Source organism: Myxocyprinus asiaticus, chromosome 19 (assembly GCF_019703515.2).
Source record: "Myxocyprinus asiaticus isolate MX2 ecotype Aquarium Trade chromosome 19, UBuf_Myxa_2, whole genome shotgun sequence".
NCBI classification, from domain to species: Eukaryota; Metazoa; Chordata; class Actinopteri; order Cypriniformes; family Catostomidae; genus Myxocyprinus; species Myxocyprinus asiaticus.
This window is the reverse complement of record NC_059362.1, coordinates 37,317,974-37,384,681: the sequence shown is the minus strand read 5'-3', so window position 1 is coordinate 37,384,681 and position 66,708 is coordinate 37,317,974. Positions and strand designations below refer to the sequence as shown.

At 37.1% G+C, this 66,708-nt stretch overlaps 2 protein-coding genes across 2 annotated transcripts in view; both read right to left on the bottom strand.

Annotated features, from left to right (window-relative positions):
* Positions 1-329, bottom strand: part of LOC127410328 (C-C motif chemokine 3-like) — a 1,807-nt gene extending 1,478 nt beyond the window's left edge. Inside the window, exon 1 of the mRNA XM_051645530.1 lies at positions 1-329. This exon is cut by the window's left edge and continues 441 nt beyond it. The gene's annotated coding sequence lies outside the window, so the exon portion shown is untranslated.
* A 21,073-nt stretch (positions 330-21,402) lies between these two features.
* On the bottom strand, positions 21,403-62,294 carry LOC127410102 (EH domain-containing protein 3-like). Its single transcript, XM_051645164.1, has 6 exons — positions 61,543-62,294; positions 54,860-55,036; positions 51,566-51,663; positions 37,116-37,528; positions 27,040-27,204; positions 21,403-25,797 (listed from the first exon to the last, which is right to left on the bottom strand). Exons 1-6 carry the CDS (start codon positions 61,767-61,769, stop codon positions 25,270-25,272), a joined length of 1,608 nt encoding a protein of 535 aa, XP_051501124.1. The 5' UTR covers positions 61,770-62,294; the 3' UTR covers positions 21,403-25,269.
* Between the last annotated feature and the right edge of the window lie 4,414 nt (positions 62,295-66,708).

Here is a 66,708-nt window from a genome sequence, read left to right as displayed (position 1 = left end):
CATAAGGACCCCACTGCATTTGTAACATTTTAAGTCACTGTAATGTTGACTTAAAATGTTGTTTATTTGTCTAGTTATGTTAACATTCAGTCAGATTCAGAATAAATTAGCTTATTATTTGAATATATATTAATCATTATCAATGGACAACATTGTGTACGTACGTATTTCAAGTTTTTAAAATAAAAGTTTAAAGCTCAATTAAGACACTGTTAAGTGCAAGCGTTTGAAAAGCAAAGAGCAGTTCACATTTAAGTCACTGTCACCCCAAATTATTAAGAACCGTCGTAAGGACCCCACTGACTCAATGACATTTCAACATGTATAAGCCAGTTTTATGCATATATAAAGCATTTGCATTTTCAGGTTGCATCTTTTTAAAAAGATACCTCATACTCAAGTGCAATGCAATGCAAGAAAAGTCCCTTTCTGTAAATGCATGGTGGAAAATGAGTCTGGGGCTCGATGCAGGAAATTGTCGCTTCATTTTTCGGTGAAGGTGGAAAGGTGGTTAGACTGAAAGTGTTTAGTGTGGTTAACAGATCTGCACACAGTGTGATCCGAACTCATGTATATCAGAAGTTTATACCACACAAACATATCATGCTTCATCATTGTTTGTTATCATGTTTGTAATCAATTTTACCTCAAACATATGAAAGGACAATATGCTTAAAGGGAAAAGTCATCTAAAATTTAAATTGTTTCAGAATTTAGTCACAGTCATGTTGTACCAAACCCCTATGACTTCCTTTCTGCAGTGGAACGCAAAAGGATATTAGACTGAATATTAGCCAGATTTATCGTTCATGTTCATACAGTGGCTTCTCAGGCTCATTATTTCTGGTGGGGCATGAACAATTACTTAACCCAACATATCAGGGGTTGTGTAAACTGAAAATTCTCAGTCATTTACAGGTTTTTGAAACATTGATTGATAATCCCAAATGTTGTCTGTCATTTTGACAGATAAAAAAAGGAAACAAGGAAATCATTTTAACAGAGGTCATCAGTTTTGACTTCGCTCTCTCTCACACACACACATTCCAGCTGTGTCTGTGTGCCCTGTTTATTCCCTGATATTAAGATGCATATTTACAGGCACCATCGGCATTTACACCTGGTAATATGCGTCTCTTTTGGCCAATCAAATTCAAATTTCAAAGAGAGGGTCTCTGATTTCATGACTGCATACATTAATCATTACATCAGTGTGTTGATGCTTGATAATTAAGCACAAAAAAGTATATATATAAAAAACAACAACAGTGCATCGTTTCTGCCAATTATATTTGTATTTAATATATGTGCAAACATTACATTTAGAACAGAATTATGTTATTTTAGTGGAGTAAATTTATTAAAGAACCTCTCCAAACAAATACAACATAATAATTGCACATCAAAACTAATTACTCATGCAAATACAAAAATGACTAAAGGTATGCTCTCTCTCCACAGCATGCTGGCATGATTAAAGCGATCTCATTCATTTCCATTCTGTGTCATTAGAGCCATCATTGAGTCTGTGTCATGTACTTGGCGCCATCTCCTGGTGGCTATATGTAAATAGAGTAACTCTCTGCCCATATTTGGATGACTTACACCTCTAGTTGCAGTAATCTGAATCATAATACAATTGGTTTAGCATTCTATGATGCTGGACAACGTACTTCATCATTTCCGATCAAATCATCTGATCCAGGAAAGCTAATGTATTTTTAGCCAGATAGCACAGTATGCACATTGTACAACCCAATTCCAAAAAAGTTGGGACAGAATGAAAAATGCTAATAAAAACAAAAAATAGTGCTTTGTAATTATATTCACCATTTGCTATATTGAAAACACTACAACTACACATTATATGATGTTTCATCTTGTGATGAATTTTTATTTTATTTTATTTTTTTTATGTACAGCAATTTCAAATCAGATGATTGCAACACGCTCCAAAAAAAGTTGAGACAGGGGCAATTTAAGTCTAATAACAATTTTACGAGTTAAAATAACAAGGCAATGTGAAACAGGAGATGTTAAACAGGTGAGACATTTGTGTCAGTATTTAAGGAGCCTCCAAAACAGCAAGGATCATTCAAGACTTGTCAATTTGCCAACAGATGCTTCAGCAAATAATCCAGCACTTTGAGAACAATGTTTCCCAAAAACAGATTGGAAGGATTTTGGGCATTTCACCCTCTACAGTGCACAATATAGTTAAAAGATTCAAGAAATCTAGACAAATTTCAGTGCATAAAGGGCAAGGCCGAAAACCCCTTCTGAATGAAGATGATCTCCCAATTCCTTTAGACTTCACAGGCTTAAAAACAGTCATTCATCTGTTATAGATATCATGACATGGGCTCTGAAATATGGGCTCAGTAAATCTTTCAGTCAACACCATTCGCTGCTGCATCCACAGATGCAAGTTAAGGCTTTAGTATGTAAAGCAGAAGCCGTACATCAACACTGTCCAGAAGCACTGCCGACTCCTCTGAGCTTGGTCTCATCTGAGATGGAAAGTAGGACAGTGGAACTGTGTTTTTTGGTCAGATGAGTCCACATTTCAAATAGTTTTTTAAAAAACACAGCCATTATGTTCTCTGTTCATCGAAGCTGTTATCAGCGTCAGGTCCAAAAGCCAGTGTCTGTATGGGCCAGGGGTGTGTCAGTGCCCGTGGCATGGGTAACTCGCACATCTGTGAGGGAACCATTAATGCAGACAGATATGTAAAAATTTTGGAGCAGCATATACTGCCATCCAGCACCATCTTTTCCAGGGACGTCCCGGCATTTTCAGTAGGACAACTTCAAATCACATACTGGCTGATTAAGCAGAGAGTGCGGGTGCTAGATTGGCCTGCCTGCAGTCCTGACCGTCTCCAACTGAGAATGTGTGGTGCATTATGAAGCGCACAATACGGCAATGAAGACCCCGTACAATTGTGCAGCTGAAGACCTGCATAATGGATGAATGGGGAAAATTCCACTTTTTAAACTTAACAAAACTTGTGTCTTCAGTGCCCAAATGCTTAATAAGTTTTATTGAAAAAATTGTGATGTTTCACAGTGGTAAACACTCGACTGTCCCAACTTTTTGGAAAGTGTTGCAATCATCTGATTTGAAATTACTGTACATTAAAAACAAAAAACCCCCAATGAAATTCACAAGGTAAAACATCATATAATGTGTAGCTGCAGTGCTTTCAATATAGCAAAGGGTGAATATAATTTACAAATCACTCATTTTTTGTTTTTAGTAGCATTTTTCATACTGTCCCAACTTTTTCGGAATTGGGGTTGTACTTCATGTGGATTATGTAATGATCTATGCATCCAATTACATTGTGTGTGGGCTCGTTTTAACGGGAATCCCCTTCCCCAATGCTATGTGATATTTTATGTTCTGTTTATTTTTTGTGAAGTCATAAGCAAAAATGCAGCTTATAAGAAACACCTGTTTACATGTAAACATGTATGTCAGAGACATGTACTTAGCTATTACTCACTATATTTTTGTCTGTGAGTAAAATAAACAGGCTGGTTGTATTCTACTCTCTGAGAGCTTCCCAGCGACATATGACACAAAGCTATTTGATTAGTTTGATGTTTTTACAGATTACAACAACATGTGCAGTGAAATTATCAAAATGGAACACTTCTGATTTGTCTGCTAATTTCAAAGCACATGTTTAGTTTGGTCATAATGCCTACATGCATTGCAAAGTACAACCTCTAAGCTTTAAAAAAAATACCTATTTTTTGTTGGTCAAGACTGTAGTTATTCATATTTTGAATTAATTTTTTATGGGTCTGCTGGCAATCTGATCTTAAAAGGATATGTGAATGAAGGAAAAACAATGCCAGGGCAAATGGAAAAAAGAATGCAGAAAAACATTTTGTGGCGTTTTGGTCAAAAAATAAATAATAAAAAAAGAATGGATAGACGACAGGAAAATCGTATTACTATGATAACATTAGAACTACTCGGTTTTCTGTTTTGGCTTACATCTCTCTTTGCAAATTTTCACACAATACCCCCGCGTGACTGCTGTGTGCATTTTCCGTTTCCCTTTTTGATTTGTAACTAGTAGCATCTAATAAAAAAGAAAAAAAAAGAAAAAAAAATTCTTGCAAATAGTTTTCCTTAAAATTAATGTCTACATATGTGGACAGTGAGACTATGTTGTGAAATTTTAAATAACACTAAGCTATAGAAAGTCAGATTTTTTCATCAAATTGTTTATTATGTTTCCAGGAGTGTTGGTTATCCATGATTTTGAGACGTTACAGACATTGCAACTTTTTTTCTGTAAAACCGAATAAATAATTCTGATTCAAAGTAATGTCCAGCATCATCCAATCACTGCCAACCATGTTAAAATAAAATGTTGCATTATAAAATTCAGAATCTATATACTGATTACCATTGTCCCATGTCTGCCAAACATGTTGAGTGGTGCAAACATTATCTGCAGCCTGAATCTGAACTTTTGGTCAAATTTTAGGATTGAATGCACTTAGCTGCATAGAAAGCTACAGGATGCTCCCTTGCTCCCTTGCTCCCTACTTAGTGAATGACTTAACTTCCAGTGTGCTGTCTGTCTTTACTGGTCTCAGAACAGTTTGAAATGCACCTTATTTTCATCATAAGTCCATATAGAGCCTCTGAAAGCAAAATCTTTCAGCTTTTGGATGAACCCATTTATTCTCAATGTGAAAATGCATAGTAAATATATAGCAATGCATTAACTAATGTTAATGAATAGAATCATATTGCACAGTGATAACAAAATAAAATATAACAAAATGTATATTAAAGTGAAGTGAAATGATCCACAGATGTGTTAGAGTTGAATGTTATTCAAAATAACTAACATGTTTTTTCTACTTTTGAGGAAATGCAGTACGAGTTTCCACATATGTAGTTTCATGTTTATCAGGGCGCTGACGTGCAATGTTTTTATTTTTTTTTACAGGTTTTTTAATGTGGCATATCAAATGAAACTAGAGACTCTCCTCTTTACAACCAAATAGGTTTCAATTAAAAGACTTAAAGAGATTTATTACCAGAGGCACTTCTGTTGGCGCTGTGTCCGTAGGAGAACTTCACGGAAATCGACAGCAGGTTTTTGTGTCACGTGACTAGGTGCGGCAGAAGTTAACCATTTAAATGACAGTCTAGAGTCTTGTGAACAGTATTCAGTCAGTTTTTATTCATTTAAATTATGTGTTGCATATAGTGAAGTCAAAATACAACATCCACACATGTGGACGCGGTGTCTCACAAGGATATACACACATTTTATTTGAAACATTTCAATAAAAACGGGATACACTGTTTGTCTCGTGTATCCAAGAGTCTCTGACTAACTTGTGGCGAGTTTCTAAAAACTTTAATCTGTTTAGATGCTGCTGACCGCAGGCCTAACACTTCTCTGCTGTTCACGTTTCGTGGCGTTGTAGCACTTGTGGGTGATACTTTAATTGTTGAGCTTCGATGATTATTAAATTCCACCATACATTCGTCCCGTGTGCACACACACACACATGAGTGAGTGAGCAAGCAAGAGAGAGAGGCCGAGAGGGAAAGAGCCGCCTTGCTGCTCTGATCTGATCAGCTCTGATTCCGAAGAAAATTCTACCGAACAGAATGAAACATTTTGATGTCAAATTAAATATAGCTTATGCATTTCTACAGTGTAAAAAAATTACTGAGTTAAATGTCGTAATTAATTAATCACATGATTTCAAATGAGACCCCCCCCCAATGTGCAAATTACCTTTTCAGGGGGTCTCATGTTGCATTCAGAGGGTCTGACACCCCATAATTCGCACTGTGGATGTTATGTCCTTGAATGTTGCCCTAGTACTTATAAAATGAAAACAAGTATGATGGGTAAAAATAGAAATAGATTTTACGTCTCAGATAAAGATTGTTTCTAGCGCAACCTCTGAACATGATGCCATGCACAAACATCCCTAATAATTTAATCTCAGCACAAAACACCACTACGTGCACATCCACATCAAAAAGCTCAAGTGACCATGAATGCAAACCAGAAATAGGCAAATCGTTAAAGGCTGTGCATATTATCTCACTAACTCGCATGAACAGCATGGCAAAACTAATAAAAACTAAAGACTCAATATTTGCATTTATTGTAATCTAATCAACAACACCTCAAAGAAATGGCATACAGTTCATTGAAATGATGAGCGGTGCGATGTAACTAATCCAACCAGCAACATATTAGAATAAAATTAGCTTTTACAATTTACCAGTGAAGTTCACAAGGCAGGTCTGCACCAAATGCCACTAAATTCCTCTCCTCTTTATGTACACTTTGGACACTTACCAAGACACTGATGACTGGGAAGAGAAATCAGCCCAGGATTTTACATAGAAACTGGCCCAGAAGTTGTTGAGCGGGATCGCTGTCCTTTTCTGCATATCGCTGCCCCCTTCGGCACCATTTTGTGGCCCGTTCTGCATAACGCAGCGGCCCATTTTAGCCCGTTTTGCAGCTGGCCCAGCGGGAAAAGTCCCGGTTTTCCTGATGTCCAGTCCGCCCCTGGTCTGCACTCAAGAGTTTAGAATAGTAAAACAATGACAAGATTCTCATTTTTGGATGACAATTCTTTTAACAGAGTGTATTGCAGAGAGCATTCTAGTAACATATTAGATTTTTCATTGCTGAGGTTCTTTATTTCTTATTGTTTTTTTATTTTTATTTTTTCCATTCCATATCTTTTTCACATGTTTGAGCTATTCTGAGCTTCACGTTTCTCAAATACCATCATACTTACTCTCTGGGGAGTTTTGTAGACCTTTGTAAACCACAAATGACCACAAAGTGACATATCGCATCAAAGAGTAACATACATTAATATTTCCATTCTTAAAAGTGAAAGTGAGGGTGAGTGTCAGAATATTTACACTTTTCAGGGGAATCAACCAATGAATGGTAACTTATAGTTTATTAGGCTTCTCATTCTGAACCACCATTTGAGTGTGTTTGAACCACAGCACCACCACAACAAAATAAACTACATATGGTCAGTTTTGCAGTATACTGTATATAGTGACTCATATTTATTAATACGGCTTGTACCTAACAATTTAATAGTGTCAGCGCTTCATTCAGAATCACAAAATCACTTTTTCTTCTTCCATATTCCTTCCAACCTGTTCTTGTAAAGTCTTACTCAAATATGAATGCATCTTGTAAGTCACTTTGGAAAGAAAGCATGCACCAAGAACATGACTTTAAACACACACACACACACACACACACACACGCTTTTGCAAAAGCGAGATATGAAACCGCAGAGCTCTAAATAGAACCACACAGGGAGGGCAAGATGATGAGAACTGACACTGTATTTTCCCCTTTAACCCCACACAAGTTAACTGGTACTCAAATGCCAATAAATGCCTCTCCTCTTTATGTACACTTTGGACACTTACCAAGACACTGATGAAATGCCATAAATGCCACACCAAGTGACATTTATTTTAAAGAAATATAGCACAAACACAAAGTTTGTTAGGTTTCAAGTAAAATAAATAAATAAAAAGAATCATAAAAGATAGGTGAAATATTGTTCAAAAATAAGACAAAGTATTTTCTGGTTGACAAAAATAAGTAGAATATGTCCACAGTTATTAAAAATTACACCTGTGGTTACCCTGCCAAAACATCTGAATGAATGAGAGGATCTGATCCACTAAAATCACTTTGACACCGCTTGGTTAAAAGTAGGCTAATATCAAAAATAGCCCATAAAAGTGAGTTCTGAGACAAGCATGTTTGCAGATCCCGCTTTTGGTTTGATATTTTGTATCTAATCCAATGACGTTCACACGTTTTAAGTGTGAATTGAGTGTCCAAAAGCATCCAAATTGCATTTGAGGGCTCATTATGCATATACTGAATGAATTTGTAACATTCTTAGTGCAAACACATGTCTAATATGTTCCTGAGTAAATAATGAAACAGAGGGGAATCATTTAAACTGATACAAGTTAAGCCCACATGTTACAGATGCCTTTGGATACACCATTCACTTTGATCTTACGAGAGCTGGTATGCTGTTTGCCACCAGAAATGGATTTGACATTTTGTCAAAATCTCTCCAATACTACTTGTAAAAATGAGAGCCATGAACCTTTTGATCCTACACACAAATGAGTAGCCTGAAACATCAAAACCAGATGTCAGGATAACTATAAATTTTAAGTGTAACAGGCTTGGACCAACAAAAGAAGCAGCCATTAGGCAGCGCTATTGCATGTGAAATAATTTAGTGTCCTCAAACCTTTTCTTATGAGAGCGGTTATGTTTCTACACAGACAGCAGAAAAGGGTGTGATTTACTATTATAGATACAGATAATTATAGGTACAATATAGGTAGGGGTAAATTTGCTTATTATTTAGAATTATAGACAAATTATAGGTATAACTAGGAGTAAATACCCTTACAGGTAGATAGATATGGGTAAATTCCCTTAAGGGTGTGATTTACCCATGTTTGTCAAGCATAGCACTCACAATGCCAAAGTCATGGGTTCGATTCCCAGGAAACCCACCAAACTGATAAATACAAAACTGTACCTAGAATTTACGCTTTGAATTAAAGCATCTGCCAAATGCAGAAATGTAATGTAAATGACTAAAGTATCTTCCAGCACGGCATAAGCTTTCTACCACAATACTCCAATTATACTTTCCAATACTATGTCGCATGGTGTATTGGTTTATCAGACAATACAGAAAATATTTTTACTGGCAACTGAATTCTGCCACAGAATATGTATGAAATATTGATTGATTGTTATTTTTGTGACAAAGCAATCTAGCAGTAGAATCTAATTGGAATCCTTAGTCTCAAACATAAACATATGCATCATTTCTTTAAATGAAACACCTCTAAAAACAAAAAACTGTCATATCCTGTCATGCACATGAGCAATTTGTCTCTTCACACAGGATACAAGAAACTGATAAAAAAGGACTGGGTAAACAGAAATATGTCCCTTTCTAAAGAAAGCTGTCTATATTTTTGACATTCCTCAACCCCTTCCTGATCTTTTTACGTAATATCTGCTGTCAGATAGACTGGGGTGTCATAGGAATGTAATTTTTACATTAGTTAGACATTGTTCAACATTGTTATCAACTGAACATGAACTTACCTCTCAATTACGGCTATGAGAAACAGACCTTTAAGTCTTACCTTTATCGAGCCCTTGTGAACCTAAATTTATCATCCATTGTAAAAAAAAAAAAAAAAAAAGACAATTATATCTTAGACTATTAAACAAACCATGTACATTATTGTATAAGAGTATGTGATATTATATTGGTAAACATGTAAGAGGATGTGATCACAAAGAACAATAGATAAAGATATTCAACAGCATTGTCAGAATCTCTAAATATCTACAGTACATACAGGATAAAGGAAAATTAAACCCTACAGTTACTCATAATATATTACAGTATGTCATATTATGGCACGTTTGCTGATTAATTGAATCAAATGATTGATGTGGTTGAGGTTTGATTATCTGTTTAAAACATCTTCATTTTCAAACACAAATGAACCTTTTTAAAGGTTACGCCGCAAAAAAAAGTAACCACAACAAAAAAAAATCCTGTCTGCCCTCACATTGCTTCATGAGGGCATGGAAAATTTCTAAACAAAGTGAACTGTTCTAGTCACAAGTTATGCGTTGGAATTGATTCAAAAGGACAGGAGACTGGTAAACAACTCAATTAGAGGTATGTTGTCGACAAATACCAGCTTTAGCTGAGCCAGTTTAGCCAACTGTGCTCTCAATTTAGGCATGTTTTAATGCATTGGCTGGATTTTAGGATAGGTTGCACTTTATGTATTATTCCTACACTATGTATTTAATCTGTTAAGCAGTTGCATTGCCTTGTTTGCTAATTCTAAATATATAATAACACATAGTAATTTTACATAGCTACATAGCCAATTCATCTGCAAATATTAAAGAGAAAGACACTATAAACATGTCATAGCTCATGTGATATGTCACATATCAACCGTTCATGTGCTTATTTGTGCTGGCTGAGGACCTGATGTCAAAGGGAGTTTAATGACTGCGGATCCCTTAATGCACAACTTTAGATCCTCTTTTGGCCTGAGATGCCCTCTACAGTCACAAGCAAAGCACGACTAAACATGGGATTGATTTAACTATAGTAACTACATTATCAAAAGGTCAAAAAAAAAAAAAAACATTCTGGAGATTCATTCTATCAAAACTGAGCATTACAATGTAACTCAAGGACAAGAACATTTTATTACAGAAAAAAAATAAAAAAACTGTTAAAGAAACTCAGAAAGGAAAATTCTGTCATTATATTTACTCACCCTCATGCTGTTATTTTATATGTGGAACACAAATGATAATTTTCAAAGACTCTTCATTCAGTTATTTTTCATACAGAAATTTAAGTAAAATTAAATTTTTACCTCCACTGCATCTCTCAAATCTCATTCTCCATCATTTTCAAATTGGCATATCACATTTGGTTACGACACATGAGAGGACCAATGCCGATTGGCATCAATAAATAATAACATTAATTTCGTCCTGTTCCGCAAACAAAGCTATTTCAGAAGACTTCAGAAGACTTGAAATATAGCTTATGAGTCATATGGAGACAACTGTGCACGAGTCAGACTTTTGTAGTGTTATGTTGTCTTTTCTTGCAACCCAGTCTCATAGAATGAACGTTACTATAGTATAACAACATTTTTACAAACTGACTTTTACGTGCCGAATTCTATGTTTCTCTGCAGTTTCCCAGTGAAATTAACACTAGAGGCACTACAACAACTGTGCGTTTTATTTACTTTCACACAAATCATGAGTACAATGGCTGATTATGACTTTATAAACACTTATGTTTTGCTCTATTACTCACACACTGCTGTTATGATGTCGAAACACCTCTACTATAACACATCATTTGTAAAACTATACATTTGAACGCTTGTATGACAGATCCACCTACATTTACAAACATATTCCAATGTGATTAGCTTCCGCAATAGCTCACCTGACAAAATGTGTTGGACATTGGACTCGTAGGACTGAGACTCGAACTCAGCCAAGCACGTTTGAAATGAAAGTGAAGCGAAAGTGTCATAGAAGCGACGCAATTTGATGTGTTTGCTTAAAAAAATTTGCTTTTCATGTTGTATTTCATTTTACAACACTACCAGTTAGGTTTCAGTGTTGGTAAAGGTTAAGGATGTCTGTTTTGTTCATCTCTCATCTTCTTTTTTTAAGCACTACTAGTTAGGGTTAGGTTAAATTTTTAAGTTAGTAAGGTACATTTTACTCAATAAAACCCTGACTAATATTCACCTAAAAAAAAACCTTGTCTGATTACGACTCCATTTCACTCGCTTTTGACGCCCCCTGCTGGATATTTCATTAGGGAACTGCAGCTAAACGTAATGAAGCATGTAATTTTGTTTTGCAAAAATTTTGTCACAGTCACGTAATATTCATGAGACCAGGCTGCTTTTTTGGAGTTGGACAGCTGTTGTCTCTATGAACTGTCAATGTTTGTAAAAAAGCTGCATGAAGATTCTTCAAAAATTCTCCTTTTGTCTTCCATGAAAATAATAACAGAAGGCGGTTTTGTAAATATAAGCATAATACAATTTTTGGATTAGCTATTCATTTAAAGTTCCATTTTAATTTCAAATATTTACAAAAGGACAAACGAGTTAGGTTAACAATCTTTCAAAACATGTCCAAACATACAAATCTGCCTCTCTTACAGACCCTTGAAAGAGGAGCAAGGGCTCTGACCCTGGAGAGCACAGCTGGGAGTTCTTTCAGCAGAGGAGAAATGAGTTTGGGAAAATTCCTCTGCGATGAGACCCTCAAAAACATTTAAACAAGACCTTGTCAAAACCCTGACAAGACCAAAAGAAGAGTGACACCAATACTAGATGGATTCAGCTGTATTTTAGGACAGAATTTTCAGTAATGCTAAGCTGATTACATTCTTCTCTTTAGATCTAGTATGGTAGATGTAGAAAGACCAAGCCCAAAGGAGTTTTAATCAAATTTTTCAATTGCGTATTAAAGTTTGCTTTTCTCGCTACACAACACTACAAGTCACACGAGTTAATCAGCTTTTGGAGGCTACATATTTTTACAATGACCCTGGAGATTTACCCAGAGATTTACAAAGTACCCAGAGCACAGCAGTAATGGTTGATAAATCTTTCCATTCAAGCTTCATCTCTCTCAGATAGCTCAGATTACTCCCTCTTCTCCAAAAGCATATTTTTGATATTTTTCTTAATTTATCCCTTATGCGTTTATCTCCTCATCGGTTTTCTCAAACAAGTATAGCAGTAAAACTGCCAAAGGAAAAAATTACGTGTTGAACTTTGCCCACACTCACAAGATTTTGCGAGCATCTCTGTTCCATCTTCCACACATGCCTTAACCTCAAAAGTCAAAGGTCAATCTTTCGGTGCATCTACATCTCTGTGCCAGCGCACCTATAAAATTGTATATCCAATGGAAATTCCATCAAGACATTTCTTGGAAAAAAACCTTTGAACACAGTGCGTGTTTTAGTTGGTGTAGATAGTAATGTAATGATCATATAGAAAGAAGTTGTCTCTGCTAAAACAGATACTCAGTCAAACTGTCATGCACAGTAGTGATAGGTAAGACAGTGCCAGGCACAACTTCATAGCTTTAAACAGATCAAATATGAGAAGTTAATGAAAAAAGAAAAAAATAACAGATGAATGTGATACAGTGATACCGATACTGAGATACAGTATTAGATTTGAGCCCATGAAAGTCTCAGGAATTTGAGTAGCATGGCTGTCATTTGCAATCGACTGGTCGTCCGTCTGTTTGTCCATCCGTCTGTCCATCTGTCTGTCATACTATCATACTTTCACAGTAGCTTTAACAAAATAATGCATACAAAACACAGGGGTATTTGCAGGTTATAAGACATAATGTAAAACAAAAACAAAGCAGAGCAATTTTCTCAGGATAAAACCTATCATCTGTGATATTCACCACAACAACAGGAAGTGGGAAGAAATGCATAACAACAAACTATAGCTCAGCGATGTGAAGATGGTGATAAGTATGAATAGACTATTATTTTGGCTATCTAGGCATGAGTGGGTTAGGTTGTAAGTTTGGGCAGGGGAAACAAGACATTGCCTTTGTGCATCCTTCACCCATGCTGTGGACAGAAGTTCAGTAGCCGGCCACGGCCAAATGAGGATCAGTCACACTGCTCACAGGGATATTGCTACCAGCCCACTCACAAAGATAGATTTCCACTGCATCCTGTTTTTTTTCCCATCTAAACACTTGGATAAGAGAACAAATATGTAACCATGCAGATATCACAATGTCAAGCTGCAAGTACATATGTAACAGTATATGGAGAGGAGCTATTTTGGGTTGCTTAAAACTGTGTGCTTTGGAAATGATAACTTCTAAAAAGCTGATATGATATCCAGCTATGCTCTCTGAATATGTTGGAAGTATTTCTCAGACTCCTGATTACAAAAAAATCCTTTACCTCAGATCTCGGGGTGTTTAAAAAGACAGTTTATCCAAAATGAAAATTATGTCATCATTTACTCACTCTCATGTTGCTCCAAACATGTATGACTTCCTTTCTTACATGGAACACAAAAGGATATGTTAGGCAGAATCTTAGCTTCAGTCTCCATTCACTATCATTGTATGGAAAAAAATACAAAGAAAGTAAATGAAGACTACATGCAAATATAGACATGTCAAAACTGGTGCAATGTATCTTAAGGTGCCACATTTACATTTCTACAGAAGACATGGAATTTAGCGCACAAGTCATATTTATTATTTTTATTATAGTTTTAAGGTGCCATTTCAGTCATTGCTGGGAAAAGAGACCTTGGACATTATGCAAAATTTCTAATTTTATAATCTACAGAAAAGAGAAATCATACGGATTTGGAACAAGATTAAGGAGAGTAAATGATGACAGAATTTTTTGATTAACTAACCCTTTAAATCTAAAACGATTTCTTGTCATTGAAATTTCACATGTGTTACTTGTCGCCATACATTAGGGGGAGACAAATACAAAAAAAAAAAAAAAAAAAAAAAAAAAAATCCCAGTAATGAGACAGTTCACACCATACAGTAGGTGTTTGGGTGATAACATCCTGATTGGAAGATATTATAAAGAGCTCTTCAAAGTCAAACCCAAATGTAAGTAAGTAGACGATATATATACACTTTACTCATCTATGGAAATATCAGTACCTTCAGTGGCATGTAGGTCATTGGAGAAACATCCCCATGTTTCCTATCTATCCATGACCAACACAGACCAGTACTGTTGGTAAATTTCCTGGAGATGTTCACCAGTTTTTTTGCATATTAAGAGACATTCTTCTCACATACTTGAGAATAATCACATTTCTAGAGTATCTTCGGGTCGGAATAACACATTCAGGTGCTGAGTAACACACTCGCGAGGCCTCTTGAACTGGTTTCCACATTTCTGTCGGCCAGCTCATCATCAGCTCTATCCAGCGAGGGATCTCCGTGTCTGAGATAATTAGAAACCTGGTGTGAGCTTTCATAAGTACAACAGCCTAGCCTTGACACTCATGACACATTCTTCCAGTTTGTTAGTCAAAGGAAAATGTGAACATACAAGATTCTGAGTCCTTTAGTCCTAGGGCTGTCAGTCTATTAAAAATGGGCATTTAATCACACAATTTGGCTATATAAGTATTTTTAACAATAGATGGACATACAACTGTGTACAAAGGACAAAGGACCTTTTTTTTAGCATCCACAGGCAGTTGACCATTACAGATCCAAATGATGTGCATGCACAGGGATTAGATTTCTCTAACCAAAGGTGTGTCCCAAAACGCACACTTCTGCACTTTTTCATGTCATATTAATGTGTAGTGCGAGTAGTATGTTAACACTAAAAATGCAACAAAATCAAGTGTACTTTGAGTACCAGGATGTACTTTTCAACTATTAAAACGGAGTGTGAAATGTTGGACACTATATGCATTCAGCGCTCGCAGCTTGCCCTACGTAATGGAAGGGGTGGAGTTAGCTGGCTGCATTGCTGGTCTGACAAAACAAATAATAGAGAATGTAACAACTTGCAAATCTTCAGTTAAGATAGCACCTTACAAATGTAAGTTGAATGCTTTACCATCACCCCATGCTGTGTGAATATGTACAAGTGTTGAACTGAGTTTGGTTTAAACGTTAAAGCTATCGGCAAAAACATTACACGTGTTTGAAACGTCACTTGACTTCCATCAGCTGTTAAACGTGTAGTAAAAAACGTTACATGTTCCATTTGTGACAGTACTACATACATACATATTCACACTACATGGCTGAGTACATAGTGTATATTGTATGTGCATAGTGTAGTGTAACGTCATTTCAACCTTAAACAAAAGTTAAGATTTCGACCAAAATCACTGGCAATAATTCAGCCTAATTTCAACAGTAATTTGATGTTTTATTTTCCACCTAATAATAACAACGTTCTGTACTGACCAAATAATGAATGTTGATTCAACATTCTTTCAAAATTGATGACTGATACTGGCAGAAACTGGCTAATTGATGACAGAAACTTACATGACATTATTGTGGCAAGTAAAAAGCCAAAAGCTCCAGCAGAAAAGCTGAAGTGCATGAATGGAAGAGAGCGCAGGGGTCTCGAGATGCGTTCTACAAGTAGAAATACTTGAAAAAATAGAAAAATAATAATAATAAAAAATTAAAAAAACAAGCTCAATCAACAGCATTTGAGGTTGATTACCACAAAAACATAACTGACTCATCCCTCTTTTTCTTAAAAAAAAAAAGGAAAGAAGCAAAAATCATGGTAACAGTAAAACACTTACAATGGAAGCCGATTTTTGTAGAGTTAAATAGCAGAAATGTGTTAAAAGTTAAAAGTTTATAATTTTATAAAAGCACTTACATTTAAATTGTTCTGTGAAAACCTGTGTATTATTTGAGCTGTAAAGGGTTACAGGGTTAATGGTGTTTAGTCGTCATGGCAACGAAGTTGTAAAATTAGATATAACTTTACACAGATAAGGTCTGTAAGCTGTTTATCACACTAAAAGCATGTTAACATGCATATTGTTTACGTCTTGTGGCTATACTTACAAGTATTTTAAAGTTTACAGATTGGCCCTATTCACTTTCATTGCAAGTGCCACACTATAACCCAGATTGTTTTTTTTTTTAAGAAAAAGAGGGACAAGCCGAAATTAATGCTAATCAACATTATGCCACAAATGCTGTCGATTGAGCTAAACTTGTACTGAACCTGGAATATTGCTTTAATTGACTTGACAGATCAAAATATGTTCGGGTGCCAACGAGAGTACATGGAATCAGTTGCATAATAGAGAATTATAGAGAAAAGAACTGAGAGTTTTTCATCTTTGTTACGTCTTATCTCACCATCAGCTATCTGTTTTCAGATTCTTTTTTACTGGCACATTCCTTTTAACCCATGGAAGATCTTATCAGGATTATTAATGAGGTTTTTGACATTTAGCATTGACATTTCTGTTATATCATCCTCACTTATCTTGAAAACCATATAATATTGTGTCACAATTGAAAATCATGATTGAGTTTCTTCATTAGAAATAAGAAAATCCAGATATTTTCCTTTCATTGTCCTGTGCCTACATAGAAACATTTCATTTGGAAAATGTCATAAAATGTCTCCCCTTTAAATCTGGAGATTTCACTCTGAATTACCAAATGCTACTGAATTACCAAATGCTACTGCTACACAATTCAACCTCACACATTCCACTCACTCATTCACATGCACATTTAGACAGACACGTATGTGGTTTCCATAACCAAATGTGATGGAGAGCTCGTCTTCCTGAGGGATTCAACGGATGCAGTGGATGTTTGGGAACTTTCACATTGTGAACATATTCCTCTTGTGGTTCAACAAGAGAAGGATTCAAAGCCAGGGGACCTGGTTATGCACAACCCTGATTCTTTAGACTATGACTGGAGTCATGATGACAAGAAATTTACTGTAAGACTTAAGTTATTTGGCAAAAGGAAAATAGTTTTACAAAAATATTTTGTTTTTGCCCAAGCTGATTCATGTTCTGTGTTAACCTCTTCAACTCTGGGGCATTTATGGGCTGCCGCCTGCAATTTTTTACGCTAAAATTTAAAAACTCACAATTTACACATACTGTGGACAAACTGCCAAAAATGTGTCACATTTTTTCAGAAACCGGCCCAAAAAAAAAAAAAAAAAAGACTCAAATTATTCATAAATAAAACTGTTTATGTTTATAATGTTATGATGAATAGACTAATATATATATATATATATATATATATATATATATATATATATATGTTGTTGTTGTTGTCCTAACTTTGTAAGCATGGTATTCTGGTTCTGTACACTCTAGCTCCCTCCAAAAGTCTTATTTTATTCCACTAGATGGCAGGAAGTACTAGAAAAAATTATTTTTCCTCTTTGGCCTTCAGTCACAAAATGAAATGTAGGTGACACTCTAATGCATTTTAGCCCTCACAGATGCGCTCATCCTTAGACATTCAGTATAATTTTCAGTTCATGCACCACCTCCATTGTTTCATCTCATTTCTCTGCCTCTGAGTGGACTAGAAGCACAGTCAAAGTGTCATTAGAAAGCTGACATCCTCCCCTTTGCGATGATTTACAACATTTTATCATCAATAGTCGATAACATATATTTACGATGATTTGTTTGGCATGCTTTTCCTGCTGGACTTCATATTTTGTTATGGATATATAAGATATAACATTGGATTATTCATACAAGCAAGCTCACAGACAAGTAAAAAATGGCACATTTTTTAGAAAACTACTGAAGGTAAAAGCAGATATAAAGCTTTTAGCTATTTGGGGTTTACAGCAGCAGTGATTGGCACATAAATAGACGTTTGTATTTGATGTCTTACAGACATCATATTTCACTTTGTGATTCTTTTAAAAATCTGTCAAACTGTGGTATTAGGGCAACAAAATACTGTAGAGTCATGTTCCTGAGAATGAGAGCTTTCATTTGATATATGGTTTGTCTATTTAAGTGCTATTTGAAAGTCCTTTATATTCATATAAATTGAATTCGTAGACTTGCACATTTTAAGTGTCAACTTTTTTCACGAAATGGCACCCCCTTTTGGACCCGCCGGTGGGTCTGCAGAGTTGAAAAGGTTTTAACGCAGGATTCAAGCAGATTCTGGAGAGAGATAAAAGATCATGTAAGACACTGAGCTGCCTTAAATAATAAATAGCATAAAGGGCAAGTCAAGTTACTCAAAATATATATTGCTGTGGAACAAATATGCTGGAATGTATAAATCTTAATTTCAACAATATTGATTATGATGAGCTTTTTGACAAATTTACAAGATAAAACCAATAATCATTCTTTGTAAATATTTATTCCATGAAAATTAACAGTAAATGTTAGAATTTCTGCTGAGCATTCTGAGTCTTTAAGGTCACTGTCTTGTTATTTCAAGGCCCATTGTGGTTCTGCTTCAGCCTTTTGGCAGATAGTCTCACAGTCTACTCAAGGATACTCTGGTTCAACGTGGAATTTATGGTTGACTTTGTGGTGGCAAGCCGTCCAAAAACCTGAGGCAAAACAGGAGCCCAAAACCATAATGCTTCCACCACCAAGCATTACATTTGGTCAGCATTAATTGCGTCTCATCTGTCCACAACACTGTTCCAACACTCCTGATTCTCTAAATGTTGCCTGGCGACCTTTACTCATGGGTCTACAGTATATTTGTTTTGCTCTGGTCTGAACTTGGCGGGACGTACTGGCCTGGATAGATAACCACTGGTTTGAATTTTTCTGTGTTTCCTTGTTTGAAATGATCTTTCAATCAATGGAGTGTTTGACAACAAAATGCTTGGAAACGGCTTTCAAATTCTTCCCAGACACATGTGCGTTGATCAATCTTTCTGAGGGCTTCTGAGAGTTGAATTCACCAAGATATAGACACCTCAAATGGTAAAAGAGAGCTAAAAGAGAGCTCAGGTTTCTGATGTTTATGTAAGGCCCTGCTAAATACTCTTTAATGAAGTTGCATTTTTACCTGTTATGGTGCATTTGGTAAAGGTAGTGGTGTACTAGCGTATTCTGCCTGAGGAAATTAATTTCTGTTGATTCTAATAGTACAAATGAGGGCCAAATTCATCATTTTCAATATTATGTTTTAAAATTAGATCACACTTATTTTTATGAATTGTAATTTAAATTAATGAAATGTTTTTTTATTTAAAAATGTAAAAGGAAAATTACAACATTTTACTGAGTGTACATACTTTTTCCACACCTATGTAGCTTGTCCATAACTGTACATGTTCCATTAGTTGGAGAGAATATTCCATGACTGGTAGTGATGAAGGGTCAGCTGTTCCCTGCTTATCACATCCTGCTGTCAAAAAACTGACCAGATGAAAACCCACCCTGTTCTCGCATGTTTCCTATAGGACATACAGTACATGATACAACAAACAGGAACTCATCACTCATGCAGAGGGCCCTGTCAACGTAAGACAAGGATCTGCCAAAACCGCGTGTGAAATAATCGCGTTGGCATGTTCACGCGAGAACAGACGCACGTGCGACACACCCGGAAGAGCAGCACTGTTTACAACTGAGTAGCAAGAATGCTGTACAGAAGCTTATTTGTATTTGGTTTAGATCTGTATTTGTATCTGTTTGTTCACTCACAATGGTGCATTTGTGTGCTCATCCTGGATGTCTCAACCGAGAGAAAAACATGAGATTATGTCCATAACATGGCGACGCGAGTACGTCACATAAGAGACTGCGTGAACTCCGCCCTCTAATGAATGCGCATATTGCTGCTGACCGGAAGCGATGATTTATAGATTAAAAAGCACTTAAATATTGATATTTTTTGCACCAAAAGCGATCATTTCGCTTTAGAAGACATTAATTTAACCACTGGAGTCATATGGATGAGGTTTATGCTGACTGTCTGTGATTTTTGGAGCTTCAAAGGTTGGATCACCATCCATTTGCAATTTAAGGACCTACAGAGCTAAGATATTTTTCTATTTTTCTTCAAATATGTTCTGCTGAAGAAAGAAAGTCATACTCATCTGGGATGGCATGAGGGTGAGTAAATGATGAGAGAATTTTCATTTTTGGGTGAACTATCCCTTTGGTGACCATATTGTCAATTTAGAATATGTTAAGTATTTAGTTAAAAAATAACGTGGAGTATTAATTTTTTTAAACTTAAGTAAACAGAATTCTTAAGTTTAAAACAATACAGTTTAGTCAATGGAAACACATCTACATTTGCTTTGGCATTAAAGGGATATTTCACCCAAAAATGAAAATCCTCTCATCATTTACTCACCCTCATGCCATCCCAGATGTGTGTGACTTTCTTTCTTCTGCTGAACACAAAGATTTTTTGAAGAATATTTCAGTTCTGTAGGTCCATACAATGCAATTGAATGGTGACCAGACCTTTCAAGCTCCAAAAATCACATAAAGGCAGCATAAAAGTAGTCAATATGACTCCAGTGGTTATATCAATGTCTTTAGAAGCGATATGATAGGTGTGGGTGAGAAACAGATCAGTATTTAAGTACTTTTTTTTATTAATGTTCACGTTAACATTCTTCAAATTTTGAAAGTGAAAGTGGAGATTTATAGTAAAAAAGGACTGAAATATTTATATGTTTCTCACCCAAAGTGATTCCATCACTTCAGACGACATAAATTAAGCAACTGGAGTCGTATGGACTACTTTTTTGCTGCCTTTATGTGATTTTTGGAGCTTCTAAGATCTGTCCACCATTCACTTGCATTGTATGGACCTACAGAACCGAAATAGTCTTCTAAAAATCTTCGTTTGTGTTCAGAAAAGAAAAAAAGTCATACACATCTGGGATGGCATGAAAGTGAGTAAATTATGAGAGAAGTCTCAGAGCTCAAGCCCAGTCCTGTTTTCGAGCCCCTCCGTTATGGATAGCATGCCGACTCTGTTTACCTTAATGCGCTCCAGGAATGTATTAACCACTGAACTCGTGAAATACATTTCTATAAAAATTCATTAATACACATTCTGGCTCAAAGACAAAAAGATACATTTAATTTAGCTGAATGAAGAATCATAAGGCAAAATAGCATGGAGCTCCACACACATTATTCCCATATGGACTGAATTAAGTAAACATGTAACAGAACTCAAGTTAAAAAACCACAATACAAAGGGACCCTTTAAATGAGTTAGATCTTTATTTAGTTGAATAATGTCCACCTCCCTGAACAGTAGTGTTTCACATAGTTTGTCCTCACTGGTTAAAACACATAACGCACAACAGAGCATCTGAGCTTTGCACAAGCACACAAACACAAGCTAATTCACAATACATTTGCAAATCATATTGCACCCACATACATGTATATATAGCTACATACTTGGTCAAACACACAAATGTACAACTCTACATTATGGCAAACAGAGGGAAAATCTCATGTGCAATTTATGAGCAAAGTTGGAATATTTCATTTGAGACTACAACTTAAGCATTAATGAAAGTCTTTGAAGAATGTTATTGTTTATTTTACTAGCAGGAAATGACATTGCAGAATATAACAATGTGTTTTGAACATCTCTAATGTCACATCAAAACTCTGATTGAGGTGGGTGTGTCCAAAGGCACCAAGGCAGCTTATAGGCTCAATTCTTCTGCTTATGATTATTACAAGCCCTGCTAGGTTGTGGCGGGGAAAGCTCATTATCATAAATAATTCTTCATTTAATTGATACAGTCACACTGTAAAAATTGTTAACCTAAAAATTTGCTTCATGTGGTAACATCTAAATTAGCTGGTTTTATTCAACTCAAAAATATTATTAAGCATCACTCATTCAAGCTGAATATATTAGGTTACACCAACAAAACTAATTTTAAGTGTTAGATCAGGCAGAAAGACCTTAAGGTAACAATGGCAGGTTACCAGTTTTTACAATGTAGTTTGTTACATACCTTGCAAACAGAATTCTGCTGACTAAGTCAACTGTTGAGTTGTCCCAACTGTGTACTAACCAGGATCAGTTGAGATACTTCACATAAGTAAATGGTTATTAAAATCAAAGCAGATCAGATTTAAGGACCATTTAGGTCAAACTTCAGTGCATAAAACCCCATAAATTCCCCTCAAAATCCAAAAAAATCTGCTTAAGAAACTGCAACAGCTCTAGATAACTGCTTGTCAAGAGGTGGATACAGAGCTAAAGAGTTCAGAAAATCTTTAAATGCTTAAATGATTACTATTAGGGAAAGTGTAATAGCATAATATGACTAAATACATATTTAGATCCTAAGCCGCTGCTTTTTCAATGATAATGCACAGAGTGCGTGAGCATGGAAATGCTCAGCCAAGCTCATCTGCATGGATATCACTTAAATTGGGTGTAAAAGCTGTACAGCAGCATCATTTTGTTTTTTTGTGGAAATCAAATCGGAATTCTTTACGCACTCTGATTATAACCCAAGTTAGTTTCGATATTTTAGGCAATATAACATATACAATATACTATTAACAAGGATACTAGCTCTACAGGTCCATCAAAACACTAAACATTGAGTCTTCATACAAGGCGTCTATACAGTTTTAACAGTCTCTTGGTCAGGCTAGAAAGGACTCGCATTCATTAAAATGCCGCCTTAACAAGAAGAGAATAACAGTTACACCCACTTATAAAATACATTTTGCTTTAATTGTTACATTTGATCAGTTGTGCACTTAGAATAACTACTGATACAAAGATTCAGAATAAGGCTTATTTCACACGTCTCGTATCTGCAGCATGTAAGCGTAGCAGCAGCATAACTGCAACAGCAGGCACGTGTTGAGCGTTTTTGAACATTTGTGTAATAGAATTGCAGCTCTATATAGAAAATACAGTGACATCTGGGTTACCACATTGAGTAATATGATAACAGCAATAAATTATAAAATACTGGGATATTAGGTCATTGGGACTGGGATATGGCTGACTGATTAATCAAAATAAAATTGAAATCTGGTTATGACCTAGTGCGATTATCAAACCACTAGGGCTGCGATTTAATTAAATAGTCTGAACGGGCTGCCCACTGTGCTGCGTTTATGTGCGCAGATCTGTTCTGTCTCTAGTGTTTCCTAAATCTTAAATGCCTGTAAACAAGGACAGTATGTATTATACATACCCTGAGCACGCACGAAGCTCAGAATGTTCAGAGCTTTCTTTGCTGTTTTTCTGGTGCCCTGTGGGACAGATTGCACTGCGTGATAGGTTCGGTGTGCTTACGTAGGCTGAGAGTATTATATTCAAACCACTCCAGATTCACTTTTATTTCACATTTGCATAATTCCAATTACCCTACACCATGTTTTTGTGGAAAGAAGGGAAGATGAGGGCATTATTATTATTATTATTATACAATAATATTTTTCTGTAATACTTTCTTAACTTAAACAAATTATTATTATTAAGCTTTTTTTTTAAGTTGAGACATTTTTACAGAAATATATTTTTATTTTCCATTTCTACCAATAATAATAATATTAATTATTATTATTCAGTATTATATTACAATAATATATAATTATTATTTATATAACATTATATAATATTGATAATATAATAAAGGCGACTGGGTTCCAAAAAAATTATGATGACAAGTGGACTGAGACCCTTTCACAAAGCGGACAAAAAAGGTACACTGTTGACAGGTGCAATGTGAAAGTGCAGATTATACATTTTCTCTGTTTTATTTATTTATGTAGTTTCGTTCTTTTTTAAGAGGACTACACCCTTGATATGATTTATTACATGCAAAACATGATTTAATTTAGGTGAAAAGGAATTTTTTTATGTTTATCATATCATGCTTCAAATCGCAATATTTTTCATAATAATCACAATTGCAATATTTTTTTAAATAATTGCAATTAGATTTTTTTGTCTAAATCGTTCAGCCATAGATTGGGCCATTACATACTATTTCAAAATTGTATAATCATTATAAAATCTAATTTACATGAGGAGGGGGAATCACAATTAAATTCCAATGGTAATTAATTTACTGTAGGCGGAACCCAAACCCTAAAGTGAAGCTATTAACTGCTTAAATCGTCTGGATTCAGTCAGGTGTAATGAATATAAAGTTTGACCGATGAATTTCCATGACTTTTCCAGTTGTTTTGATTACTGGATGATGGCGATTGCACTCAAAAGAGCAATTTATAGTCTATTAAATATTTTAGAGCTCAGCATAACTAGAATAAAAACATATATTTGCTATTATAAGTTTCCATTTTTGTTTCATGACTTTAAAATATTTTATTCATTTTCATGAGTTTTCCAGACCTGGAAATCACAATTCTTAAATTCCCTGATATTTCCAAGTTTTCCATGACCATGGGAAGCCTGGCTATTTTATGTTGCTTTATAAACCCCTAGATTGCAAAAGACAGTGTTGATAAATAGGTTTACAGTGCATTATTACCATATTTTTACCAAAATCAGCATGCAACGCACAGCAAAAATAGGCTCAGCACTGAAATTGTTATATCTGCTTACGTACTGCAGACACAAAATGTGTGAAACAGGCCTAAGGTTGACATTTTCTTCCTGTTTTAATTAATATCTCCTCTCTTCTGAGACAGAAGTTTTAATTGAACAGAAATAAAATAGATGGACGAATGATCTGGCTTTAGAGTGATAATAGCTGAACAGATGAGCGAAATACCATTGTAAGCATGTGAAATTGTGCCATAAAAATGTGCAAGTCATCAATGATTTTTATCACTGCAGACAACATGATTTGTTCATAAAAATTAATTAATAAAACAAAACTAAATAAAAAACATATACAGTTTGTTGGTGGATCATATTAAATCCATTCTTTCTACTACAACATAATCACATATTTCAGAAGAGTCACTGCTTTTCTTCTACTGTATACAGTATGATAAGAAGAAAAGTTGTCCAGCCATCTTCCATTCCACAAGAAATGAATTGCAGCCCGAATTCACAACATCTGCTTTTCCAAAAAATAAATCCCAATTCCGAACCACGTCAATCATGATGTATGTTACTCTGGAACTTTTCTCTTGGAAGGTGGAACAAGATGAGATGGGAGTTCACTTGGAAGCTCATGACCTTCTAGTTTGACCTTGATGAGATGGTTAGCCAAGGCAAACTCCTCATCATCAAGCATTCCATCTTTATCAATGTCAGCCAGCTTCCAAATCTTACCCAGCACAGTGTTTGGCAGCTTGGACTTTACCATCTCCTTCTTGGCATTGGCACCAGTTACTTTGCCGTTGACGGGCGAAAGAGTGTAGAAGATTTCATCGTACATGGGTTTGTCACGAGCCACCACCCACTCCACTTCGTCAATGCCCTCGCCGGCTCCCTCGCCATAGCCGTGACCAAATGGCCCATTCATGGTGCCCTCAAAGGCACCGCCCTTCACCACCTGTTTGGGGCGCTGGGTCTCCTCTTGCCGCACCAGCACCATGAGTTGGGCGATGTCGTGGGCCAGCATGTCATCAACGTTGTCCAGTAGCTTCATCTTCAAAGGTTGGAACTTGTTCAGGTCATGTGCCTGAAGCTGCTCCTGTACAGTAGGAAAGAAAGCAAGAAAAAACAATTGTAGGATGTAAAGTGATTTTAAGTTGTTTTTTTCCCATCATTTGGGATTTGGTTTGTATGGAATGTACAAGGTGTGCAATATTATTTGGAGTTATGAATGAATACACTTCGGCTAGCTTTTTCCTCATAGTAAATTGTGTCATTCACTATATAGTGAATGAGTGAACAAGTCAGCAGTTTTGGGATATGAATGCATGAAATGCCTCTGTTGCTTAGGTTCTCCTATAGGCCTACACCTCATAAGTTCACCATCACAGTGAGATGTCATGATAGCTGAAATTTCCAGTATTCCGTCCTCTCTTTCCATGTTGATAGCTACTCTCAGTTGTTGTATGAAAAAGTTTCTTTGCATCATGCTGACACTTACGTCATTACTACAGCAATTGATGTAGATACACCAGATATTGTCAAAACTTTTTGAACAAACAGATCAGATTTCATCACTTGCAATATAACAATGCAAACAGATCTGATTTGAAAAACAAATAAGGTTTATGTGCAGTATGAACAAAGCCTAAGACAGCTGATTTTCCAAAGAAAATATAATAAAATTTAGCCACAAATGGAAATTATCGGAATGTGAAGAGAACATGACCAAAACAAGCAAATTTGACAGAATAGATCCTGTGGACAGTTGTTTTGGTGTCGAATTCCAACAGCTTTGAACACAGTTGCACAATTGGGATTTTGGCAAGTGGCCTCAAAAAGTTCTGTTGTCCATGTGCACTAAGTTTTGTTATGCTTGGATATAGCACTCACAAGATACAGCCCAGTTAGTCAATATGGGCCACACCCAAAAACGTATTGGCTTATATCTTCTGAACGATCAAATAAATAATTTGTTTTGATGACTTTTTGTTAGGAGCATCTCTAGATGATACATTCCAAATTTTATACAAATCAGACAAACAGCCAAGGATGAGTGGTAGAAAAGTTATCTTGTGGAAACAAAATCCACATGACCAGTTGATTTAAAGACAAGATGGATTCAGAGGAAACAGAAATAGCTTGTGTTGGGAAAATGTGTTGTATAGACTTCTTGCATGAAGCAGTGTAGGACAACTGATGCTGATTTTCAATGCGTACTGAAAAATCTCCAGTGATTGCAGAGAAAGACCCTTTAAAAGTCATTGTAATCTGATTTATAGTCAAAGTGAAACCACATTCTTGAATATGAATTTATGTTCATGTGTTAAATTGACCATACCTGCATTTTCTTCAGATTGGGAAAGTCTCCCGGGGAAATCTGGTGTTCTCTCTCAATGCGGCTGTAGATTTCTCCCAGGCTGTTAATCAGCTCCTTCTTTTTGTTATCTTTCCCAAAGACTGTGGGCATGTCTTTCTTCAATGAGCTAATGATGTATGCATGAACCTGTGAGAGTAGAAAAACAAAGTTCCTTGTAAGTTTGTAGAGAAAACAAATAATCAGATTCACAGGGTGAATCCCACAAACAACATGTCCAGATCATATTTCACCCTGAAATCAAAAAGGAATAATACTAACAATGATAAGTTCTTATAGTTAAGCTATATTACAATATATTTAACATAAATAAAATGCAACCTATTTTTAAGATCATTAAGATTTTATGCATTGTGACAGTATTTTCATGACATTTAGACAAAATACTGTTTTAATGTACTAAGGTGAGAATCTTTACAGTAATAATCATCCTATCTGGACACTATTTATTTTATTTTTTAAATCAGCATGATTTAATGTCACAGCAAATGGGTCAATAAAGTGATGCACATTTTTCCCCATATCTATTAAGTAACTAATGTATTAAAAATACATTAATAATGCAGTTCACACAAAACAATTACTTGAATACACCTCTTCTATGATGAACATGTTTTCAATTACTGAGTTCAGTCATTTTAATTTTTTTTCTTTTTTTTTTCTGGGGCTTAATGTAAAGAAAATCATGTGGTATAACCATCAGGAGACATTAAAAAATAATATATATCAAAAAGTCAAAAATCAAAGTCTCATTAAAAGCTGAATATTTTTTTTCCTGAAAAAAGAAGTGTTCGCATGAGAAGTGCAGAATAATATTTGACTATTATTTCTTCTTCTTCTAAATAAAAAATAAAAAACAATAAGCAGTGGAACAAATAACAAATTTTGTCCACCAAACCAAAGAAGGTTAACATTTTGTTGTCATGACCCCCCCCAACCCCACCAAAAAAACAAAAAAACAAGTTTTAATGTGAATTAAAAAATAAAAAAATAAATAAAAAGGATTTTGTTCAGGTCATATGGAGTAACCCCAAGAAAACAAGCTCAAAAAATATTTTTTACCTTGAATTGTTTCATAAATGTTTTCAAAAATTATGTAACCAACATGGACACAAAGATTATAGTTCTACGAACACGTGTTTTAAGCTTGATTCTTAAAAGATTTCTAGCAAGAATGTTTAGCAACTTGGACATCCTTATTTGTCAATGACCCAAATAAAATCATGATGTGAAAGTACTTTACAAGTGAAATAATAAATCTTTATATTAATTCTTTATATTAATATATTTTACCTATATTTTTGCATTACAGTAATGAGAATGAGATTTATTCCCATTACAGTAATGAGAATTAAGGAAGGGGGAAATATGGTTAATTGTCATTAAAAAAACCTTAATGATCCTTAAAACAGGCATATTTTCTTTATGACTGTTTTATTTCCTTTTGAGGTGACATATGACATAGGCATGTTCTTGACAGGCTTTGTGAGATTCACCCAAATGTGATTTTTTTTAGTCTACAATAGATTGTGATATGGAATATAAAAAGATACAGCTCAAGACTACTGAATTCAGCACAAACATACAGTATATATCAAAACATTCAATACAAAGCTGAATGGTAGCAAGACTACACAAGCTATAAAATTAGTCGTCATCTACAGCAGAGGGGCCCAGTCCCAGGGTGGAAGGAAAGATGACTGTAAAAAATGATGACAGGCAGGGAAGCACATCTCTGTGATCAGGGTGAGGGACAGCGAGAGGTCAGAGACAAACCAAATGTTATTTTTTAATGGAACCAGCTGGATCTGGAGTTTTATTTTGAGTTTGACAAGTGACCAGTACCAACAGCCCCCAATGTTTCCTCTGCCAGAGAGGGGTCTCTTTGCTACAGCCCATCTGTTTTAAGCAACATCCATACCGATGGGGATAATAAAAAAAAACTGACATCAGAGAGTTTTATGTTTGACTACCTAAGTTGGTGCTCTTTTTTATATACAAGTGGAGGACTGCTGTTGAAAAACAGCATTATAGTGTGGAATCTGGCTGGCAATGGGACTTACACCTGTGGACAAAAGACAAGAAAAGCTGTTCTATTTGCTTCGATCATTTCTTAGATTGTCCAGTTGGTTCCTATGTTGTTAAGGTGAAGAGGGTCATTCTTGCATCAGCACCATTAAAATGGAATTCCAAAAACAGTAACTGCTTTCAAACAGGTTTCCCAAATACTCCCCCCTGTCTTCCAGTATTTTAAAATCCAAACAAATACACACTTAATCTTAAACCATTTAAGGCTATTAGATTTTATAGGCCTTGTCCACTTTGTCTGAAGACACAGTCCCCATTACTGTGAAGGACATTGTTAACTGTGCCTTTATGGGAAGGGACATCATGACTCATGATCTCCGATTATTTCAGCACGTCCAACAATCCTCACTAATCATCTGACCCCTGAGTCAAAGTCAAGGACTTTCTTTCCATTTTCTAGTCAAGTCATTATGATGCAGCTAAATTTGTATCTTCCATAACTCTCATTTTTAATTTATTTAATTCATGTTTAATGTAGATTTAATAGAGGGTCGATTCAACAAAAACACTCATTCAGCATAGAAGGATACATTCTTACAACAAAAGTGACAAAAGGTACCATGATACTAACATGATTTTTGTACATGGTACCATGGTAAAGTAATATAATGGCTTTCTGGATATGGATATAGTATGGTATCCTTTAAGTTACCATGTAAATACTATGGTAATATGACTATGGTAAACATTCAGTACTATGAATCAGAATCAGAATCAGATTTATTGCCAAGTATGCTTACACATACAAGGAATTTGTCTTGGCGACAGGAGCTTCCAGTGTACAACAATACAAAAACAATTCAAAAACAGCAGCAAGACACAGATAATAATAAAAAATAAAAAATAGTTATACACATATGTACATACACACACAGACACACACATACACACATACACATACGTAGTGCAATCTAATACAAATCTGTTATCTGTTATGTGCAGTGCAAATACAAATCTGTTATGTATAGTGCAAATGTTTTTTTCACATTGGAATGAAATGGCAGAAGAGGTTGGATGTGTTGGATAAATATAAAAAAAGAATAAACTGTGTATTGCTCAGTGGGGCAATTTAACTGATCATGAGACGGATAGCCTGAGGGAAAAAACTGTTCCTGTGCCTGACAGTTCTGGTGCTCAGAGCTCTGAAGCGTTGGCCAGAAGGCAACAGTTCAAAAAGGTAGTGGGCAGGGTGAGTGGGGTCCAGAGTGATTTTTCCAGCCTTTTTCCTCACTCTGGAAGTGTATAGTTCTTGAAGAGGGGCCAGGGGGCAACCAATAATCCTCTCAGCAGTCCGAATTGTCCTTTGTAGTCTTCTGATGTCTTATTTCGTAGCTGAACCAAACCAGACAGTTATTGAAGTGCAGAGGACAGACTCAATGACCGCTGAGCAGAACTTCCTCAGCTGGCAAAGGAAGTACAACCTCTGCTGGGCCTTTTTCACAATGGAGTCAATGTGTGTCTCCCATTTCAGGTCCTGTAAGATGGTAGTGCCCAGGAACTTGAATGACTCCACTGCTGCCACAGCGCTGTTTAGAATGGTGAGGGGGGTCAGTGTTGGGGTGTTCCTCCTAAAGTCCACAATCATCTCCGCCATTTTGAGCGTGTTCAGCTCAATGTTGTTTTGATTGCACCAGACAGCCAGCTGTTTAACCTCCCTTCTGTATGCAGACTCTACATCATCTCGGATGAGGCCGGTGACAGTGGTGTCGTCTGCAAACTTCAGGAGCTTGACAGAGGGGACCTTGGCGATGCAGTCATTGGTGTAGAGGGAGAAGAGTAGTGGGGAGAGCACACAGCCCTGGGGGGCACCAGTGCTGATTGTACAGGTGCTGGAAGTGAGTTTCCCCTGTCTCACAAGCTGCTGTCTGTCCGTCAGAAAGCTGGTAATCCACTGACAGATAGACATGGGAACAGAGAGTTGGTGTAATTTATTCTGGAGTATAGCTTGGATGATGGTGTTGAAAGCCGAACTGAAGTCCACAAAAAGGATCCTTGCATATGTCCCTGGTCTGTCCAGATGTTGCAGGATATGATGCAATCCCATGTTGACTGCATCATCCACAGACCTGTTTGCTCGATAAGCAAATTGAAGGGGACCTTGAAAGGGTCCAGTGATGTTCTTCTGGCGGGCCAACACCAGTCTCTCAAATGATTTCATGACCACAGACGTCAGGGCGACAGTTCTGTACTCATTAAGTCCTGTGATTTTTGGTTTCTTTGGGATCTTCTATTGAAGATCTGTGTGAAGATGGGGGCCAGCTGGTTAGCACGGGATTGAAGACATGCTGGTGAGATGCCATCTGGGCCTGAAGCTTTCCTCGTCTTTTGTTTCCGAAAGGTGCGGCTCACATCATCTTCACAGATCTTAAGTGCAGGTTGAGTAGCAGGAGGGGGGAGGAGGGGGGTTGCAGGAGGTGTTGGTGTTTGTGTGAAGTGAAGATCAGAGTGGGTGTGGGGTGTGAGATTGGGCCACCACAGGGTTGGGAGTAGGAGTCCTGTAATTTGTGAGTTGTTTCATGCCACTCCACACTGATGCAGGGTCGTTAGCTGAGAACTTGTTTTTCAGCTTCTCATAGTATCTTCTTTTAGCCACTCTGATTTCCTTGTTCAGTGTGTTCCTGGCCTGAGTGTACAAGACTTTATCCCCACCTCTGTAAGCATCCTCTTTGGCCTGACAAAGCTGCCTGAGCTCTGCTGTAAACCACGGTCTGTCGTTGTTGAACTTTAAATAAGTCCTAGTAGGAATGCACATATCCTCACAGAAACTGATATATGATGTAACAGTATCTGTGAGCTCGTCCAGGTCTGTGGCTGCAGCCTCAGAAACACTCCAATCCGTGCAATCGACGCAGGGTTGTTGTTACCGCTCTGCTTCATTGGTCCATCAATTTTTAATTTCTGCCTGTAATTTGGAAGAAGATGAACCAGACAGTGATCAGAGAGTCCCAAAGCTGCTCTAGGGACAGAGCGATATGCATCCTTTATTGTTGTGTAGCAATGATCCAGTATGTTCTTGTCTCTGGTGGGGCATGTAATGTGCTGTATGTATTTGGGCAGTTCACGTGTGAGATTTGCTTTGTTAAAATCCCCAAGAATAATAATAACTGAGTCCGGGTATTGTTGTTCCATGTCTGTGATTTGATCAGCCAGCTGTTGCAGCGCTGCATTCAAACACGCATTTGGCGCGATATACACACTCCCGAGGAAGAACGAGGAAAACTCCCACGGCGAGTAGAAAGGCTTACAGTTAATAAAGAGCGCTTCCAAATTAGGACAGCACATCCTCTTTAATGTTGTTACATCTGTACACCAACTTTCATTGATGTAAAAGCATGTTCCACCACCTCTCGTTTTCCCCATTAACTCCGCGATGCGATCCGCTCTAAACAGCTGGAAGCCCAGCAGTTGTAATGCGCTCTCCGGAATGGCTTTACTCAGCCAGGTTGAAAAGTCCTTGTTTGTGCGGGTGAGGAGATGTAGTTTGTCCATTTTGTTAGGAAGAGAGCGGAGATTTGCAAGATGAATGCTCGGCAGCGTTGTTAGAAAGACCCGCTGACAGAGTTTGACCAGCGCACCAGCTCATCTTTCTCGCCTGCGTCTCCTGAACAACAAAGCCGTGCCTCCAACTATAATTTCTAGCAAAACATCTGAATATTCAAAAACCGGGAAAAGACTGTCTGGTATAAGCTGTCGAATGTTCAGCAGTTTGTCTCTGGTAAAACTGACTGGAAAAAGATGACTAAACACAGGACAAACAAATAAAAACAACAAAACAATAGGAGTGCTCCAAACCGAGGCTGCCATCCGCTGCGCCATCCCTCTCTGTATACTATGGCATATAGTGGGCCTAAAAAGTAATCACATGTGTAGTTCATAACATTAACTATGAATCCAAGTTTGCCAGAAACTGTCCGTATACTTTTTCTCTCCCGTTTGAACAGTTTATCTACTGTATTATTTTATCATTTAAAACCTAACAAACGTCTTTTATGCTAAATGTTTTGCTTGAAAAGTGTGAATGTACATTTATGCATTTAACTGCGACTAAAGTGTCCACATACTGATATTTTGGGGCCACTGTATATCAAAGTGTGATGGTATTTACCATCTAATCCCAAGGGGAGTCGATGACTTTCAGTTCAGTTTAGATAAAAAATGTAGCCAAAAATCAGGGTCAGAGCCACAGCAGCACATTGTGCAGTTTAGAAAATGGCCTCATTACCGAGCAAAGGCTTGTGAATAGATCAGACACACAACAGCCTCATAAACACAAACAATACATGAACACACTGCTATTACTTCTACACTGAACTATATGCTGGACCACATCAAAAAACATAACACAATGCCAAAAACATTAGCTGAATGTAAACTGAATAAATGGAGAAACAGAGACATTAAATGTTATTCTGAATCACACAACTAAATCGTCTCCTTTTGAACATTAACATATAAATGTGCAAGTGCCAGGGGCGGATCTACTGGGGTGGCAAAGAGTGGCAAATGCCACCCTAAGAAAAAGCATTGCCACCCCACAATAAGTATCCAAATGTATTAAATATAAATGTATGTACATTATAGTTGATGTTGTAATTGTGTAGGGTTTTATTCATGTCGAACTGCCTCAACTCTCATCGAATGCACAAATGACTACACGGACCCATACCAGACTCAAATTACAGCAATGGCCAATCACAGCAGCCAATCGCGTGATTGATTACAGCAGCAGCCAATCACAGCATTGGACCAATCACGTACTTGCTACTGCAGCGCATGTACAGTGTTTGGGCTTTCGCCGGTTGAGATTTTTTTAGATTATTTTCTAAACAACAACAACAGGGACCACATGGAGAAATACATGGAAAAAATAGGTAAATAATTAATTTCTCAGTTGTTTCCAAGTATTCACCATTGTGATGGCCTTCTTGGCCGTATTGTTTGTGTGTATGTAGAGCGTGTGTTATCTTTTTCTCTTTCTCTCCCTCTACCCTTAATCGCTCTCAGGTGAGGGGTAACCAGGTGCTGATTGTTGATGGGGCGCACTGCGCACGGTGCATTTCCTCCTTATATAAACTGAGTGTTCCATTGGGTTGTGTGATGGGAGACGGGTGTTCGTGAGCTTTGTCATCTCGTTCACAGGTGCTCAGGTGCACATTCACTTTTTTCTGGGTTACTGCTGCTGGAGTGGAAAGTTTGTGGTTGTCGCTGTCTGAACTTTATTTTCATATACAGAACTGTAAATAAATGTGTCTGTGTTTCCGCTACTCTCGTCTCCCCGCATCTTTATTGCATTTTATTTTTAAATTGTAACACTCATCCACTGACGTACAGATGCAATCTTGGTTTATTAAAATAAAAAGTTATATATGGGCAAATTAGAACACTGAACCACTAAAAACTACAGGCAAAAAGTTACCACTAGATCAGTCAGTCATGTTTTTAATCAAAGTGCTGATCTATGAATTAATCTACTGACTAACATAATCCCAAAACTGACAGTGGCAGATGTAGAGATGAAATTACCATATTATATGAAATATTTATTTGACAGTGCTTGAATTGGTCATTAAGAATGACTGTTTATCAAAACATAACATAATTTAAAAGAATCTTTTACTGTGCATAACATAATTAATATTCACGAGTTTCGCAGCATTGCCCCCAACAGTACAATTTTCCGTACAGTTTATTTTTATTTAGACCTAACTTTGTGTTAATGTTCACTTTCAAATGGCTTATTCCAGCTGTTACAAAGGTGATAGGCCTAAAGGACATTATAAGCAGAATAACATGGGATATGCTTTTAGTTCAGATTGCCAGTTCTATATGTCAAGCTAAGGAACATTTAGAATTTGTTGATGTGTTTAATAGACAATGTCTTGGTGCTCTGGAGATAGACATTTTGTTACTTATTTTTTACTGTCATGCAAAAAATGATTTTTTTTAATGTTGGCAAATCAGTAGCTAAATTGTTACTATGCGTGATTCCTGTGGAAATGCAACTGTATCGCAAATTCATGGGCATTTGTAATTTGATAGTGACTCCAATTAATAAACTAGTACTTGTTGCAATGAATCTTGGTACATTAATCCATTAAAACCAAGCATGGGCACTTGCTTTGGTGTTGCCATCCCTCATAGTCTGCATGCCACTCCCTTGCCACCCCATCAAAAAAATTCTAGATCCACCCCTGGTAAGTGCTAAGACTGAGCTTGTTTTTGTTTGAACAAAATTTGCTAACCAGCTGTTTCCTGCCTCTAGTGTCAGTAGTGGTTTGGTTCTGATATTTAAAGAAAAAAATCACCCCATGCTTTGGGACTTAAAAGAATAAATCACCTAAACAAAAACATTCAGTCATTATTTACACACCCTCATGTCGTTCCAAACCCATTTGATGTTATTTTTTCTGTGGAACACAAAAGGTGAATCTTCACACAGCTCTTTTCTATACAAGGTTCTTAGTGATTACGTCTGTTAATTTCCAGAAAGGGCCAAAAAAAAAAAACATAACCTCATGCGACCCCGTGTTCACATGCATGGACGTTGTATTTTGGCTTCACTATACACAACGCATAATTTCAATGAATAAAAACCGACTGAATACTCTTCACAAAACTCCAGACTGTCATTTAAATGGTTAACTACTGCCGCACCGAGTCGTGTGACAACAACATGCTGTCGATTTTCTTGAAGCACTCCTATGGATGCAGTGCCAACAAAAGTGCCTCTGGTAAGAAATATCTTTATGTTTTTTTCACTGAAACCTGTTTGGTTTTTAAGAGTAGCATCTCTAGATTCATTTGATATGCCGTTTTAAAAACATTTTTTTGGACACTGGCATTTCCTCAAAAGTATAAAAAACCATGATCGTTATTTTGAATAATTTTCAGCTCTAACACATCTGTGGGTCATTTAGCTTCATTTTAATTTACAATTTGTTATGTTTAATTTTGTTATGTCTGTGCAATACGATTCTGTTCATTAACATTAGTAAATGCATTCCAATACAGTATGGGTTCATCCAAAGCTGACAAATGTTGATTTCAGAGGCTTTATATGGATTTAGGATGAAAATAAGGTTAATTTTGAACTGTTCTGAGACCAGTGCAGACAGACAGCATACTGGAGTTTACTAAATTCACTAAATAGTGAGCAAGGGAGCATCCTATAGCTTATATGCAGCTAAGTGCATTCGATTCTAAAATCCAACCAAAAGTTCAGTTTCAGGCTGCAGATGATGTTTGGACCACTCAACATGTTTGGTAGACATAGGACAATGGTAATCAGTACATAGATTCAGAATTTTATAATGCTACATTTTATTTTAACATGGTTGGCAGTGATTGGATGATGCTGGACATTACTTTGAATCAGAATTATTTATTCAGCTTTACAGAACATCAGTTGTAATGTCTGTAACGTCTCAAAAACATGGATAACCAACACAAATGGAAAATAAGAAACAATTTTATGAAATAAATCTGACTTTCTATAGCTTAGTGTTATTTAAAATTTCACAATGTAGTCTCGCTGTCCTCATATGTGGACATACATTTTTAGGAAAACTATTTGCCTAGAATTAGATTTTTTGCTTGTTTACTACTAGTTACGAATCAAAAAGAGAAATGGAAGATGCACACAGCAGTCATGCTGGGTCTCAGGAGGATAAGAACCCATAAGAACATAATATAGTCCATTCGACTTATGCGCTATATTTCAAATGTATTCACATGAGATTTTAGAGCTTCGGTGGAGGGGAAGATTTTCAGTGAACAACTACTTAAATTCTGTGCGTTCCTCACACAAAGCTATCATATGTCTTTAGTAGACTTGGAATATAGCACAAAAGTCTTAAAGACTAATATTACAGTGCTTTTATTGTATCTAGGTGTGGGCATTTGGCATCTAGATTATTTGCCAAACTTCAAAGGCTAAAATGATCAAAGTTTACCTTAGCGAGGCGAGCTCTCTTGATGAGATCGTTGAGTTTGCGGAGGGCAGCATTGCGTGGCAGTGACTGGATGTCCTTGAACAGGTCCTGCTCTTCTGCCTCAAACAGCTTGCGATTGTCCGGGATCAGCAATGGATGCGACCAGAACGAGCCAATGTAGACACGGATCACCTCGGGCGTGTTTACAATCTTTCCCAGTGACCACATGAGGGCACCGTAGACACGCATCAGCTGCTGCGTCTCGATCTGGTCGGCCTTGTTGAGCACCACGCGGATCTTGTCCTCGTGATTCTTGAGAGCCTTGATGACCTCTGAGAATTCGTCCGAGATGTCCAGCTTGTGGGCGTCGAAAAGCAGAATGATGCGATCCACACGCTCAGCAAACCATTCCAACACGGCAGCAAAGTCATAACCTGGAGGAGAGATTGGAAAATAGATTGTTATCCTGTAAAGTATATTTGGTTCAGAGAGCCTTCATGCCCAATGGAGACATGGAGACTGGATAGGCAGCCAACCAATCATAAAAGGCCATTGACCTTGCTGGATCTGGTGCTTCATAAAACTGAAAGTCTGATCCAACAAAACTGCTAAAGCATGCTGCTGACTCTCTTCAAGGTGTTGTTAAAATGCACAGGGCTGTTGCGGTTTTATGATCTAATGTCTGCCAGTAAGTAATGGCTTCTGCAGCTCAACTTCTAACTACAACCCTCTCTGGGGATGCAGTGTAACCTGTTCAAAGAGTAAGTCCCTGATTCAAGAGGTTAGCCAGAAGATGGTTCATTTTAAAGCTGTATTGCAGTAATCAATGCAATAATAGTACATGATTTGATTAGACGGATTAAGGAATATTTGAAAATTACTCTCATTTTACTTCATTTGTCCAGTCATTAGGCTCTGCATAAAACATATTTGCACATGATATAAAAAACTGCTTTACTTTTAAAGCTAAAATGCATAATTTTTTAAAGGTTACAATACTTTCACTCTACCACAGCTTAATATGCAGAGAAAGCTTTCAGTAAACCATTTGGGGCGGGACTATCTATTTAGTCGTCCAATGGCAGACATGGGGAGTGTTCAGGAAACCTGTTTGAACACAATCATTGTTTTTGCGATTTCGTTTGTTGTTGCTAGTGGTGCATAAATTACACTCTTCAGCTTTAAAATTCCACTTCAATAAAATATGAATTTTCAGGCATTTGTAAATACTTCTAACAAATCAAGTAAGATGTTTTTGGCTAAGACCCATCAAATTTATCAAAATGACCATTTTTTAAGTCTGGCTCCTATACTTATCCAGGAGCAGAAAAGTCATTTTTACATTACCTGGATGACTGCAAGTTCAACATCCTGGCTACAATGGCAGGTTGAAATCTTGAAAGGGGAAGTCAGCTATAAAGTCAAGAAAGCTAGAATTCTCAAATGAAACCTAATGCAATTGTCTGATTAGTTGTTTAATATGCACAATATGATATCTCAGAATGGAATTGCTTTACTGCAATGCAACAGAGGACAGAAACATAACATTCTTTTAAGATGATGTCAATGCAATACTGCTAACATTAAACAAAACTGACACTAAATGACACTAAACTTCTTTCTTATAGTAATAGAAAATAATAACAATGCTAGCAAAAACAAAGTTCACACTAACAAGTTTTAAATTGGAACATAATCGAAATTATACATACTTAGTATACTATTACTACTACTATCTTTGTTCCCTTTCTCAACACCCCCCCCCCCCCCCCCAAAAAAAAAAACAAAAACAAACAGCATATGGGGGTTTGCTGGTCTTAGCTGGTTTCAGCTGATCTAGCTAGCCACCCAAAAACGTATTTGGTGTGAACAACCCCTCATGCTGGTTTATGCTTTTCTTCTTAGCAGAGCTCTGTCTCAGGAACTTGCAAATGCTAGTATTTCCTGTACTATTTTAATAATTAGCAGTTGAGATACAACTGGTCAAAAAAGTATACTCATTTTGTAATATGCCATGGTGAAACATTCTGAAGATGCCCAACAAAATGCATTTTGGCTAAATATTTTGAACTTGCAATACCCCACCTGTAAGGCACAGTTTCAGAAGAAAGGATAGAAGGTGATAGTCATTCCAACAAGGCTCAGCTGTTAAGTCAATGCTACAACCTGTTATATTTTTGTGCTGATGTTTACCTGCAGTAAAAACATTCAGCCCAGTGTGTTTATTTATTACAAAGTGAGTTTACTGGGCTGTATGGGGAATTAGTGTGTTAATATTTCAAATCAGTGACATGGAATATGGCCAACATAGCTATTTCTTTCACAGATCCCATGCCTACAGGAATGGAGGAGATCATTCCTTCCGATTTGCCAGTTTCACAAGGGGAGGCTTTATTGTCACCTGCAACACAGTGGTTTATGTCTTATAGAACAACTTATAGAAGTCTATTCAGTATTGTTTAATTGTAACTAAAGACTAGGACTTGCATATTTAATATAAAAGTCTAAGAAAGACAGCATATACAGTATCAGACACATGAGAGCAGTGCCATTGAGAGCAGGACAATAACAGCGGTGAAACTGGTCACGGCTTTGGTATTACAGCTGCGAAGTTGAAGAGGGACAGATCTGCGGGTTAATATGAGGAGACCCTGTGATTTTCACAGTGCACCTGGAATGAATGGTGCTAGAATTTCAGTGGCGTAATAAGCTGTAGGTGTTAACACTATGCCGGCTTAAAGTAGTTTGGCAGTATCTACAGTACCTCCATACGGACATTTATGCAGGCAGCTATAACCAAAGCCATCGTCTGTAGCAACTGTTCATGGGGAGAGAAAGAGATACAAAGATGTCAACTTGCAAGAACAGAAAAAAATAAAAAAATAAAAAATAAAATAAAATAAATAACTAGAAGTGTCTCAAATTCTTCACTGAGTAACACTGACTAATACAATTTTAAGTAGTTCAAGGTCAAAGGGAGAGAAACACAAACTGATATGAACAGAAAAAGAAGATTAAAAAACAAAGGAAAATAAAAAGATAAGTAAAAGTGGAAATGGTTTTGGCTGTGCTGCATGTCTAACATTCAACATCCTACACTTTCAATGAAGATGCTAACATAGGATGTTAATGCTAAAACACGCACAATCAAAACCTAATATTCTATGTTTATGAACTCTCAGAATACAGACAGACCGACAGACAGAAAGAAAGTTGTCACAAGGGCTATATTTGGTAATGGTGAGATTTGGAGTCTTAAGTACAATTGCACAAATGTGTGTTTTCTCTAACAGAGGTTTTGTATGTTGGTTTCAAATAACTACTTCAAAAGCCTCTTAAATTATTATTATTATTTTTGTTGTTGTTGTTGTTGTTGTGAATTTTACACTTAATTTAAATTACACTCATATTTTTGTGAATATACATTCAGGCAAGTGTTAACTATATTATGAATACAGATTTTTACCAAAATGTTTAAATCTGTTCATAGGATAAAGGTATTTTTCACGAAAGTCAGGTTGGGGCACGTTGTCACATTTTATTGGGGCAGGTTGTCACACGTATTTTAAATGTCATAAATTTATACAATCTATCAATTACAATATTTTTAACCAAAACAATGTTTTGATATTTTTGTTTGTTACCTTTTCCATTCTTGTTGTTTCATGAATGGTTTTATGCCTCAAAATTGTTTTAAAATGTTACATTTTGTTGAAAATAAATAGGCTAAAAATATAAGAACTTCACATGAAACCTACATCACTGGTTTGATGGCAGGTTCCATTGTAATGACTTTTTTTAAAGGTTCAATAATGGTGAAAATGTTAAATAGCTTCTTTGTAGCCAAGACTTGAGGGTATGTGGCTATAAATAATTGACTTTCAAAAACATACCTACCCAGAAAAAATATTCAATATAACAGTTAAAAAAGTGCGACAACAACCCCTAGTCTCCCCTACATAGGCCTTAAGACTGCTTGTCAGAGGTGCTAATGTGATTAGATATTATTTGCCACTTAAGACCTTCTAAAATCAAGTTACATTATGTAAGGTTTTTAACATATGGTTGTAATCAAGGGCCTAAACAGTTTCTAATCGAACACAAATATCAGCAAGTGTGTGGCTTTCAGCTCAGAGTAATTTGAGCCGAGGCATTATTCAACACAGCATGAACCACAACAAAACACTAATCTTATTAAACCTAAACAACAAACAGAGCGATTTAAACAACCACCTTGTACCATCAACAACAAACTACAGCAGAGCCACTGGACCTATGCCTCATCTGTTACACTAAAAATATAATACAACAGAACCAATCCAGTGATTGGATTTGGCAGGATGTATTTCCTTGAGGAAAGAGGGTCTATTTTAGAGCACCTGAGCATGGTGGAGAGTTGGGAATGATAAAGCTGCTCTTTAGAGCAGAGCTGGCATACAGTCAATGGAGCCTAACAGATGCACTCCCAGGAACATGCTGCACTGCCAAAGACTTGATAATAGAGTGAATGAGAGAGAGAGAGCGAGAGAGAGAGAGAGAGAGAGAGAGAGAGAGAGAGAGGATAATGGGTCTTGCAAAAGCCATGAAAAGTGAATAATGAAGCCAGCGACCATTCTCGACAAAATGTCCCTCTAAGGCTTCCATATGAACAACAGGCCAAGCCCTCAGAATTTTGAGTGGAGTTATGCAATATCTCCCAGTTTACTTGCATGTAGATCTCCAGTAGTTTCAAGTACTGCCAATAAGTCTTTATCAAACATCTTCTGTCAAATGATAAGGAGGGTCAGGATAAAAATGAGAAAATCAGAGGGAGCATACTAGGAGAAATGAGGCCAAAAACAGGTCTGTGGGACTATCTCTGATATAGAAGAAATGGATGCATTCAGTAACCAAAAATGCAGTTTGTGACCTAATGGTTTCTTTGCGGTGCCATCCTCTGTAATGGATGGATGACAAAGTGCTGATGAGTGTTAGAATTGTATAAATGTTATTAATGGTATGATCTGGGTGGGGCACCATCTCTCAGTGCTGGTGCTCTATACGCTATAGCTTTGGATCAGGTTACTCTGACAGCGATACTGCAATGTATGCTTAGACCGAGGCTGAGTAAGTCTCACCTTGTCAGACTTTTGATTATATTCACTAGAAATAAATGAGACACTGGCAGTTGATGCTTTTTAAAAGTGGGGAAGTGCAGACTATTGTTTTTGGTGTCTGAAATGTTGCACCCAGAAGCTGCTCAAACTACTATTCAAACAGTTACATTTCTTAGCGAAAATAATTAACTACGCTCAAAACAGTTTTTGGGCAAAATGTGCGAAATATCCGATTATGAATGCTGAAATAAATGTGTTACATCAGATTGCAAATTACTGCACATGTATCTCCATATCATCAGAGTTCCCAAGGTCATGGAAAACCTGTAAATATCAGGGAATTTTTAAATTATGTTTTCCAGGCTTGGTAAAGTTTGGGACATTTACTCACCTGGATATTGCTCTTGTGAAGAGTAAAAATGTCACACAAGACACAGTAATGTTTGATTTGTGATTCATTTCAATAAATTAGTTCAAATAGTTCACAAATCAGTAGGCATGGCATAAAATATCGATATATCGATTACTGATCAGCACATTATTTTATCTATATATTTTTGAGGCATCAATATATTAACATTAGCCGACATTTAAATTAGAAGCCTAATTTGCCTGCTTTCCAATTCACTCAGTTGGGCTTCTGCTGAATGTCTGGCATAATAGTGTTGGGAGACCACAAGGGGGGTGATATATCATTTACTGAAGCATGTCACAAGGCACAGGTATCACAACATAGGACCGGTATATTAGAGCTCCTTGCACAAGACAGATACACACAAAAGTTACGAAAGTTTTTCTACTTCTTCAAGAATGAAAGTGACATTGATGAGTTTGCAGGTTAGTGTATGAAACTGGTTTAACTTTGTGTAAAAGATTCCAGTAGGAAGGAAGCAGGAAGCGGTGTTGCAGTCGAGGTAAATCAACCTTTAATGGCTTTTCAGCTTCACAAACACAGACTTTGGCTTTTCAGCTTCATAACAAGTATCTCTAGTCTCTATTGTTTAGCACACACAGCTTCACTAATTACACTAAACAGCCCAACTTCGGTCACAGTAACAGCTTTTCGGCATTCATGTTCGGTGTGTGTGTGCTTCGGCCTCTCTCTGTCTCTTTGGTGTTCTCAGTCGGCCTTTTCAAGCCTGTCTGTAATGAGATACAGGTGTTAAGCATCAATAATCACCAGGTGATGGCCGCTTCCTCTCTCCCCAATGACAGACACACGACCACGTCCCGCTCCACATACCCCCACCGCCCAACTCAGGCCCGGGCAACGTCCGGCCTGCTAGCCCCCCCCACCTTAAATTTGAAGGGCTGAAGTGCCAGGTATCAACGAGTGATCCACACACTGGTATCCTTCATGCGGTGGAGCCACTGAAGCTGGGCTGTTTTTTCTCTGGATAATGGAGTTAAGGGGATCTGCCAATATCCCTTAGTTAAATCCAGTGTCAAATAAAATTGAGCTGCACCAAACCGATCGAGCAGTTCGTAAATTCGGTGCATCAAATTTAGACACCGCGTTGACTTTCTGGTAATCAACACAGAAACGGACTGACCCATCACTCTTAGGTACAAGAACAACCGGGCTGGCCCAATCGCTGTGCGATACTTCTATTACCTCCGTGAGCTGGGACGGTGAGAGGTGGTCTCCACAAGGGACCGGGGAGAATGGATCGACTTTGAACTTCACTTCCGGCCCGAGCTCCACCCTCTCCGGAACTACCGTCCCAATGGACCGCCTCTCTCCATAATTTAAGAAGGTTGAGGTTGTAAATTTGACATGCTCTGCCTCTATCTGTTCGTTTAACCTCATAATCGAGTTCTCTGACTCACTGTCTAACCTCAAAGGGTCCTTGCCACTTGGCGAGTAATTTTGAACTCGACGTGGGGAGTAATACAAGTACTTTGTCTCCCGGTGCAAATTCCTGGGCACCCCTATTATAGAGCCGGCTTTGTGTTTCTTGAGCTTGGAGCAAATTCTGCTGTGACAACTGACCCAGTGTGTGTAGCTTTGCTCAAAGATAAAGGACATATTGAATTTCATTCTTGCTTTGGGAAGGTCCTTCCTCCCACGCCTCCCATATGATGTCAAGCACCCCGCGGGGCTGACGTCCATACAGGAGCTCGAAGGGGGAAAACCCTGTGGAGGCTTGCAGGGCCTCCCTGACTGCAAATAATAGGGGTTCGAGCCATTTGTCCCAATTTCTAGCATCCTTGTTTACGAACTTGCGAATCATATTTTTCAGGGTTCGATTAAATCGTTCCACCAGCCCGTCAGTTTGCGGGTGATAAACGCTGATGCAAATCGATCTAATCCCCAGTAATTCATAAAGTTTGCGTAGTGTACGTGACATAAACGTTGTGTCTTGGTTGATGAGGATTTCTTTTGGAATCCCCACCCGGGAGAAAATTTTGAAGAGTGCCTCCGCAACACTATGTGCTGAGATGTTGCGAAGAGGCACTGCTTCCGGATATCGTGTTGCATAATCCACCAGGACTAATACAAACTGATATCAGCGTGCTGACCGTTCTAATGGCCCGACGAGGTCCATACCATTTCTTTCGAAGGGGGCCTCGATTAGTGGTAACGGGAGCAATGGCGCTCTTGTGGTGGCCGGTGGATTCACCAACTAACATTCGTGGCGTGCCACACACCACCTGCTCACATCCCCACGAATGCCTGGCCAATAAAAGCGGGCCATTAAATGGTGTAGAGTTCTTTCTTGTCCTAAGTGACTCGCCATAGGATTGTGGTGAGCCACCTGGAAAAGTGTTTCGTCAGGCTGGAGCTGCTGGCCATCGATTACTCTCACTTGGTCAAAGGCGTTCCTAAGGGTTTTGTCACACGACTGCTCTAGAGGGAAATCCCCCTCCGGGAACTCCCTAAGGACGGGAATGCCAGAGGATTCCCCTCCTGCGTCATTCTGACGCTGAGCAGACATAGGCGACCCCGGCTCGCCTCCTCGACCATCGCGTCACACACCAAGATTTTGGTTTGCACGACCCATCCACACATAACGCTTTTAATAATCTCTTAAACCCTGGCCAATTAGTTCTCAGAATCAGTGGATGGGTGAGGTTGGAATTAACTGCGGCCTCCACTCTACGCTTTACTTCCCGAAATTGAATAACGGTAGTCACTACCGGATATTTGTGAACATTTCCATGCACACACCTCACCATCACCTTGTGGTTTGTACCCAAAGCCCCGTCATGAATTGAGGTTTGATTACAACCCGAATCCACCAGGGCTTGGTATGTACACCCCTTTACGTCCTGTACGTCCCTGCTCGATCGAGGGCAGTCCGTGGCATGTCGGGGAGCCAGTCTTGGATGCGTCTCAGCCCCCCCGCCACTCCGACAGACTGGCCCAGGCTTCCCGGCTGCACCCGTGGTGGCAGAGACATCAACCTGGGAAGGATGATGGAGAGGAGTAGGGGAGGGGGCCGGTGCATAGTTTGGATAGAACCACTCCTCATTGCCGGGGAGCGGGTATAGGGCGAGAGGGAGGGGCAAGAGGAGGAGGAGAAGCAAGATAGGGGAGAGAGAGAGAGAGAGAGAGAGAGAGAGAGCTGGACTGCAGCTCGCCAACTCCTGGATAAGCTGCCATGTGGGCTTTGGCAAGCTGGACAGCGCCATCCACAGACGTGGGGCGATGGCATTGGACCCATTCCGCAGTTCCTCAGGGCAGACGAATGGTTAGTTGTTCCAGCACCATCAGGTCGATAACTTACTCCATGCCACACCCTTCCTCAGCCAGCACCCATCTTCGGCAGGCATCACGGAGCTGCTGAGCAAATGCAAACGGGTGGCCGGCGTCACTCAAGGTAAGGGAGCAGAATCGCTGGCGATGTTGTTCGGGGCTACGGCCAACTCGTTGCAGGACAGTGATCTTCAGCTTGACGTAGTCCAGGTGGTCCTCAGCTGGCAGTTGCTGCACTGCGAGCTGGGCCTCCCCGGAGAGCAATGGCAGGAGGTGGAGGGCCCACTGAGCTCGCGGCCAGCCAGAGGTGGTAGCTGACTCTTCAAAAAAAGCTTACGAACGCCTCTGGATCGTCCTGGGGGCCCAACTTAGTGAGCAGGAGTTACGGACTCTTCGCTGCTTCCAGGGTCGTGGCGGAGGACCCGCCTGGAGCTAACCAGCTCCATAAGGCCTGCCGATCCTCGGCCTGTGATTGGAGGAGCTCCCAGAAACATTGCTCCTGGGCAAGGAGAGCTTGATTGTAGGTCTCCTCGGTGCTGGCGAGGGCACTGATAACTTCGTCCAGCAGTGAGGTGTCCATGGCAACCAGGTTTCGGCACAAGTATAAAAGATTCCAGCAGACAACCTTTAATGGCTTTTCAGCTTCACAACAAGTATCTCTAGTCTCTATTATTTAGCACACACAGCTTCACTAATTACACTAAACAGCACAACGTCGGTCACAGTAATAGCTTTTCGGCATTCAGTTTGTCTTTTCAAGCCCATCTCCATCGTCACTGTAATGAGACACAGGTGTTAAGCATCAATAATAACCAGGTGATGGCCCTTACCGCTTCCTCTCTCCCCAATGACAGACACACGACCACGTCCCACTCCACACTGTGCAAACTGAAAGATTGGAAATTATTATGCAATTTCTCTGTATGTATCTTTGGAGAGGTTTCATTCAAGCTGTCAAACCAAAAAAAAGACATACTTGTACCTGAAAATACATTGTGTAGGCTATATGAAAGATGCATATACACAATTTATCATCCACTGATGGCTAGAGTCAACAACCTTTGTCCTTTGATAATGATTTGGGTAAAATTTAATTGAAAACTATGTAGTTACGCTTCGTGGTGCTGCAGATTTATGAGCAGCCTCAAGATACGGCGAGCCCGCGGTGTGTGGGTACATACCTTCATTGAAAGTAATTATTTTTTATTTTAGAACGCACCATGTCATCCGCCAGACATGTTCGGTGTGAACCCCCTTTAATTTACCTTGCTGCTCACACTTTACCAAAGTTGTGTTGAGAAATCTGTTTAATAAAACCACACAGACTATTGTACAATGGGTAGCCCTATTTATATCTGAAAAAAATCTGATATATATCAATTATCATAGGGAAATTCCTCAGATTAGCGATGCATGATAAAGGCATCGATCCCAAGCCTACAAATCAGTCTTAATGATTCATTAGCCAATTAATGATTAAAAATAAATTCCATTTCCAGTCATCAGAAATACATTGAAAAGTCATGGAAATTCACTGGTCAAAAAGAGTGGGCTCCCTGAATCATTCTATAGAGAAGCCGGGCTTCCAAAGTACACTGATTAAAAGCCCAATATCAAATAGGCAATCAGATGGAGATCCAATGCGAATAGCACCCTAACACCCAGAAATTGTATTGAACCTAGCCAATCAGATTGGAACTGCCATTTTCAGTCAGTTCTTGCCATTTTTGATGATAATATACATCAGACAGTGAATTTAAACAGTACATAAGCATGCTGTCTGGGACAAAGGCTGAGTAGCAAGGCAACAACAGCATCTAATTACAGATGCACACAGCCAGCTTAAACAAACACAGGCACATGTGGTGACAAAGCTGAACACACCTCCTCATTGCACAATTCTGCGAACAAAACTCACTGAAAATTTCAGCCTACTGATTTGATTCAGTTCATATGAGCTTCTCTCTGCAGGATGAAACGGGATCTGCTGCTTATAGTCATGGATAGGAGTACCTTTCTGACATCTCATGTGACTGCTGGAGAAATTCCACAGTTCTGCTTGACATAAGCAGAGAATAGAGGATGCGTGAGAGACATTTTCTCATTAAGGCCTGCTAAATACAACCATCACACTGATGTGCAAATGAGACTTTCTGTTGGAAAAAAGAAAAAGAACAAAGAAGAGACTCCTTATGAGAGAAAGTGAAACACAGAGAACTGTTCTGGCAGCACATACTTAGATTCAGTCTTAAAATCAGAAGAAAGATTGCTAATCTGCTCAAGACTAATGCTTTAAAAGTACTAGAAAGTATTTTGATGTAAAGGTTTCATTAGTTGGTGCAAAACCACTTGCTTTTATCACATATGTTCATGTGTGAAAACACTCCAAATGGCTCAATCCACTATGCAAAGACAGCTTTAAAAACTTACAAGTAAAGAATTTGCTTTGATCGATAGCTCAGTAAAGCTAGTACAATAAATGCACAGGCTAAAAGACACAGAATTACGATAGTAATTACTGTCACTCTAAACCCTTTTTGCACCAGGTGTATAGTGCTTTTAACAGACAGTGGTAGTATTTGGGAAACCAGTTTGGAAACAATGACTTTTTTCAGTTCTGTTTGGTGCCACTAGTGGTGCAAATATTACTGTACACACTTCATCTTTAAACTTCTGTTATGCTATAAGCGATAAAGCAGGGCAGGTAGCTTTCTACAGAGGCTCCAATATCAGGGCTGATTTTACTGTCAAATTAAAATGCCTGCCTTTGAGGCTACATTTACAACTTTCAGGGCAGGCATGAGTTTAATGTTCTCTGAAATCCCATCTATGACCTTGGGAAGCCTGGCTCTTGGCTCTGGCCTCAGAAACGTGAGTGTCTATAATCCCAGAGTTGTATCAGTTCAGTCTGTGAGGCTAAGTGTGGTGGGAGGGGTGTCACTGGGTAAAAAGAAAAGTGCTGATGCCAGGAAACTCAGTGGTAATTCTACAGGCCTTTTCTGAATGAGAGATGAAGTAACCATGTGATAAGCAAGCATGTTGTTACAGGGAGCTTGTAGACAGTTGTGATATAATCAACACAGTGAAAAGTTACTATACATCAATTGTCAACTTTGTGCATTGTGGAGCATCGGTGGTGCAAGGAAAGAGATCTGACAATATTAAACTTGTGGTATGAAAAAATATTTAGGCTATTTAAAGGTTAGCCTGCCTTGTGACATAACATCAAGATCAGGAAAAATACTTCTTATTGTCACAGAAAATTAAAGCCAGATAAATACTCTTGCATTACGTTAAAACATCTGTGCCAATAAACCAGATATTAATCAGGTAGCAACAAGATCTTACATGTTGACAGTTTAACTAACTTGCAAAGTGAAATTCTTTTCAAACTGTTCTGCCATGACAGTAGCTGACCTGAAATAAAGTGCAAAAGTGCCCGCCACATTTTCAGCCGCCTGGGTTCCGGAAGTATTCATTTTCCCATTCATTTTTTCCACAGATTTTTCATAAAATCCTTCATAAAAGAGTTCTAAGCCATGAACCAAACCAATCAGCTCAGAGGTGTATCACAACATTACAAACTTTCATTTGAAGCAAAAAAGTACTGGGAAATCAGACAAAAAGATTAAGGTACAAGACTGTGAATGAGGGTACGAACTACAATCCCATGACGCATTGTGGATGATGTAATCGAATAAAAAAATGATGGAAATATAAAAAACTATTGATTTAAGGTTGTTGATTATAAGTATGGAAACAATTTATTTTAGGTTTACTGAAAATATTCCGATATAAAAATATGTTTCAGGGTGTTGGACGACTGACTCGACTGCATCATTCAAGGTGTGTCATGGAAGTGTGCGCTTGCTGCTGGACTTGTTTAGCAGGTTTTGTTGGCCACTGTTGGTGGATCTTTCTCTGCTGGACCATGGGTAATGTAGTTGCGCAATTAATCACGATTTTTAAACAATGAAGTTGAAATAATGCGGACTGATGGCTTCATCAAAGGCAATACCATCGATGAACAACCTCAGTTCATGGTAGGTCTGTCTTTAAACGTTAATAAGTTATCGTTGTGTAGCTCAGTGAGTATTGACGCTAACTACCACCACTGGTGTCGTGAGTTCGAATCCAGGGTGTTCTGAGTGACTCCAGCCAGGTCTCCTAAGCAACCAAATTGGCCCAGTTGCTAGGGAGGATAGAGTCACTTGGGGTAACCTCCTTGTGGTCATGATTAGTAGTTCTCGCTCTCAATGGGGCGCGTGGTAAGTTGTGCGTGGATCGCGAAGAGTAGCATGAGCCTCCAAAAATGGGATTTTTACTTCTTGAGCCAGACTGTTGTGCTCTATAGAAAACTGACTGCAAAAGAAGACATTTTATGCTAATGCCTGCTATAGCATCCCTTGTGGCAACACTGAAAGTGCAACATGTATTTGCATAAAGTTTTGAATGGTGCTGACATATTTCAAAATGCTACAATGCAGGAAATCAAGCTTGTGTGGCTAGAAGTGTTTGAATTCACAAACTAGAGTAGAGTAGTACAGCTTTAAAGGAATAGTTCATTAAAATATTAATTTGTGTTCTTTTGAAAAAAGACAGTCATAAACATCTGGGATGGCATCAGGGGAAGTGAATAATGATAGAATTTTCATTTTTGGGTGAACTATTCCTTTAACAGGTTTACATCATTTTTAGCAGTACCTTGATGTCCTTGAAGATAAGAGAGCAGACAACACAGCTATCTCTGAATTCACTACTCTACCCTACTACAATTGCATTTACATTGTTAGATCACATGATCTTACACTGGTAATACTGTATTGTAGGTTCTTAAGAACACATAAAGGGTTTGGGCTAGGATAGAAATTGTTTCTACCACCACCAACACATTTGCATGTCTTTCATGTTTATTGTTTACTATTTGCAAACTATGAAGCCTGTTGCCTTGACTTTTGAATCTGTCCTTATGGTTTATGAACTAAAAAAATGTCCTTTATGTTGATCAAGACTCATCTCTCATCATGTTCCAAGACTTTCAACACATCACAATTAAAAGCAGATTGACTGTAGTTACACAATACACCACCACACACATAGATGCTTTTCATGAGAAAAACACATAATAATTTACAATGAAAAATTATATTCCTTTTTCCTGTAGTGGGATAAAGTCAAGTTAGAATTTCCTAATGCAAATTGTTTTCCATTGATGCCACAAAGAGCAAGAACTTGCATTCAGTTTGAAGTAGTAGATCACTCATGAAAACCTTAACACTACATTATACTTTCAAAACATTATGTCACTTAAAGAGATATTGTTGAATTCTAAAGCCTAAACCATTTATCTAACTATCTAAACTATGGTGTGAATTAAGACACCCTAAACGTAAAACGTTACCATTTCATCAGATTTATCATTGCCTGTAGAATCTTATTAACAAAATGCACTGCTGAAAGAGGACATACACACCCATACATTTAAGGGTTTAAAATAAAGGTGTGCCCCATTCTAGTAAATTATATTTGAGGTGTTTTGAAAAAAGCAAACAAGAGACTCCACACCCAAGGTTAAGGATGTGCCTAAATGCATCTCGTCCCATATTCATCAGCTCCTGGTTTGGTTATTTTCTTCTCTTCACACGTTTATGCATTTTGGCAGGCTGTTACTGTACCTCTGCTGATCCTTTGTTTCTCTCCACTCAGGATTCCTGGAGTGTCAATCACACTGATGCTCTCCAGAACAGGGTTGGGCAGCTGGGCACACACAAATCTGTGGGTGAACCCAAACAAACCAGAGTCAATCATCGCAGAACTCCAACTAGCACGTAGACTGACATACTAACCTTTCACTTGCTTTATGCTTTACTATTTAGGATGAGATTTACTTATTTTCTTTGCAGAGAGTGTCAAGAACTACATTGAAATTATATTTGATAAGACTGTCAATTCCTTGATTCTTGGTCACATATTGGGAAATATATCTTTATACTGGTAGATCGATTTTAACAAAAATTATTGGCCAATACTGATATCAATTGTTTTTTTTACCACTACCTTATTTTGCCATCAGATCATTGTTTTGCTCAGAAATTATGTTTTACAAATGTATAAAGAGGTACAAAATCTTTTTATTGTTCTAAATAATGGACTGGATCTTTGAACAAATTACAGGCCAAATTTTCTTAAGAGACAACCAATGGAGATAAATAAATATAAAAAGATTAAAAAAAAAAAAAAAAAATATATATATATATATATATATATATATATATATATATATATATATATATATATATATATATATACATAATAATGTACTAAATATCAAAGCATGACTATTGATGGGATTTTTTTATTTTATTATTTTGTACTTATAAAACATTTTTGCACTTCTGTTTTTGCAGTTCAAAATAATTCAATGAATCACAAACTCACTTTAAATGTTTGTACTGTATATAATAGAACATCACAATTTCATATTATGCAGATGTTGAGCAATTCCACGGAAATGTCAACCACATCATGGAAAAATAAAAAGTTACCCAAGGAACAAAACACCCATTTACTGTAAGTTCTATGGTAGATAATGGATAATGCCATACACACCGCTAGTGGGCGCCGCTTGCTTACACAATCCTGACTGAAGCGCTGACTGAATCACTGAAAACAGTTTGTTTTTAAGACCATATTGCAATTTCAATCTTAACTCAATCGCGCAGCCTTCATGGATACCATACTAATGCCAAAGTTTGCTGGTTTTAAAGCATTTTGGATGGTTTTACCTCATCATGTATAGGTAAGTGTTGCTTTCACAACTGTCATGACGTCTTTTCCTCATTAATGTGCGGCTATCATTATTTCTGGATTTTTAACAAAGTGTGATGATAATTAATTATAAATAACCATTGTTTTTTATATTGTTTATTCCAGATGGTTTATATTTGGTCAATAATTGCCCGATAAATATCGGCAGCCGATACATCGGTGCATCCCTAGTAGATATGTTGGCCTATGGTGTACTCATACAGTGAACATGACATACAGAAATAAAGCAGAGTGACATTAATCATAATTTTGTTACTTTCTACTCTTCTAGATTCACAAAGCTGGACATTAAAATTTTTTAAATGTTTATAACGTGAGAGGCTTTCAGAGCAAGCCAAAAACTAGTATGCATGGGTTTTGTGGCTTACAGTGTGTGAACTAGGCCCAGAAAAGTGTGGCTAGACAGACTTTGTTTTCCTATTGTTGTTTACTCTCCTCTAGAAAATTTCTAGTAGAAAACATTGGACACAAAACAACTTAAAGCAGAGAAAAGCACATTAAAAAATTTCCACAAGACCACACATCAAGTATAATATCTAGCAGTTTAGGCTAAATATGAAAGTTTTAAGCAGGAGATTTCAATTTAATATGGGAAACTACTCAAAATGCCGCCTTATACAGTATAAGCGTCAAACAGATGATTTATTTAATCTACGAAACATCAAGTCTAGTAACTTTTTAACATCTAATCACAAAATGCTATTTTTCAGGCATTAATCATTTCATTTGTAATTCAGTCCAGAGGTTTACACCACACAGACTTGTGTAAAGCATAAGATGCCGCTATTTGTGGCTTCATAAATGATGGTCATTCTAAAAATAAATCCGAAAACCAGGGCAGTTGTCTCAAGCATTTCAAATGACATAAACCTACAGCTAAACAGAGTGTATGACAAGTAAATATCTCATGAGCATTTTTTTTTTTCATTTTATTTATGTGCCAATACTAAACAAAGTGGAGGGGGAAAAATGCATTTCTTGGTGCATGTTTCTGCTCTTCTGGCAGTGCATGAGAAGTAATAATTTCAGCAAATATGCAAGCTATTGCAAAAGGCAGATTTTGCTGGGATTGTTGATTTGCACAAAAAACTGCACTGCCTGCCAAACCCTGTCTAATAACTGCAGTACAGACCACCTGCAAAAATAATCACATGCATAAAGCATGCAATTGTGTCGTTAGGATGTTTTATGTAGGACCGTCACTCCTACAAACTAAGGCAACATTCACACAGTCAGTGTTTGGGACAACCATATTTACTAGCAGGCATGACTCTCACATTTTCCTGTACATAAAACACCTTACAGTAGCGGATGGAAAATTGTCTGTATAATTGAGCATACAAAGTCAAGCCCCTTTTCTATTTTTGGGAAAACCAGTAATGAACATTAAATATTAAAGATGGTGACTTTCAAAGCACTGAAAAGAATTATAACTACTGAAACAACATTTTTAATAAACAAGCCCTTATTTAATAAACAAACTAATGGGAGCAGCTCCAGTGGAAGACAGCAAATGGATCTAACCCCTTTAGATGACGTTACCGGAACCCCACATAAAAAAAGAATCAAAGTGGCTATAAAATGTATGATGTGACAGACAACTAGTTGTCCACTGCAATTCCGACCACACAGCACAGGTTAACTGAACTGAATCTCAAAATTTGTTTGTAAGTCCTGAAAAATAAAGGGAGACACTTCGGTTATAGAATGCTGTTGTCACTCTCATTCAAAGCCGAACTGTGTGTGAACAGAACTGTTACTATTCAACAGGACTGACAACCATTTTTTGTAAATGCAAGACTTTTATTGTTGTGTATCTTGCTGATAGTGAATGACAGCATGTTCATGGTTTAATATGAGGGTAAGCTTGTTAGCCGACAGGAGGTAAGGAGTGGATCAGCCAACATGAGGAAACTCAATCAAGAGAAGGAATGTAGCCCCAGCCCCCTCTGTGATGTCATAATGAGCCAGGAAAACCATGTTACTATAAATCTGCAACCCAGAACTTTTAACATTTGTTTGAACCGTGTCCTAGCTATGAAGGCCTACCATGGGATATTGTAAACTCTGGAGACAGTATTCCACTTCTAGAAACATGAGATCTTAAATAAAATGTGCTGTTTTATTATTTGTGATCCCACCTGTTAAGAAAGGCATTGCCAAAGGCATTGAGTTTCCGAAAGGGTTTTTTGGGGTCCACCACCAGTGCGTTTCCTGGAATTTGTCCCTCCATGGTGCCATGCATCACTGCTATGAAGGAGTCAGTCGTGGGTTCTGGACCAATCCGCATACCAGGGAAGTCCTGCTCCAGGAGATATCTAAAAAGAGAGATGCTCTAGAATTAAACACCTTTTGCTGTACATTATTCTGTCAAAAATGTTATTGATCTGAGACATTCTTATTAGAGATGGACCGATATATCTGTTTTACAGATTAGTCTGTGCCTATAGTTGCTTTTTTTGGGAACTATCGGTTATCAGTAAAAATGTATGCCGATAGTTCCTCTGTGTTCTTCTGTGGCCGGCGGTGAAAGATTTTACAGTTAGAACGGCTTGGTTCTATAAAATAACAGCTGCCTCTAGAGGTGAAATAAAAACAACCATGTAAGAATTTGGTGTTTCTAAATCTTTCATCTTTGATAATATTCATCCAGATTTTTCAGGGTTGTGGACTCGAGTGGAATAACTTGGACTTGATTTGGACTTGAGTCACAAATTTGATGACTTGCGACCCGACTCGACATAAGAAGATTTGTGACTAGACTTAGGCTTTGACAGCAATGACTTGGACTCAAACCCTTTGACTTGGAAATAACTTCTACCTTCTAAAACCAAAGATCAGAGTTGTACATTTAAAAATGTACAGCAAATCAATTATTCATTTCCCCAATAAACAATTCATTTGATTTTCAAATCTGCATTTCCATGGTCCACATTCAACCACTCAGAAAACCAACCAATCAACTTCCACGAGAGTAGGAACAAGTTTGAAGATTGCACATTCAAGGACAACAGTCAAAATTATACCACAGGTAATTTTATTTGGATTTAAAGAATACAATATCGAAGGCAACAAAAGGATTGCAACATGTAGAACCTGTGGTTCAAAAATTACAGACACTATATCAACAACATCCAATTTTGTGAGGCATCTGAAAACCCACAGACAGAGGTAAATTGAGATTGTTAACTGTTACACGTCATCTATGGTTCAGTATCATTTAACTTTTTGGGTTTGCTGGGTTAGCTAGCTAGCTACCTTGTTCCACAGAGCTCAGTGCACTGCAACTACAGTTTTGGTGTGAATTATTTTGGTCTCATAGCTGAAACCAGCTAAAAGATGCACTGTGGACCAACGAAGGTAGGAATGCCACCCGTCCCATAAAATACGGGATCATCCAGTATCGAATCAATCCGGGATTTGATTTGTCCTGTATTTAGCTAAATTATTCATTAATTTAACATTAAGAAGGAAATTTTGCCCACGTTGTGTAAAATTTCCCAATTTCCCAATTCCCCATCTAAAAAGTCCAAACATTGTGCTAAAATATACTGATACTGTGGAGGGTGTGGTAAGGGACCATCTGAAAAGTCCACACATTGTGCTAAAACATGCTAATACTGTGAAGGGTGTAATTACTATAGTAATTATTACTCATAAACTAATTTGTGCAAAAAGCACTAATGACTTGTTTAAGACTTGACACTTAAAGTTGAGGACTTAGGACAGCAGTCACCAATTAGCGGACCACGGTCTGGGTCCGGACCACGGTCTGGGTCCGGACCCCGGCTTGGTTCCATTCGGACCGCAACACATCATGACATCGGCTGCCCCATCTCACAGTTTCTGCACTTTAAGTGATCAGCGCGGCAAAACAACGGAGCTGTGTACAGCGCAAGTGCTCGGGAGTAGATAGCACTTATCTTTCAGAGCTGTATCCTCAAAAATGTTTCTCTATTACACAACATGCTTCATTTATACCCTTTTGCAGATGCGGTTATTTTAACGACAGTAATAGGAAGCAAGTTTTATTCCAGGATAACCTTGTACGTGGATCGGTAATGATATGGGGGTGCTTCAGCAAGGCTGGAATTGGGCAGATTCGTCTTTGTGAAGTATGCATGAATCAAGCCACGTACAAGGTTATTCTGGAAGAATCCTTCTGCTCTGACAATGTTCCCCGACTCTGAGGACTGGTTTTTCCTGTAGGAAAATGCTCCATGCCACACAGCCAAGTCAATCAAGGTGTGGTTGGAGGACCACCGGATCAAGACCCTGTCATGGCCAGCCCAATCTCCAGACCTGAACCCCACTGAAAACCTCTGGAATGTGATCAAGAGGAAGATGGATGGCCACAAGCCATCAGACAAAGCCAAGCTGCTTGAATTTTTGCACCAGCAGTGGCATAAAGTCCCCCAACAGCAATGTGAAAGACTGTTAGAGAGCATGCCAAGATGCATGAAAGTTGTGAATGAAAATCAGGGTTTTTCCACCAAATACTATTGATTTCTGAACTCTTCCTAAGTTAAAACATTAGTATTGTGTTGTTTAAAAATGAATATGAACTTGTTTTCTTTGCATTATTCCAGGTCTGAAAACACTGCATCTTTTTTGTTATGTCATTTTCTGCAAATAAATGCTCTAAATGACAATATTTTTATTTGGAATTTGGGAGAAATGTTGTCAGTACTTTGTAGAATAAAACAAAAATATTCATTTTACTCAAACACATACCAATAAATAGTAAATCAAGAGAAACTGATAATTTTGCAGTGGTCTCTTAATTTTTCCAGAACTGTATATACATAAAACCTTCATCTGGTGAATATATAGGCTATAAAAGGCTTAATTTAATAAATACCTAATACAGAGCATTGTAAGGGAGTAAAGTCTCTGTTTTCATTTCAGAAGTAAGAACACATTTGTGTGTTTCAGATTTGTTTATATTTAAAAGTCCCTGCGTTATAATCATATTACCTTTTTTTACTGTTAATATTGGGATTTTGGTTGAAAAATAAACTGCATCTGGGATTTTATTAATTTTGGACTCTTGTAGCTTTATGTCTGTACCTGTCATAGAAAGACTATTAATAATTTAAAAAAAAGCTTTTCCACCTACTTCGTTATTGGTATCTGCAAAATACATATAACTCGTCGACCTCTAATTCTTATGGCATATTGAAATTCCTTTTACTGGACATGTTCAGAACTGAGTACATACTGCATAGTATACTTGTGCACACTATGTAATTCAAAAAATGCATATACTTGGTGTATATCATGTAAATGCCTGGGATTAATGGTATATTTGGTCATTTAATTTAATCATTAGTAATTTCTGATAATAAGTAGTAATTTGGTAATTAATTTTTGGTGAAGAATTTATGCCCAATAAGCATAAAAAACGGAAGGGCGCAAATAATTACTTTTTGCAAACAAGTTTCTGTAACACTCATGTATGTTGTTGATCTGACAGTTAAATCCTGTCCCAAATGCATGTCATTAGTTGAGCCAATGTTGCTATGTTGAGCCACAAATGGATTATTTGTAGTTGTCTCTGCATATTTTTTTTTGTTATTGCACCTAGAGAATAAATATGCTACATAATTAAAGGACTGTATATCCACACTTTGGCATATAGCCCTGTTACTGACGCCTCAGTAACATGTAACAAGTAACATGATTCAGATGTTTTCTGCTTTTAAAGGAACACTGCCTTTAACATCACACTCTGATGGAGAATGTGAGTCTACTAGGATAATATTTACTCTTCTCAGCACAGAGCCATCCAAACAGACCCTGCTGTGAACATGTGACTGCAATGGAATACAATACAGGTCAAAATGACACTTTAAATAACTACAGGACATTCAGCCTCAACTGGGAACTTATTAGCTGCAGCTTATGGCCATAATACAAGAGTGTTAACAGAGAATAGCTTTTGTATTACAGTATGTGACCAACGATTCAATGTAAAGCATGAAACTTCCCTGAGATTATAATGAAGTGTTTCATGGGCTTTCTTACTTTCAGAAAAAATCCAGAAAGAAAGTTGAGCCTATTTTCTTTCATAGTTATATGTTCAGTCAGCAGAACAGACAGTGTGTCCACTGAGGCTCTCATGACCCTTATGAATAATGCACAGGACGAAAAAGAGCCAGAGTGAAAACACGGCGGTGAATGTATTACTGCCATACAGGACAATACCTCACTCCCTCATTTAAAACACAAGAGTGGGTGAAAATACTGCTCTGTTATTCTTAAAATCCCAAATAATGTGCTTACATAAAGTACAGTGAATGACATTCAATTCATGACAGTAATCAATCTGAAAAATGCTGAAATTGGACAATTATGTTTCTGTAACCAGTTTGTATTACAAATATTTGTACTAAAAATTATTTGCGCAGAATGGGTAGCAGTTGCATGTTAACTGTATTTTGGTAGCTGTATGTTCTCTGTCCTTATATGAAACTACAGTAGCTAGCTTGTTTTAACCTTTTCAATGTATATTTCATTTGTCAATTTTTTTTATTTATCTTCTGATAAATTCATTGTAATTCATTGTTTTTATTTATTCCTAATTGTTCACCTCCATCCTTCAAAAGGACACTGTCCTCTTGCCAGGCTGCCACTGTATATATAAACTTAATTTGGGCTTTGAAAAAGTTGACTACTTCTTCATAAAAAAATAAAAAATAAATAAACACTAACATAGTCAAATAAAATGGACAAGCTCTTGGCAAACGATTCTTGCTTCATGAAAATGTTGAAGTTTCAAAAAAACTCACCACTGCCCTGGATACAATGTAAGGTCAAATCTAGTGTCTTGTCACTCAGAAGATTGACAAATTCAAATATTTACAGACTTACAAACACTTGATTGCAAAGTGTAAACTTTTTGCAATGTATTTAACTTATCATCAACAGTTTAGTATTTAAAATCTTGGAATAACAGACCCCAACAATGCTTCTTAAACTTCTAATAAGGATCACCAATATATCTTAATCCACATTTACATCTCTTAACTTTTCTGCATTCTGGAACCCATTAGTGAGAAGTTACCATGGCAATGGTGGAGTCTGGGGAAGTCTCTGCTTGTTGCCCAGTGATTCTTTGTATTTTACTGCCTGTCATTTTGGACCAAAGCAGACCTGCAAGGCTTGAATCACCCATCAGACAACCATCACACCACAGGGACATGGTGTCATATAGACAAGTCTGTTTACAAGGTAACCGTCTCTGTCAAAGCTAAAATTAAGATCCCATTTTGAGAACTCATGTTTAGTATGGTGTTAAGATCAGAAATGAAGATCTCAGAACTCTTTTGGCTTAAACTCAAGGTAAGTTGGCCAAATCTCTCAAGTCATCGGAGGGCTTGACAATTTTTTGAACAAAGTTTTTAATCTATTTGCCAACTTGCCATTTTCCAACTGCAGTCCACAGTCTAAAGATAATTATACTAGTATTCATGGAGCAAACAGAGCAATCCATCTTTATAAAGACATGTGGTCATACCACTGTCCTCCTTGTGCACTAACAGGTCAGAGAGCCATTAATGAATCCTATATACCATTGTAAGGAATTTGACATAGAACTTTCAAAACTGGTATTGGATGTTACATATGTGAGTTCTACAGTAATTCAAACCAATTCAAAATATTGAACAGGGTGTGGTTGAGATGACTATTTGAATAAATCATAGTTGGGAAATATTGTCAGATTTACAGAAATGCTCTATTGAGCTTTTTACAGTCCTAAAAAAATATTTTGCCATAACTATGTCACAAATATAATTAGGTAACACTTTAAAATAAGGTTCAATTTGTTAACATTAGTTAACTATTTGTTAACATGAATAACAAAGAACAATATTTTTAAAGCACTTGTTAATCTTGGTTAATGTTAATTTCAACATTTACTAATACATTTTTACAATTAAAAGTTACTATTTAAAAGTACCATTAGTTAATGCAAGACAAACTAACAATGTTTTTATCAATTAACATAAACCAAGTGTAATAAAAGCTGTTTAAAAATATGAATCGTTTGTTCATAATACCAAATGCATTAACTAATGTTAAAAAATGAAACCTTATTGTAAAGTGTTACATTTTATTACATTTTCTTTGTTAATTTTCCCCAAACAGTAGTATCGCTTTATAATAATGCTAATTTTTTTTTACATTAATAAACAAAATTACACTAAATAATTATCTGTAAACACAGTACTAAATATATATCCAAATGATTAGAAATGTGATTCAACATTAATTCATTTTTGGGTCTCAAAATGTAATTTAAACCTGGAAATAAACATATTTAATTAGTGAACATTTACAATTTAAAGCCAAGTAATACATTGTCACTAATATAATTAGTGACATTGACCAGGTTAACTCCATTGCACCAAAGGTCAGATTTTTTTGCTTCCACTGAATAACACAAGATGCTCTCTGAATCATTCTCAGATCATGCTGGGATAACCTGAATCATCAGGTTTTGCACAAACCTGCATAGTCCATGCCAGCTCCAGTGCATGCTGTCATTGAAACAAAAGGGGGGCCTACAATGTGCTAAAACATCCTCAAATGTGCATAAAGATATATATAAAATGGGGGAAATTGTATTAAATTAGAAAAATGCTAAATAGAAGCATTTTCACTAGTGCTCTCACACTTTGACCCAACTGTATCATGTTAATGTAGGACATATTTATTCAAGTTATTATTACCCAAAACAGTTTTCTGACTGGTCTGCCTGTAGCAGTCAGAACACCAGCACCTATTTCACTGGGGCCAAAACATACAAGGTTCAGCCTACCTTATGAAGCTGGTTTTGCCAGTGGAATACTGTCCCACCAGGAGAACCATGGGCTTATTGTCAAAGTCTGCATCCTCCAAGGCGGGTGAGTGAAACTCGTGGAATTTGTAGTGTTCCTCCAGTGGAAGCAGTTTGGTTTTGTAGAGCTTCTTGAGTCCTTCACTGACAGTCTGGAAGACTTCTGGATCCTTCTTCCTTCTGTCATCGGTACCCAACCAGCTGAACATGATGCTACTCAAGTATAGGCAACTTTATATTATATTTCTGTTTTTATTTTAGAAATGCACAAACGAATTGGAGAATTGTAGTGTATACAGATGAACGACGCTGGAGATGATAGTGCAAAACTGAATTTTGCTGACGTCGATTTATTTTAGAGTCCAACTATTATACTGACATTCTTCATTGAAAAGGTTCCCGCGTCTCTAGGCCATTCACGACACAAAATGCACAGACGAATAGAGCATAACTGCAAAATATGATGTATTACAGAATATTCTGCTTATGTTATAGTCAAAAACATGGCCAAAATAGGCAGCCGAAATATCATTCAGTCTTTGTTGTTGGAATAAAACCTTGCGCCTCTAGATGATGCAATGTATCATCTTGTATTGTGCAACAAACACACGCGATACAATGTCACTATTTTGAAAGAGAAAAGAAAACAACAGCCAAATCCTGAAGTAGAGAAGATTCTCCCACGATGACAGGCTTCCACATGTACTGCAGCAGATTTAAATGCCAGTGCGCTGAAGAAACCCGACACTGGTGGAAATGCCCCACTGCTGGCAAAGCCCCACCCAGCACTCGAGAGCTCAAGTCCGTGAAGGCAGCGCCATTGTGGCGGATGGTGATGGTTGGTACTGCCGCTCCACCGCTTCTTTCTACCAGAGAGGTTATGCAGCTGAGATTTTTAATTTACATAATTATAGTGACTGATTAAAGATAAAGTGCAAGTGTTTTATTTTTAATATATTATTATTTTTATTCATAATATTTACACACTGATATATATTCATTCTACATATAATATAATGAAATATTGTGTTAAAAAAGTATGAATAAAAGTATAAATAATGTGTAAATAAAAGCAACAATCTATGGGAAACGCCTATGTATCTTATTCGCATATCTGATTTGAATAAAAGATGAAAATAACATAATAATAATAATAATAAGATATTAATAAAATACTTGTACAATTAATATGATATATACACTACCGGTCAAAAGTTTGGAAATACTTATTCTTTATTATAATTGTTTTTCCTTCACATTTTAGAATAATAGTAAAGTCATCAAAACTATGGAATAACATAAATGGAACAATGGGAATTATGTTGTGACTAAACAAAATCCAAAATAAATCAAAACTGTGTTATATTTTAGCATCTTCAAAGTAGTCACCCTTTACCTAGAATTTGCAGACATGTACTCTTGACATTTTCTCAACCAACTTCTTGAGGTATCACCCTGGGATGCTTTTTAAACAGTATTGAAGGAGTTCCCATCTATGTTGGGCACTTATTGGCTGCTTTTCTTTATTATTTGGTCCAAGTCATCAATTTCAAAAACCTTTTTTTAAATTAAATGTTAGTTTTATAATGAAATAAATTAATATGGTGGCACAATTATATTTTTGTCTACAAAGCCCATTAAAACATTTAAGCATACGCCTTCAGATCAAAAGATTTTTAAGATCATGAGAAACATTTCAGTCAAGTGTTTCAAAACTTTTGACCAGTAGTGTATATGTATAAATAATACTACAAATAATATTTATACATTTTTATATCATAATAATTCCATGTATAATATAATATAATAATGTCATGATTATATTAATAATTATATTATATTTTTATAACAATATTATGTGTTATTAAGTATTGATAAAAGTATTAAGAACAATGTGCTAATAAAGTCAACAATATAAGATCGACCTATATCTCTTATTCATATACTGTAAACCCATAGTGGTTAAGAAATGCCAGCGATTAATTTGCCGTTCAACTCCACCTGGTGGTAAGAGTGTGTAGCGCAACAAACCCAAACAAAGACGGGACTTAGTGCTCAGTCTAGTGTTAACTTTATAACTGTGCCTGTGAAGATTCTCATTTATCCAGGTCATCACATAAAAACATGTGAATTTCAGTCGCTACAACTGGATTTTTTCCCCCGTTTTGTTTTTTTGTTTGATGATGTTTCACCAGTCATCTAAATGTTTTTTTGTTGTTGTTGTTTTTTTGTTTTTTGCTGTATAAACTTACCATAGCAGCCTATGATATATAAGAACACTGCTTGAATAATAAGAATGCCACTTTGCACTATTGCTTCTGCACAACTTTATAATTACTAGGCTATATTACTAATACTCTATTATTACATCATAAACACATATTATACATATTAATATTAGTACATAAATATTAATATTATACATATGAATGCATATTACCACAAATAGCTAGTACTTGTACAAATAAGACCAATTATAATTTTTACTCTGCACTGCTGATACACTGTTGCACAATCACTTGTCACTCTTCACTTGTCACTTTGTTACTAAGCACAGGCTTCAGATATATTATTTTCGCAATGTATAGGCCCTCCTGTGTGTACAATATGGAGAACTGCACAGTTTTAATAATTTTCTTTTCTGTAAATTACCAGTCCCGGTAAAACAGAACTTTGTTCCGCTGTATATGGTAATCTGTGTATCTTCCGTTCATTCCATTTCCGTTTTGAAATCAAAAAACAAATAACGGAATTTTTTTCCCGTTTTTCTGAACATGTAAAACACAAACATACACAAATTGATTCATTTTTTAAAAAGTAGAATTCTAGCCTTTTTCTATTTTTTGTTTCTCATTCTCCCTTCTCAAAACTAAAATGGAAGAAAAAAAATAAAATAAAAAACTCCTATTTTTAATTTACATAACTCTTCTCATCAACGCTTACAAAAGTCACCAGCAGGGGGAGTAAAGATAAGAGACCTTATATATATTTTACATGGGGTAAGAGGATGTGACTATTCAGATTAGTGCCCGACACAGATATTATTTGCCGATATTAGCCTTTCACAGATATATCGGTATTGGTGTATATGTTTTCCGATATGCGCAGATATGAAAACTTTTTTTTCAGAACATATAATACAGAAAATAATTGTATGTGATATTTAGGCAAAAGCCTAAACTTTTTCTGAATGAACGGGCAAAACCCAGAAAGTGTTACAATTACCACCGGTCTCCCTATAGCAAATTCTTTTGGAGTAATTGGAATTTTTAATTTTGATAAAGAGTGTGAATAATTTAACAAAAACCAGTAATGTACTAAAATTATATTATCAGAGAAACATTTATCAAAAAATAACGGCCTGGGTTTAAAATATACTTATTATTCCAAATGTATCATCTGTGGGGAAAAGTTGTGCTTATAAATTAAAGACCAAGAGAGGAGCATTTCATGTTTTTAATGAAAGTAATTTATTTGATAATTTCGTTATTGTTTGCTTCAATGTCGAATTAACGTGTCAATCAAGTCAATCTTTGAAACAACAGTGCCACCTTGAGGAACAAAAAGCATGTAGCCCATGACATACTGTAGGGCCTGCATGCGTAACACATAAATTATATTCCCAGTTGCAGCGCTGAAAGTTAATACGATAGAGGACTAATTTGTATAAGCCCTAAGCACGAAAAAACAAAACAGAAAATAGAACAATAAGTAAAACAATAGATGTGTTGTGATAGTCAACTTACATAGATACGAAATAATGTGATTTTATATCAAAATAACGTGATGAAATATGATTTATGGACGCGCAAACATTATAGGCCTACTACACACTCTTGGGTCGCTAGCGAGCCTATACAATTTTTGTAAAAAAAAAAAAAAAAAACGTGGTTAGAAAATAATGTATATTTTGCAATTGCATTTTTACATTAAATTATTCAGAACAGATAGACTGTGGAATAGGCTACTGAAGTGTTGTGAGGTAGAGGGGGTGGAATGAGGTCCAGGAGTCATGATAAAAGTCCGCCCCGTAAATCGAGTCCCCATGGGGGTAACCCTTTGTAATGCCTGAGCAAAAACCTATCATGTTACTGTGGTAGCATGTCATTGAAGTCTAGGCTAACTGAAAAACACAAACAATGACACATCTTTAATTTCACAGTCTACAACTTCAGTTATATATCTTTATGTGTAACATCTGATTTAAAAGACAATGAATGTCGTATTTACATAGTTAAAACTGCATCATAAAGTGAATTTGTAAGATTTTTAATCAGGCACTGAATAGAGTACCCATTACTAGCTCTTTGAGCCAATGGAATCACAGTGATACCATATGGGGACTCGATTTACCAGGTGGACCCAATTTATCATGACACCTGGTCGCTAACGATCTGAGTTAATGCAAGGGATAAAACAAGTTCGGTGATACAAAGAGATAGTATAATTGCAATCACTATCCACTCCACACTGTGGGTCATGCTGGGTTGCGCAGCTTCACACATTTTGAGAGATGTTGTTAGGTGACAGCTAATTTAAAGTAAGTAGACTCTGGGGACATTTTGCGTGCATATGTGAGGGGAATCAACAGGCTATTTCTAAAACAGTCTAGACTCTTAGTCCAGTTGTTGGATGAGAGAGAGAGAGAGTGAGAATATGTAGTGAGAGAATATGTACAGTAGTTGAAATAAAATTTTAGCAGCCAATCGAACACTTTCCCTGTGTCCGAAACCGCGTACTGTCACAGTATGTACTGTATTTGATGAGAAATGTACTTCTCGGCTGGCAAAACAGTATGCTCTTTAGGTATGCAAGAGGCAGTATGAATAGAATTCGAATATACTAACATCCGGGAACGTACGCATGGTCCCGTGACCAGTAGATATGACTTGACAACAACAAACATGAAAATAATCCACTCAAGTTCGGTTAAACAAGCGCCAAATAAGCACAATGAGCAACGTTCTTTGTGTATACAGCACTTACTGTTGAAAACAGCCTTCCACCCTGTGGTTCTCCACCATTTGTTTTTAATCCAGCGTTTGAATGTGATGTCTCCTCAGCTCCCGATGCATTGTGGGATAGAAAAGTGTTCAACCCATCCAGGGGCGGATTTAGGCATGGGCGACATGGGCAGTTGCCCGGTCA

Bases quoted from the DNA above. Each gene is read 5' to 3' on its own strand.
- LOC127410102 (XM_051645164.1), bottom strand. From the start codon at position 61,769: ATGTTCAGCTGGTTGGGTACCGATGACAGAAGGAAGAAGGATCCAGAA. The intron at 51,664-54,859 runs GTGGGATCACAA...GTTCACCCACAG, and splicing joins GGCAATGCCTTTCTTAACAG to ATTTGTGTGTGCCCAGCTGC. The intron at 25,798-27,039 runs GTATGGTCAATT...CCTACTGTACAG, and splicing joins CCAATCTGAAGAAAATGCAG to GAGCAGCTTCAGGCACATGA.